Source organism: Camellia sinensis, chromosome 7 (genome assembly GCF_055761805.1).
Source record: "Camellia sinensis isolate YWXY chromosome 7, ASM5576180v1, whole genome shotgun sequence".
Taxonomy (NCBI): Eukaryota; Viridiplantae; Streptophyta; class Magnoliopsida; order Ericales; family Theaceae; genus Camellia; species Camellia sinensis.
This window is the reverse complement of record NC_138967.1, coordinates 51423436-51483085: the sequence shown is the minus strand read 5'-3', so window position 1 is coordinate 51483085 and position 59650 is coordinate 51423436. Positions and strand designations below refer to the sequence as shown.

Below are 59650 nucleotides of genomic sequence, written 5' to 3'. Positions count from 1 at the left end.
CTAGGAGGAGGAGCAGCAGCACGCTCGCGGTTTTATCATGTTTCTGCTAGGGACCACGCTTTTCGCCGACTGGGCGAACACCGTCGCCCTCTATTTACTGAGCACGCTTGTGGATGTGACACAGATCCGCCGCTATGATTGGGGTGGCGCCGACTTGGCCACTCTCTACGGATACATGAGCTCATCTTCCCGCCTCAGTGGGCAGTTACTCAGGGGTTACTGGCGAGCCTGGGAGGTACATGTTCCCTTTTCTGTCTTTTCAGTTCTGTTTTACATTATCTGCACTCTATACATACTGCCCATAAGCAATCTGTTCTACATTGACTGTACATTGCACATACTGCACGACACACCGCACACATTGCACAATACACTACACACTATTTTCTAATTTTCGCTTTTATCTGTACACTGTTTTATCTGATAAGCCTATTGGTGTTTGCTTTGTTTCGTTCTATAGTTGTGGGTGTATGCCTACTTTCCGAGGCTTGCCCCAGTATCGGATGAGGAGATGCCCCCCATGGTCCCATTTTCTCACCGCTTTGACGTGAGGTGCGAGCGGAGGCCGCGGGAGCCCTTCATATTCTTCTGCCACTACTTTGACACTATCACCGCAGCCGAGGTATGTCAAACATTTCAATTTATTGGCTTTTCTTTGCAATGTACCTTAAATATCAGATAACAAACTGTATTTACTGCTATTTGCAGATCACTTGGCAGCCGTGGGCCTCGTTGCCCATCGCAGTTCGGGAGCGGTATGCCGGCGCTGAGGAAACTGCCAGATTCAGAGTCTTGTTAGAGGGCTCGGTTTGTCGTGCCTGGTACTTTGGGGAGCGCTTCTTGTGGCAGACCTTGGGCGTGCCAGAGCAGCCGGTTCCAGCACATCCTCCTACACATGCGAGGGATACTGAGAGGTATACCTTAGCGGAGATGATGAGTTACACCATCGGCTGGAGCCATGAGCTCTATGTAGACGAGGGCGACTACGCGGAGTTCGTCCAGACCTATATCATGTGGCCTCTGGCTGGTGCCGGCCAAGTTGAGAGAGAGAGACTAGTGGCGCCAGCTGCGAGTGTAGGAGCATCGCGGGCACCTCGGGCCCGAGGTAGGAGTGGGCCTCGGAGAGGGCAGGGAGCTGGGTGGCCCGAGCTGCCTACTATGATGACTTGCCGAGGGTAGGGTAGGGAGACTTACCAGTTCCCCATCGCTCCCCCTCCGCTTGATCATGAGCTAGTCGGATTCTATGGCTTGTCTCCGGTATGTACTACTGCATTTTGCATCTTGTACAATCATTTCATTTCATTTCTCTTGATTTTCTGTGGAATACTGATGTTTCTAATACTCTTGCAGACTTCTGCCGAGTACACTTGCCAGTCTTTGGAGTTGACTGCTTCTGTGATAGAGATGCTACAGCGGAGCCTCGACCTGCTGGCTATTTACAGTATCCCGGTAAGCTTCCTCAACCACAATCTCAAACTGTGCATAATCTGTTTCACACGTAATCTGATGCATCGCATTGTCAACATGGCACTTGATATGCGGCCCTCACGGCTTTGATACACTGTAACCTACGAATTCTTTCATGGCATTGTTTACAGCATTCACATACTACACTCAGTCACTGTACTCTGTACTGACACACTGCTCATAGCAATTCATATACGGCATTCTGCACTGATATACTGCTCATAGCATTCATACACGGCATTCTGCATTGACATACTGCTCATAGCATTCCTATACGGCATTCTGCACTGAAATACTGCTCATAGCATTCATACACGGCCTTCTGCACTGATATACTGCTCATAGCATAACTGATGTATCTACTATTTGTCCTTTTCAGCCCTCATTCCAGATACTGGCTGCAGGAGGTGCTCCAGCAGGGCCATCCGTGTCTGCCCGAGAAGGAGGGAGAGCAGGACGAGGGACCACAGTACCCCCCCGCACCAAAGCGGGGTGCACTCATGTTGGGAGTAACTCGCGGGCACCAATTTCAGATGATGATGAGTCCGAGACAAAGGCAGAGGCAGAGTCGTCTGAGGATGAGACTAGAGATGACTCGAGCTCGAGCTCAGATGGTGGGGCCGACGACGATGCTCCTGGACCTTCGTCCAAGAAGAGGATGAGGACAGACTCTCATGCCTGAGACCAGTTGACATTGATCTAGACTTTTGCTACTTTTCTTTCTTTTTACTTTATTTTCCTTTTAGTAGTTTGAGCACTTTGTACTGCTTGAGGCAGGTTCTACTTTCCCAAAACTATGTATTTGAAAGGATGATGTAATGAAACAAGCTTTTTTTGCTGAAAAAGTGTTGCATTTGTACATCGCATCGCATCGCATCGTATCATACCATATCACATAACAATGTAATCGGATGGAAATTAAACACGCATGTACTACCGGGTCAGGTAGACCAACGTAACAAATAAAACAAATTGACCTAATAAGCAAAAATGAGACCTTAACAAGTTTACAACTCGATAAGCAAAGAGCAACAACTCGATAAGCAAAATTGCGACAACTTAGTAATCAAATGAGTAACAACTCAATAAGCAAATAAGTAACAACTTGATAAGCAAATAAGTGACAACTCGATAAGCAAAATGAGTAACAAGTCGATAAGAAAATGAGCGACAACTCGATAAGCAAATAAGCAACAACTCGATAAGCAAATTGAAGTAATACAGGTGTGACTTTGCAAAATCAACACCGGAAGGCACTGGAAATGGAACTAATCACAAGTTCTCAATATGTTCAATATATAGAGTGTTCGTTTTGAACACACCGCTCGCAACACAGTACTCTGTTCATTTTGGTTATATGGCTCATGCAGGACAATGCTGATTCTGAATACACAGCCCATTCTGAACATTACTCATTCTGAACTCACAGGCCATACACAGCATTCGGTTTATTTGGCATACAGCTAATTCTGAACAAACAGTTCGATTCGAACAGACGGGATGCAAATATGCGATTGACAGAAGTTGAAACATACTCAGATGCTCCAAATGTGGAAGAACAAATGTGGAGAATGGCACAGCACTCTGAGCACAAAACGATTCATTTCGAAAATCGAGAAATGAATTCTCAATCGGGTATTGAGCCTACGACTGAACACAGCGAAAAAAAGGACTCAACAATAGAAAACAAAAGGGATACAACCTAAAGACAAACACAGACACCTGAAACGACTCAAGACAAGAATCGAGACAAACAAAATAAAAGACACGACACTCGGACGTGTTACAAAAGCGAGAGGCCTCTCAATTAGCGAGGGGCCAGTTTCTCCGGGTATTGTTTCCCACATTTTCTCATTTGTGATTCTCACATCGCTTTGGCACTCAATCTCTGTTTTTTTTTTTTTTTTTTGAAAAGCCCTTTCCTCACTTTTCATCTTAACGCACATCTCTCTATTTTTCAATCTCTCATTTTTTTATCCCTTCCCTGGGTGGTTTGATGGATAAACAAAAGGTTGTGGGTTCATGCCCAACACTATTAGCTCGCGGCTATCTCCTCCGGTGTCATTTAGTCAAGGCCCCGAAAGAGGGAATGGAGTAACTTGATCCACTCGAGTTCGTGCTTCGCATTTGGCTTGATACCTTGTTGCTCGGAGGGTGTTGAGAGCTTTCGGCCCTTTGTTGTTAACTTTAGCTGTGCACTTTTCTGGCAGGTAGAGTGCCCTTTCTGGCAAACGCATGGATAACGGGGAAAAGACAGGAAGCCTGACTCAACTGTGCCCCTAGTTCATCATTTTGACCCTTTTTTGCTTTTGCTTTTGCTTTCTACTAAAACAATTTTGATCAATATAAAAGTTTGATTAACATGCTCGTTCAACTTTCTGACTTAAAATCATGCAAGTTAGGTTGTGAGCATTGAAAATTTTTCTTTTTGGGTCCAAGAAAATGGTCCGGTTTTGAAAAAAATGAAATAATTTTCGAGAAAATTAGTCAATCTCAGTAAAAATTCTCAAAAACTATTTTTGCAAATGGCCATTGCTCTACGAGCACGGAACCTACTCTCAAGATGCGCAACCTTGAATCGGAAGCAATGGAAAATTGCCCCTTGTCTTAAGGACACTGCACGGCAACGGCAAGTTGCCCCTTGTTTGAATAGTACCGCAGCACACTGTGTAGCAACAGAAAGTTGCCCCTTGTTTGGATAGCACCGCAGCGCATTGTAATCGGTTCTCAAAGTGACGATCACAACCAAACTCTCGGATACAGAGAAAACAAGGATGATCAAAACCATTGCATGGACATAATCGATTTGGAAGTGTTTGTGGCTGGACTTCAGGATGAAGTTGCCTACGTATCCCAAACATGGGAATCAAGCCTTACGTAGTTCCGATTAAGGGACACTCGGGTATTAACCTCTCTTTTTATGCTCTAACTTTGCCAAGGCCGCCCTTCTGGGTTTTCAACCTTGTGAGCTTTGTTCTTCTTTTCTTTTCATTTCTTTTCATCTTTTTTTTTTCTTTTTCATTCTTTGCATTTTTTTTTTGTTCTTTTTCTTATTTTTTTTTCTTGTTCTAACTTTTGCCTGGGTCGCCCTTCTAGGTTTTCGGCCTAGCGAGCCTCTCAAGGGTAAAAGTGTAGCTTTGTCCATGTCAAATGGTTTTGAGATCTCGAAGCCATTTGAATCCAGAAGAATGGCTACTGTTTACTGATGATGTCGAAGTCCATCCAATGGGGGCTGAATTTGCCCCTAGTGTTGTGGATAGCAACTCAGGTGTTCTCTGGTAGTATTTTCTTCTTTTCTCCTTTCTGGGATTTGGCATTCTTGCCGATCTTTGTCTTGGACTCTTCGAGTGCATTATCTGACGTCTTTTGCCCCTTGTTCGAGAGGTGCTTCTAATCTGGCCATACAAGTCTCACATTGTGGTTGACCGTTTGAACATTCTGAACGCAAGTTCAACTGTTTGAAAGCAAAAGGGGGTCGAGTGTCGAGGCTAAGAGCGATCCTAAGCTACACAATCTCAAGAACGATTCCACACAGGTCTTCGCAGAACCGCGCAAAACATTTTTTTGAAAAATTTTAAGAAAGCGACTAATCGCTCGTCCTGAGGACAGTGTAGAACCAATCTGGATCAAGTTAGGATCCTTCTCAGTACTCATATTAACAAACATGATCTCATTCATTAAGGGCTTAGCATGACTCTCTTTCTCTCAATTGATCAAATTTTTACAAATCCCGAGGAATTCTTTCCTCTTTGTTTTCATCACAAAGTTCAAAAGTTTTGAAAAACTTAGGTCAATGCAGTGACTTAAAGGCACATGAGGAGTAGGTGAAAATGTGCTGCCGTTCCATTCAAATCTTCTGGTACAATTGGCTCAAAGCAGAAAAAGGCACAAAACACGAAAACCACAGCTGTTTCATTTAGATTTTCTGACGTAACTGGCTCCACGGCAGAAACAGACTAAAAAAGAAAGCAAAAAGACAAACACAAAACAAAAAAGTGATATCCGAGGTAACACTCCCGGAATCACCTGACTTCTGCACAACAAGACTGACTCGATACAACAAAACAGACCCTTAATCAAAAGACTGACTCAAAACAACGAGACAGACTCAAAATAAAACCCCAGAACTAACTCAACACCCGAGTTAGAAACTACAAAAGCTACCATTCACAAATGCTCAAAACAGTGCGTGCCATACGCCACATCTGAAGTAAACCGAGCACCGCTCGCGGGTGGACCAACCCTTGATCACATACTTGTATTATCTTCGATGTCCACAAACTCAGTAGTGACGGACTTTGTTGAGCTAGGTGGGAGGATGACCTTATCATCGATCAAGTCTTGCACTTCGTGGCGAAGATGAAAGCAATTGTCGGTGGTGTGACCAGCCTGTTGATGGTACACACAGTACTGGGTGGCATCATGTGAGAGAGGGAGATTACTCGGGAGAGGCTGAGGCTCAAGAGGTTTGAGATGATCTTTTTCCGTGAGGATTCGAAGAGCCTTGGATAAAGGCATGTAGAGGGCATGAAAAGCCCTGCGCCCTCGGGGCAGATACTTCGAAGTCTGTGGACCTTTGCTGGACGCACTAGCAAAAGGATCGGCAGGTGCTGCCTTGGCTCTCTGATCTTTTCCAGGTGCAGGATTAGGGTTGAGAGGAACAGTTCTGGTACGACGGTCCCTATCTCAATTTTCCCTTTGGCTTGAACTGCTCTCGGTCTGAGTGGGGAAGATGTCATCCACAGTCTTAGCCAAGTACTTGTTGCTTATTCAACCCCCCGACTTTCAGAGCCTCAACAGCTTGTTGGAGTTGTGCATAGGGATCTGCATCTGCCTTCATCTTGTTCTTTCCACTAGCCTCAGCTTGCTGGGAGGTTTGGGTTGTTGCTTCAGTACAAAGCCCCGTTGTCGTTGATACGTCATTGCCGGAGTTCGAGACAACTTCAGGCTGGCTGATCTTAATTACAATTCGCTCCAGTAACGGGGGCTCCTGCGGCATGAAGTTCCCGGCATATGATGCGGTTGGTGGCGAAGCCGACATTCCATAGGCGAGGTTAGCCATAGACCTTTGGAGGTCGCCAATCATTCCCATCAACTCAAACGTGGTGGGCTCACGAGTTTGAAACAACTGGGGCGTCCAGATCGGGTGCGCGACAGGCGACCTAGGCGGATGGGGTATTTCAACATTGGTCTCATCCTGCAAGATGATTCCTTGGTCCAATGCGGCTGTCATAACCACAACTTCCTCTGAATTTTGTGTCATCATAAGTCTGTTGAACTGAACGGAGGTGACTGATGAAGCAGGTGAACTGGTAAGCCTTGACTAGTCTTGCCTTAACAAAGGAGAACGCTGGCTGCTCCAAACTGAATCTCTGAACTGAAAGAGAAAGTAGGTAACATCTCAGCCCAATTTTACTAGAACAGACATAAGTATAGCTGAATAACTGCACTCGACCACTGATCATTGTTCCCCAAAATTACTTCCCCAAATCTGAATTTGATACCCGCAGATATAACTGATTCTCAAAACACTGATGCCCGCAGGCTTAATACCCAGACTTGCAAACTGATATGTGCATTCCCTGTAGAGGTCAACTCAAAAAGCACATAACAAGCAAGTGAGAGCCAACACACCCCTATGTTGGGGTAGGGTTTCCCTGTCCTATTGTCAGGAGCTAGGGTTTTCATTACGCATACAGCGGTTTCAAACAACCTATAATCGGGTAAGCAACCTGTCCTAGTTTGGAATGGTCACTATGGATTCCGAATATGCACTAGGTCGAATGGTCAAAAGGGGTGCCCTGGTAAAAACTGGGGTCCCATCGTGGCAGAGCCCGTAACCGGTCAGCCTTATGGCATACTTCTTAGAGCGAGCCTCTGGCAAACCGTTCAGGAATAGCAGATGGCAAACACGTTGTCCTAGGCGCACCAATGCACATGCAATGCAAAGAAACACACGAGTGTAGTCAAAACAAGATATCATGAGTTCGAGTCAAGTTCTCTAACTCCCTAGCAGAGTCGCCAGAAACTGTGGACGCGCCCTCGAGGGCTCATGCTTTTCCACAGTTCGGACTCAATGTCACGGTTCTTAATCTGATCTCGCAAAGTGCAATGCAAGATTGATAAATCACCAAAGAGTCCAAATCCGACAAATCGTTTTGGAAAATAGATTTTTAGAAAGAAGTGCCAAACATGGACTGCTTTGCCAGATACAGAGTCGCCACCTAAATATTTTTATTTTGGGGGGAATTTAGGAAACCTTGACTCGTGCCTAAGGCCACATGTCCGTTATCACCAAAGTTGCCTCGGCTCGGGAACTTGGGTACAATTGGGGAAGGTCAGCTATGAGTACCCCCACTCGCCTGATCCGAAGATCGGCCTGTACTAAGCATGATATCGAGTTTTGAAAACATTATGCGTTCTTATTCCGGTTATTAGCCTAGAACTATGTGATACGCACAATATACAAGTATAGACTAGATTGCCCAAGTTGGAACAAAGCATCGCATATTCGTTTGTTTTTTAAATTGGTTTGAAGTTTGCTACTCGCAACTAGGCTAAAACACGGGTTTCGACGAATTTATTCCAATTCAAGCAACCCAACCTTCACCTACAGGCATTTAAGCAGTTATATCACATAAGCAAATAGCCTCATGGTAAGCATGCTGTCGTGTTAACACTCACATACATGCAATATGCTAAAGCACAAATACTCACAGTGTACTCCGAGCCAAAACAATGAACATGTTAGTAATCAAATGTATGATCCAAGTCCATGTTAAAAATGGCTAATGTATCGCAGGCAAAATGCAACTAGAATAGGCTCGGCTAATCTAAAGTGGCATATGAGATGTGACAATTCAACACATGTATTCAACTTGGAATTTGAAACACTAAGCAGTTAGTATGATGTGCTGAGCCCGGTGCATGCAATACTGATGAATGATGCAAACATGCATAGCATAAGGATGCTAATTGAAACGTGCCCTAGAACTAACCATCGTAAGCAGTTAAGTAAAAGGGAGAAAGAAGTGGAGGTTGGAAGACATGCATCACACACACGCACGCTTATTACACAATTGCGCCCTCTCGAGGGACCGAAAGAATAGTACAAACCAAATAAATAATTAACTATTCTAGCCAATTAATTATTACAGACCACTTAACTAGTTAAGCAAATTAACTAAGCTAATAAAGCAGTAAAGCAGCCTCGGGAAGAGGGACAAATGCACGCATGCTCGGCTCCGCTCGGAAATCCACCGCTATGTCACATGTTGCCTCTGTTTACACTGCTCTGCACCTGTGAGGACTGCACAAGTCTCAAGGTTACTTCTGGACTACTCCCTAAGCACTGTGGGAGGTCACCGACCAAGAAGGAGCACCACCGGCTATGGAATTATGGTCATCGACCAAAAATTAGATCACCGACTGGGTGTTGATAGCCGGCCGGCACTGAAAGTTGCCGATCGGCCATTTCTTCCTGCAGAATACTGGTTTGCTGCAATAGAGGACAGACAAGACATGGCAATGCATTTTCAAAGCAATTTATGCACCACCACCCTCCTCAACATGTTTGAGACTTAGAGGAGCATGGTTCTCGACCCTCAGGCCATCAATCACGCATTTCAATGCATGATGGCCCAAAAGCGTCAAGCGTGCAATTCGATATCAAATGAATTCACAAAACACATAAGGGACCTTAACCTCTATCATGTGTGATCAATAGGCAAGGGATGCAAATATGCACAATGCTATGCAACCTAGGCATGCAAGCAAACTAATGCAACATGAGCATGTGAACAAGCATGCAATAGGCATACAACCTAAACATGTGGACATGTATAGCATGCAACAACATGCAAATGAAACAAGCATGCAACAACATGGTGAGGTAGACTTACACTAACATGGGTAGCTCTCAAGCATGCCAAAAATCAGTGGCCAAAATGCTAAGGGATAAGGGACAAAACCACATACAAACATGCATGCTAATGGCCCATCACTTTAAGCACAAAAGGGCAACCCTTAAGCACACTTAAAAGAGGATGAACATGGACAAATGGCATACATTGTAAGCTCTGAAATCATGTTAGAAATGGTGCCAAACCAACTAAACAAATCAAGCAAAGCATGCAACCAAGCCCAAAACATGAAACTAGCCAAAGGACTTAAACCAAGGCTACATGAAGCAAGCCCCAAAGGGCCAATAGGACCTAAAAAAGTCCTAAGACAAGTCCAAATGAGCCTAAAACATGCGAGGAAACAGGCCAAAACATGCTAGGACACAACTCCCAAAACATGAGGCATGCAAAACCAACAAAGAGGTGTTACACTACACCTAATACAACCAAACAAGGCATGACTCAAGCAACAAAAATCAGAGATATGACATGTTAAAATGAGCCCAAAAATCCACTTAGATGGCATCTAAATGGTCTAAGCATGATGGCATACACAATGGTCCAAACATGGAGCATAAAACAACAACTCTTTAAGGCATTAAAGGAGCATCAAATGTAAGTAAACAAGCATGCCACATAGATTGAAATGACATGGTAAGTGACTCCAAATCACTGAAATAAGCCAAGTAATGCATGTTAGGGGGTTCAAAACTCAAAGCCTACAAGCTAGATTGCATGGTAGCTACACAAAGCAAGTCATGGACAACCAAAACAACCAAAATCAAAGCTCAAGCATGTTAAAACAAGGCTAGAAGCTTCACATGTTGAGCCAAAATCATGCTAAAAACACATGTTACAACATGATGCATGTTAAGGCCAAAACATGGGATTACAAGACAAGTGTATGGAGCATACATGGCATGTCTAAACCAACTTTGGACAGAGGTAAATCATGGCAAAATAACAGCAAATATCAACTAAGACATGGCCAACATGAACTTAAACAAGGTGCTCACACATGAGGCAAATATGACAAGTATTGAAGACAACAAGGAGAGGGGATGGCCCTCTCCTTCTTAGGACCTCAAAACACCATCCCCACCACTTTGAGAAAGCCAATACAAGGTGGTCTCGGAGCTCACAAAAAAGGCACAAAAATGAGGCCAAACAAGGCCTAAGAGGGGGTAAACAACCCCAAAAACCAAAGTGATCTTAAACAACTATTTTTAAGCACTTAAAAATAGAACTTTTATCAGTTATAACTTAAGCTTAAAAACAGATGTAAGATAGGCTAAAAGCTTGTGCAAAAAAGGAAAATCTAAAGCAAGGAACTCACCCTTGTAGAACCTCTTCAAGAACCAAGCTCCAGCAGGTTTCTCTGATCAAAATCAGCTCAAGAACCTTAACAACAACCCTCTAATGCCTCAGGAACCCAAGGGTGGTGTAATACTAGGTGTTCAAGTGCAAAAGTAAGACACAAACTCACTTTTGAGGTACAAAATGGGATCGAATGAGGGAATATAGATACAAAGTTGTATCTCACTCTCTAACCCTAATTCTTTGAACCTGGAGGAGGGAGGAGAGGCTCCCTCTTTATAGAGGTTCAAATCCTCAAGCTTCCAAGAGAAGCTAAACAAGAGGCAAATCTCTCCATACACGTGTATGGAAGGGGCGTAAAGTGGATTCCAGCTTATCTGCCAAAAGCAGATGGAAAGGGGTCGGCTGGAAAATATGGCCGATTGACCAACAAAAATGGTCGGCCGACCAAAAATATTGCCGACTGACCAAAATATTTGGCTGGTAGCAAGAAAACAGAGCCGATAGCCTCAAGCCAAGGCCGGTGAGGTGTGGGGATGGTCAACAAGCCATTCTCTGCCCTCAGAAGCAAAAACACAAGTGTTTGGTGTACAACCAAGCACAAAACAAACAAGTCGAGAGGTCTTGAGGGAAGGCGCGCGAAACCTCCGAGAACTCAAGACGAACACGAACATGGATGATCACCTAGTGTTCAAACGGTGACGTCCAAGTCTTGAGGACGGTCAAAAATAGGGTGTCTACACTAAGTTCTTCACCAAAGTTGGTTATCACCTCGAGGGCTTCGTTGTGTGCGGTGGAGATTGAGTTTAGGCATCATTCATTTTGGGGTTTCATCTCAATTTTTCTTCAAAACATGAGGTAGGGATTTTCTTTGAGTTAAATATATGTTTGCAAGATCTAGATGATTTTCGAAATCATCCTTTGATTAATTTTAGAAAATAGGTTGTAGATTCAAGAAGATGAGTGATTTTGAAAGTGGGTCTACTTTCTAATTTTTTTTTATAAGAATTGAGGGTTTTGAACTATGTTGCAAAAAGAAAGATGTTTTCGGTGAGATCTTCTTAAATATTTGAAAATGGATGGTTTTGGTGAGAGAACCTAGAAATTGGGGTTTTTTTTTTTTTTTTTTTTTAAAGATGTTGAAAATCTTTGGGGGATGTTGTTATATTTATTTTGTGTGCTAAAATAAATGATGTTTTGAATTTTTATTTATTTATTTATATATAAATGATGTTTTTCATGGAATATGATGATTGTAGAAGTTTTGGAAATTGTTGTTTAAAAGTGTTGATATAGTCTTGAGATGACTAAATTGTTAAGATTGCTTGAAAGGTGGAAATTTTGTTATCCCTTGGATGAATTGGACTAAAAGTATTTATTCATCATGTGAAATTGCTTTTGAATGGAGAAATGAAGATTTTTTTATCACAATGGAAATATTGTGTGAAAACATTGAAAGTGAAAGAAAATATTGCATTGTATTATTAATCATTGCATTGGCATATCAATCCATTTGTTAATGAAGAGCTTTGAAATTTGATTTGAAAACTTGCATTGAGAAAAGAACGTTAAGAAACAAGTTTTCATGAATTGGCTTTGGGGTAAATACGGTGGTAAGTCTTGACAGGTGGTATAGATGAAATTGAATAGGTGTCGAGCGTTCCAGTTAATACTGGTAAAAATGACAGATTATATGAGTCGAGCCTTCCAGTCAATGTTGGTAAAAATGACAAATTGGTAGTACTTGTATAGACTACTTGCAGACACGGACCTAGGGATTACCAAAGTACTATTTACCGTCCCTTGAATAAAATTGATAAGAGTTGAATTATTGAAATTGCATGGCATCATTGAGCATGATGGTTTTCAAAAGATAAAGATGTGTTTAATTTTCAAAAGGGCATGGCATGACACATGCATTCATCTCTTGAGACTTGTATAAAATGTATATACTTTGTTAAGGATTTCCTACTAGGCTTTATATTCACCCTATAGGATTTTTGTGCAGGAAATGACGTGGTGAATCCGCCCAACTGAGGGCGTGGAAGTGTGTGTGTTGGGAGCACAATGCTCTCATTATGCGTGGCTCTGTTTTGTAAGCCAAGGGCTTTATTTGTGTGGGTATGAATAACCGATTTGTGTAACCGGGCTTAAGCCTTGGAAACTTGTAAACCCATGAGGGTATTTATTTGTTTATGATATTTGATTTGGATCATGTAATGCAAGTGTGAGGATTTATATCCAGTTTTTATCTTAAAGAGCCATGAATATTGTGTTATCATTTGGGCATGAAAATTAGGGCGTTATAACTTAGTATCAGAGCTACCGGGTTCGAATACTTGGAGCTCGTGGGAAGTGATAGTTTTACCACAGTGGGTTCATGATTGCAGGATAGGAAGTTGCATGATATGGTGATGTTATACATTTTGTGACTATGTGATAGCATGTTTATGTGGTTATATGAGTATGGGATTAAACTTTTGGGATGTTGTTTACGCCTGTTAAATTCCTTGAGGTCTTATTAGAAGGGTACTTGATCAATACTCGTTCTACTAAGAATTCTTGGTTTTTCGTGGGACGAATTTCATCATAAAAGAGTAATCCGTATGTGTTTACCTAACTAAGTGCTTATGTGGAATGAAATTGAAATGTCAATATAGTAGAGAAATATATATAGAATTGTTGTGATTAGACAGGTGAGGCAAGTTACGAGAACATATGGGTTAGTGTGCTAAATTATTTCTTTGTCCTTTATAGGATGTCAGGAAGAGGTCAAAACCGTGGTGGTAGAGGCGGGAGACGTGGTAGGGCTCACTGGGGTATGGATGAGATACTAGTTCAGGGGGTTCCGGTACAAGAGAAAGGGACAGACCAAGCTTATGCGGCCGAACCAGTGGGTCAAATCGCAATAGAGACCCTAGCCAGAGAGATAGCGGGGGCTATGAATTTGTTGAGGGCAAAGAACCAAGTCCCGAGAGAACGCCACGAGTTTCCTTACTCGAGAGTTTTTGTGGGCCAAACCGGATGAGTTCCCTGGTGCCCACGAGCCCAAGAAAGTAGATGAGTGGCTCGAACAAACTATGAAGACATTCGAGATGCTTTGCATTGAAGATAGTGAACTAAGGGTGACTCTAGCGAGTTACTATCTAAAGGGGGATGCGGGTCAATGGTAGAAGTACGCCAAGGGTGGAGTAGAACCGACTTGGGAAGCGTTTGTGATTGCTTTCCAAGATAAGTACTTACCTCCCTCTGCTAGGGAAAGATTGAGGCAAGAGTTTTTAGACCTCAAACAAAAGTTCATGTCTATGGCTGAGTTTGAGGCGGCTTTTTCTAATTTGTCCTGGTTTGCACCGGAGTTCGTGGCAACAGAAGAGCGCCGTTGTCTCGAGTTTGAGAAGAAGTTAAGAACCAAGATCTTGTACAAAATTGCCGAAAATATGATCCGAAATATGCCCGTTTTGTGGAGGCGACGACACATGTAAAGGTTATTGTGTAGGCTGAGGAGGAGAAACTTCGGGGTTCAAGGTCTAGGGGCCAAGAACCACAAATAGACTATAGGAAGAATAAGAGGAGTAGGGGCAACTTTTCGTCCTAGTCCTAACCGCAGCAGTCTCGATCTACTTTTTCTTTGCCTAGTTCGGGCTCGGGAAAGAGTACACAAAATGGTTAGTGTGGCCAACTGGGTCACAAAGCCTTTGCATGCCCACAGAAGGGAGGAGGACAGTTGATGTTACCACCACCACCTAACCGATCTCAAGGCCAGCCCCAGAATAAAAGTCAGGGGTTTAATTGTTTTCAATGTGGTCAACCAAGGCACATGAAGAGGACTTGCCTACAGTTAGGAGGTGCATCTGGCGCGCCAGGGTTGAGGCAGACTCAGAGCCACCAGTAGGCTCATTCAGCTCAGACCTCACGAGTTAACTAGGGAGCCGCCTTGGCGCAGTTCGTACACTAGGCCTATGCTTTGAGAGAGGAGCAAGTTTGTAAGGGGCCACAGGGGCGCGTGTATGCTATCACCGTGCCAGAGCAATTGCCAGGACCCTCTGCTGCATTCTGTGAAGATTCAACTCCAAGAACTTTTAGACAAGGGCTTCATTCGCTCTAGTACATCGCCTTGGGGAGCACCAGCTCTCTTTGCGAAGAAGAATGATGGGTCTTTGCGGTTGTGTATTGATTACCACAAGTTGAATCAAGTTACCATTAAGAACATGTATCCTCTACCTAGAATTGATGATTTGTTTGACCAACTTAGAGGGTCTCGTTGCTTCTCAAAAATAGAATTGAGGTCTGGGTACCATCAGTTGAGAGTCTGGGAAGAGGACATCTAGAAAACGGCCTTTCATACGCGTTATGGCCATTATGATTTCCTTGTAATGCCTTTTGGGTTGACTAACACCCCGGCTTCCTTTATAGATTTGATGAATAGAATTTTCCGGGAATACTTGGACCTATTTGTGGTCGACTTTGTGAATGACATCTTAATTTATTCAACCTCCGAGGAGGAACATGGGGCTCACTTACGGGTAGTGCTCGAATTGCTTAAGGAGCACCGTTTGTATGCTAAATTTGTTAAGTGCTGCTAGTGTTGGCTAACCGAGGTAAAGTTTTTGGGGCACGTAGTGTCAAGTGAGGGAATAACTGTAGACTCCTCAAAGATAGATGTGGTACAGGATTGGGAACAACCCAAGAATGTTTTTGAGATTCCAAGTTTCTTGGGGTTAGCAGGGTACTATCAACGCTTTGTAAGGGACTTCTCTAGACTAGTTGCACCTTTGACTAAATTGACTAGGAAGGGTGTCAAGTTTGTGTGGAATGAGGCTTGTGAAAAGTCTTTCCAAGAACTTAAGACTAGATTGACTATAGCACCGGTCTTAATAATTCTGGAAAGGGGTTTAGATTATACCGTCTATTGTGACGTGTCCGGGGATGGACTTGGTTGTGTCTTGATGCAAGAGGGAAAAGTTGTGGCCTACAGTTCACGACAATTGAAAATTCACGAGAAGAATTACCCAGCCCATGATTTAGAACTAGCGGCGGTAATTTTTGCCTTAAAAATTTGGAGGCATTACTTGTATGGTGAGAAGTTTGAGATCTTCTCCGATCATAAGAGTCTAAAGTATTTGTTTTCTCAAAAGGACTTGAATTTACGTCAATGGAGGTGGATGGAAATTATGAAGGATTATGACTTTGAGTTACACTATCATCCGGGGAAGGCCAAAGTAGTGGCCGACACTTTGAGTCGGAAATCGATAAAATCTGTGTGTAGCTTGGCAATTGTGGCCATTCGGGAATGGGAAATGCTAGGTGTTATTGGCAAGTTCAATTTGCCCTTGGGTGAATCCAAGGAGAGTGCTACATTGTTTACTTTGAATGCTGAACCTACCTTGATTAGTAAGGTCATAGAAGCATAACAAGGAGATCGTGATGTAGAATCAATCCGTGTTAAAATTTCCAATGGGAAGGAGGAGAAAGGTTTGAACATTTACTCAGATCTGAGTGTACATTACTTAGACCATTTGTTTGTACTAGAATCTTGTAGAGAGGAAGTGCTTCGGGAGTTCCATCACTCACGCCTTGTGGTGCATCCGGGAGGCACAAAAATGTATCAGGATCTTAGTCCCTAGTTTTGGTGGAGAGGTATGAAAAAGGACATAGCTGTGTTTGTATCGAAGTGCCTTACTTGTCAATAAGTGAAGGCCAAACATCAGAGGCTAGCGGTTTGTTGCAACCCTTGCCTATAGCAGAGTGGAAGTGGGAACATGTTACAATGGTCTTCGTTGTGGGCCTTCCGAGGACTCAACGGGGTAGTGATGCCATTTGGGTGGTAGTAGATCGGCTGACTAAGTTGGCGCTTTTTATTCCTATGCGCATAAGTGACTCAATAGATTATCTTGCCGACCTGTACATTAGGGACATAGTGAGGTTGCACGGGGTCCCTGTGACGATTGTTTTGGATAGAGATCCGCGTTTCACTGCTCGGTTATGGCAGAGTTTGCAGAATGCCTTGGGCACTAGATTGACCTTTTGTACTGCGTATCATCCTCAGACTGACGAGCAATCCGAGCGTACTATTCAAATCCTTGAAGATATGCTTTGAGATTGTGTCCTTGACTTTTTGGGTTCGTGGGAGAGGCACTTGTCTTTAGTGGAATTTGCCTATAATAACAGTTTCCAATCGAGTATTGGCATGGCACCATTTGAGGCCTTGTATGGTCGATTGTGTAGATCCCCTGTGTGTTAGGCTGTGGTGGGTGATGTACCTTTGTTAGGTCCAGAGTTGGTTCAGGAAATGACAGAGAAAGTGGTATTTATCTGTAAGAGGCTAGCTACGGCTCAAAGTTGCCAGAAAAGTTATGCCGACCGTAGGAGGAGACCCTTGTCTGTTGAAGTAGGAGATCATGTCGTTTTGAAGATATCACCTAGAAGAGGTTTGATGAGATTTGTGAAGAGTGTGATGTTGTCCCCTCGGTTTATTGGCCCTTTCGAATCCTTGAGCGGATTAGGGAGGTTGTTTATCGTTTGGCGTTATCGCCACAACTTTCTGGTGTTCATGACGTGTTTCACATTAGTATGCATCAGAAATATGAGCCGGATCCATCACACGTGTTGGATTGGACCGACTTAGAGGTAGATGAGGATGCCTCGTATGAGGAGAGACCGATGAGAGTTTTGGATAGACTGGACCAACTCTTGCGACGCAAGACAATTCCCTTGGTAAAAGTATTGTGGAAGCATCACGGGGTCGAGGAAGCGACTTGGGAATGTGAGTTGGAAGTCCGAGAGAAATATCCGGATTTGTTTGTTGATGCATGAGCACGTAATGGGAATTTGGTTATGTTAGTGAATAGTATGGGCATTATATATGTTTTAACTTATGAGTTATTGTTGTTTTGGAAAAAAAAAACATGGATTCAATATAATCATGGTATATATTTTGAGAATATGGAATAATGTGGGTGTGGTATCACTTTTGGAAGCATTGTGTATGCGGTGTAAAAACTTTTGAAAATTTTGACTTTGATTAAACATTGCAAATGTTTTGGGAAATTGTAAATTTCGTTTTGATTAGGACTTGTGAGTTGAGTCGTTGGGAAAGGATGATCGGAGAATGGGTCATGGTGATGTACTTGTAAGAATAGCCTTGTTGTGGCTAGTGTAATTATGATTTTGGACTTAATTTGAAATTTCGGGGTCGAAAATCTTTAAAGGGGGAAGGTTATAGCGATCCAGGTCTTTGACTCGTCCTTGTGGTGTTCTGGACTCGGATTTCATGGTTAGAAAGTATTATCTACGTCTTTTCTTCCTTCCACTCTTTGAGTTTGAGTTTTGGGATGTTTTGGGAGTGTTTGGAACTGGTTAGTTGCAAGCTGTTTCAACTTTTGTTGTCCAGAATTTTGGCTCTTCGCTCTAGCGAGCTTTGTGAGCTCCCAGTACTTTTGCAGAAAAGAGTCCTTCGCTCGAGCTAAGTTTCTTGCGCTCGAGCAAGGAGTGCGTCTAAAAAAATTTTGAAGCTTGGTATCTTACGCTTGAGCGACGCTTCTTGCACTCGAGTGAGGTGACCTTTTTGTGTCAGGTCGCTCGAGCGAGAACTCCTTCGCTCGAGTGAGCCCGGCATATATCAGTCACCAGCAGTGCCGTTTTGCTTCACTTTGATTTCCTTTTCACTCAAAAACCCTAAATCTGTAGCTTCTCTCTCTAGAAGTCACATTCTCTCTTTGATTTCTCCAAATCTATTGGGATTTAGGCCTAAGTTCTTCACCAAAGTTGGTTATCACCTCGAGGGATTCATTGTGTGCGGTGGAAATTGAGTTTAGGCATCATTGATTTTGGAGTTTCATCTCAATTTTTCTTCAAAACTTGAGGTAGGGATTTTCTTTGAGTTATATATATATATATATATATATATATGTTTTTGCAAGATGTAGATGATTTTCGAAATCATCTTTTGATTAATTTTGGAAAATAGGTTGTTGATTCAAGAAGATGAGTGATTTTGAAAGTGGGTCTACTTTCTAATTTTTTTATAAGAATTGAGGGTTTTGAACTATGTTGCAAAAAGAAAGATGTTTTTGGTGAGATCTTGTTAAATATTTGAAAATGGATGGTTTTGGTGAGAGAACCTAGAAATTGGGGTTTTTTGTTTGAAAGATGTTGAAAATCTTTGGGGGATGTTGTTATATTTTGTAGCGCCCTAATTTTCTAGCCCAAATGATAATACAACAATCACGACTCTTTCAAGGAAAACCGAGTATAAATCTCTAAACTTACATTACATGATGCAATAGTTTTTCATGCAACAATACATTAATCCAACAACAAGTAAATAAACAAATAAATACCCCCAAGGGTTTACAAGTTTCCAAGACTTGAGCCTGGTTACACAAAACTATTATTCAAACCCACACACATACAGCCCTTGACTTACACACAGAGTCACAGCAAAATGAGAGACTCGTACTCTCAACACACATTTTCTCGCTTTTAGTTAGGCGACATCACCACATCTTTTTCTGCACAAAAATCCCGTAGGGTGAGCATAAAGGCCTATAGGAAATCTTTAACAAAGTATATACATTTTATACAAGACTTAAGATATGGAATGCACATGCCATGCTATGTCCTTTTTAAAGATAAATTACATTTTCATCTTTTGAAAACCATCATGCTCAATGATGTCATGCAATTTCAATTGTTCAAAACTTAACAATTTATTTCAAGGGTGGTAAATACGACTCTGGTAATCCCTAGGTCGGTGTCTGCAAGTAGACTATACAAGTACTACCAAATTGTCATTTTTATCGGTATTAACCGGAAGGCTGAACACCTATCCACGCGAGTTTTCGGTCTTTCACCCCGGACTCTCAGGCAAGCTTATTCAATATCATCTACACCACCTATCAAGACTTAGCAACGTATTTACCCCAAAACCATTCTATGAAAACTTGTTTCTCAATATTCTTTTCTCAATGCAAGTTTTCAAATCAACTTTCAAAGTTTAATGTAATCAAATGAATTGATATGCCAATAACATAAGATGAATATAAATACTGTTATTCCAATTCATCATCAAAGGAATAACACAATTCCTTCTTCTCAAGTATCCTCAACAATTAGTCATTTCAAGACTATTTCAACATTTTGAACAATAATTTCCAAAATGAATATTACCTAAAATTTATCATTTATATAAATATAAATAAGAAAATTTTCAAACATCCATTTATTTTGACACACAAAATAAATATAACAATATCATTCATGGATTTTCAGTCTCTAAAAAAAATCTCCAAATTCTAGGTTTTCTTACCAAAACTATGCAACTCAAATCTTTTGAAAGAAAACTTTTCAAAATCATCTTTTATTCAATCAACGAAAATCAAAATCCATAAGATCATTTTAAAAGAACAAGAGACAAACCCACTTTCAAAATCACTCAACTTCTTGAATCAACAATCAGTTTTCAAAACTATCGAAAGATGATTTCGAAAATCATATAGATCTTGCAAATATATATATATATATATATATATAACTCTAAAAAAATCCCTACCTCAAGTTTTGAAGAAAAAATGAGATGAAATCCCCAAATTTATGGTGTCGAAACTCAATCTCCACCGCACACAACAAAGCCCTCGAGAAGTTACACAACTTTGATGAAGAACTTCGATCTAACTCCCAACGGATTTGCAGGAATCAAAGAGAGAAGATGACTTCTAGAGAGAGAAGCTCTAGATCTAGAAATTTTGGAGAGTTTTAGAGAGAGAGAGAGAACTGAAAAAGTGATATGAAATCTCCCCTTACGGATTGATATAACATGGTCCGCTCGAGCTTGAAATACACTTTCCCATAAGCAATTTCGAATGCAAAATGCATTTTTGCTTTCCTACTTGAGCTCGATCCCCATAAGTTGACCGGGTCAAAATTAGGATCGCTACAACCTCTCCCCTTTAAAGAATTTCGTCTCCGAAATTTCAAATCAAACTACCCAAACAAAGGGGGTTTCTAGCGATCAAAAGGACGCTATTTCATTTTAAAATCACAATATTAACTCTCAAGCAATTTTTTATTTTTTATTTTTATTTTTATTTTTATTTTTTGCCATTTCCACCATGGTTATCTTATTAACAACAACCGTCTACATCAACTTAAACATGAAGCAAAGAAATGACAATCCGTAACTATTTCGTGCTTAACGTAACAACATACATAACAACATGTGGTCAACAATTTTAAGACATTTCCCTCAAACACTAGGGAATATTACAAGAAAAAATAATTTAAGCATTTTCAAACAAATCCGAATACTTAGAGCGGACTTCCGCCTCCCGTTTCCACGTCGCTTTTTCAACCCCATGGTGTCTCCACAATACCTTTACCAACAGTATAGTTTTGCCCCGTAGCACTTGCTCTCGAGTATCTAATATTTGAACCGGTCGTTTTTCATAAGGGGTATCCTCATCTACCTCCAAGTCAACCCAATCAAGCATATGAGAAGGGTCGGGTTCATAGTTCCTAAGTATAGCTACATGAAACACGTTGTGAACTCTCGAAAGTTGTGGCGGTAAAGCTAACCGGTATGTCACTTCCTTAATTCACTCTAAGATCTCAAAAGGCCCAATGAACCTTGGAAATAATATGCCACTCTTACCAAATCTCATCAAACCCTGTCTTGGTGAGATTTTTAAAAACACATGGTCACCAACTGTAAAGACCCAAATAAGATAAAATAAAAATGTAGTGAAATTTTTTTTTGAAAGGGTCATACTCATGTTCCGTGGGAAAGTGTTTAAAAAAAATAAAATAAAATAATAAAGAGATGTAGACTGCAGTGTTGAATGAGTGGTACGTTATATTATAATATAGTAGAATAAGAGAATAATAATAATGAGGCGTGCTGGAGTTGTGGTCAAGTGGTGCATATTATTTTAGAAGAGAGACTGAGTAGGAATTAGAGGTGTGATTGATTTGATCTTGGTTCATCATCTCATGGGCAAAGTGACTATTAAAATATTTTCTTACTCATGCAAGATGGCTGATGTCACAGAGGGAAAAGAATATTTTTGAGAGAGAGAGAGAGAGATAGGGAGAGGGGTTGAGCTGTCCAACTCCGTGCATATGGAAATAGTTTCCTCAAATCTCTTCCACCGAGATCATCATGCGGAGGCGGAGGAGGGGTTAAGGTGCTGGAAACTAAACTGAAGGAGCTTCGTTTCGATCGGGAGGAACCAGGATTCGGGCATTTTTCGTTTCGCCTTACGGAGAAGCTTCGTTCGGAGTTTAAAGTGATCATACACTGTTCTTCAATGGCTGTAGACGAAGATGCTGACCAAGAATACGTGCCTCAGAAGAAGAAAACCGTTTCTGATGACGATAAAAGGAAGAAGAAGCTTGTGCCTGGAGGTTTGATGAAAGCTGTGGTTAGGCCTGATGGTGGCGATTCGACACCGCCGATGGTGATCAGGTCGTGTTTCATTGCACGGTTCGGACTTTGGATGGAGTTGTTGTTCAGTCTACAAGATCAGAATTTGGAGGCAATGGTACCCCAATAAGGCATGTTTTGGGGAAAAGCAAAATGATACTGAGGACAGGTTATGATCCAGACATCATAACTTATACCGAGCTCATTAAAGGTTATTGTATGATAGGTAAAGTAATGGAGGCTGAAAAAAACTTTTTGCCAAAATATACAGAGGTCTGGTTTACCCATTGATCATGTTCCATTTCTAATACTCATGAAAAAGTTCTGCCAGATGAGAGATTTTAACAAGGCATTTGACCTTTATCAAATATGGCTTGGAAGGGGCAAATAAGTATTTGCGTTAGCCAATTATTAATGCATGGACGGTGATGATAGTCAGCTTCTGGAAAACGATGCCCCATAATGGAATGTTTGTTGCTGACCTTGTATCTAAGGGACTATTCAGGAATGTCTATGAAAAACTTCAGGCTGAGTTTGTCACGACCCCAAATCGCCCCTAGTAGTTTGGTGCCGTAATGGCCAGTAATCCGAGATTACCGAAGGCCAACTATCAAAAGTTTAACACAATCAGAGTATAAATATAGGGGCTCACAAATGCGAAGCAATAAATCAAAATACGAGTGGTCCATAAGAGTAGTGTATAAGTTCGATGAAATGGCATACATCTTTACAACTTGAATACAACAAGCAAAATACGTATTACATCTTGATCAAAAGGCTTCTCGAGCCGACGTATACAAAATACAGTGAATACAAGCCAAGAAGCATGATTTTCAAGAATTGCCGACATAAAAGAAATGACATCGCCGACGTGAATACAAAACAAAGCTGACATAATCATAGATCCAAAACAAGTTTTCAAAAGCACATCTATGCGTCGCCGACGTCCTGCTCATCACCTACATATATATGGAGAGGGTGAGCTTGGATACTCAGTGAATGGTACTAATAATAAAGGTTTTGCATGAATATAGCCGAGGTCCTTCAAAACAAAACATGCCCAAAACCATACGAATCTTAGCCGAGATCTTTTCAAAGCAAAAACACATCAAAACTTTATTAAAACAAGGGATGAACCGTATTCATCTATCAAAGTCTTACAAGTCTCAAAGGATGCTTACTGATATCGGCAAAACACAAATCAAGCCTTCGATGAACCGTATTCAACTATTAAGTCTTACAAGTCTCAAGGGATGCTTACTAACATCGGCAAAACACAAATCAAGCCTTCCGAACAACAGATCCACGCGGTAAACCATCAGTGGAAAAACAAAGGCTGTACGATCCGTAATCGATTAGTCAAAGGTACTGCGAAAGTTTATAGTCCTCCAGCACAAGGGACACGTGTTACTTAAGCCCGAAGCCCTTTTTAACACGGTGGTCTTGTGTTACTTCGGCTCGTAGCCCGCTTTAACACAAGAGTCTTTCCAATAAAGGACCGTATCCTTTTATGCTTAGTGCTGCGAAAGTTTAGAGTCCTCCAGCACAAGGGACTTTTATACTTGGTACTGTGAAAGTTTATAGTCCTCCAGTACAAGGGACTTTTCAAGAATGACATCAAAACAAAGCTTATACTTGATACATCAAACAGGCTATTCGTTCATGCTTAACAAATACTTTTATCAAAACAAAGAAAAGCAAGATTTATCAAAACAGTATAACATAGCTTTATTAAAAGCACCACTCACCTAGTTCTTCAGGTGTAGGCTCAAAGCAAAAATCAAGGACCTACAATCACATGGCAATTCACATTCTCAAAACAAGCTTTATATGCATGCAAATGATCTCGGCATTCTCACCAGGTCCAAGTCAAAAGCAAAGCAAAACGTGCTGGGAGTTTAAGCATCCCTCCCGTCCCATGCAAACACACATTGGGTACCAACCAGGGCTTTGCCGAGGTTCCACACCTCCTTGCCGAGGTGTGGTCCTGATGGTCTCATTCAAAAGCAAAGTCGGGAAAACCTGGGTTTCCCTTTGAAGAACATAAAGAACAAGATCATGAGGAAGATGAATGCAAAGATCATAACTTGTTACAAAAACCAGAGATTTCATGCCATGAGTTCAAAACATGGACTTGGGTACCCATTCAAGAAGGTCATGCAAGAACAAACACAAAAACATGGTTTTGGTTCCAAACTTTCGAATCAAAACGAGACTTTTCTTCAAGAACACATGAATACCATTTTTCTCTTCCAAAACCGACTTCAAATCGATGCATGACATGCAAAACAGATCCGATCACGCAATGTAGCTAGATGATCAATAAGAACGACAAGAGTAGGTTAAGACACTAACCTCAAAACCCGAATCCAACGGTTCAACCCTCGAAGATCAAGCTTGGAAGATCTATTCTCACTCAAGAACTTCTCCTCCTTCTCTCTAGAGCTTCTCTCTCTAAAGGCAAAGATTTGAGACAAAAATGATTTGTTTCTAGGTCTGCCGGCTGTCTTAACAATCAGTTCGGTCACGTGGCGCTACTGGGTTGGTTCAACTCAAAAGGTGATTGATTGATAAGACAAGTCTATGACAAAGCGCATGCAGCAAGCTAGGGCAAGACACATCGGCAAGAAATAACATCGGCCAAAGCCAAAGCTTCGGCAACAGGGTAACAAAGACATCGGCTAGGGAGGACGACACTTGACTAAGCTGTGCCACACCTTGGCTGGGGTGTGCCACACCTCGGTCTAGGCCATACCTGCCCAAGGACAAGGATCACTAAGTGCAAAACATCTCGGCAACAAGCCCGAGGTGAAGGTGGAATCAACCAAATGGCTCCGAAACAGCTCTAGGTACAAAGGTTCAAAGGTGAACTAAGCTCAAGATTACTTCGGCTACACACCGAGCAAGGAACAAAGTCAAGCAAGCAATACTTAAACAAAACAAGGCAAGGCAAAACCTTTAGAACAACATAACAAGACAAGGTCGTGCATGAATGTATGCAAGTATGACAAGAGTAAGGTGAGGGTCGCTACAGAGTTGATGCTTGTTACTTTTTCCTGTTCTCCCTGGTTTCAGAAAAGGCTTGTGGTTTCTGCAAAGAGGGAGAAGGCCACACAAGTGATAGTCCAATCCAGTCATATCCTCAGCAGATTCAATTGATTGCTGACATAAGAGCCAACACACCTGGAATTCAAAATTTGGATTTTTGCGTGTTTCCTCTTCTAGCTTGAGGTAGGGATTTTCTTTAAGTTATATATATGTTTTTACAAGATCTAAATAATTTTAGAACTCATCTTTTAATTTGTTTTGAAAAATGGATTGTTGATTCAAGAAGGTGAATGATTTTGAAAGTGAGTTTACTTTCTTTTTCCTTCTAAAAATATAAATTTATATTTTTGAACTATGTTGATGAAAGAAAGATATTTTTTGTGAGATCTTCTCAAATATTTGAAGATGAATGGCTTTTGGTGAAAAAACCTAGAAATTGGGAATTTTCAAGAAATATGTTGAAAATTTTTAGAATATGTTGTTATATTTATTTTGTGTGCCAAAATAAATTTTGTTTGAAAATTGTTTATTTATTTACATATAAATGATGTTTTCATGAAATATGGGAATTGTTGAAGTTTTGGGAATTGTTATTTAAAAGTATTAATATAGTCTTGAGATGACTAAATTGTTAAGATTGTTTGAAATGTGGGAATTATGCTATCCCTTGGATAAATTGAAATAAAAATATTTATTCATCTTGTGAAATTGCATTGAAATGAGAAATGAGAATTTTGATCACAATGGGAATATTGTGTGGGAGTATTAAAAGTGGAAGAAATATTGCATTATATTATTAATCATTGCATTGGCATATCAATTCATTTGATAATGAAGAGCTTTGAAATTTGATCTGAAAACGTTGCATTTAGAAAAGAATGTTGATAAATAAGTTTTCGTAAAATGGTTTTGGGGTAAATACGGTGGTAAGTCTTGACAAGTAGTGTGGATTATAGGTGTCGAGCCTTCCCGTTGCGATTGGTAAAAATGACAAATTGGTAGTATTTGTATAGTCTACTTGTAGACACCAGCCTAGTGATTGATAGGTGGTGTGGATTATATGTGTCGAGCCTTCCAGTTGCAATTGGTAAAAATGACAAATTGGTAGTACTTGTATAGTCTACTTGCAGACACTGACCTAGGGATTACCAGAGTTGTATTTACCGCCCTTTGAACAAAATTGATAATTGTGGAACAGTTGAAATTGCATGGCATCATTGAGCATGATGGGTTTTCAATAAATGAAGATGTATTCTTATTTTTCAAAAGAGCATGGCATGGCATGGCATGGCATGGCATATGCATCCACCTTTTTGAGACTTGTATAAAATATATATACTTTGTGAAGGATTTTCCTACTGGGTTTTATCCTCACCCTACGAGATTTTTGTGCAGGAAAGGATGTGGTGATCCCGCCTAACTGAGGGTGTGGAAGTGTGTAAAGAGAGCATAGTGTGCTCGTTTGCTGTTACTCTGATTGTAAGCCAAGGGCTTTATATGTGCCCGTTTGAATAACTATTTTGTGTAATCAGGCTCAGGCCTTGGAACTTGTAAACCCTTGGAGGTATTTGTTGTTTAATTAATGGTTGTTGGATTAATTGTATTATCGCAAGAAAACTATTTACATCATGTAATGCAAGTATGAGGATTTGTTACCAGTTTTACATTAAAGAGCCATGACTAGTGTATCACCATTTGGGCATGAAAATGGGGGCGTTACACCAACTTCAAAAGATAAAGGTCGTCTCCTCTTATCGGCATAACTCTTTTGTCGGTTTTGGGCCGTAGCTAACCTCTTCCAAATGAGAACAACTTTCTCGGTTGTCTCTCTAACAATTTTTGGACCCAGTAACGGTGCATCACCCACTTCGGCCCAACAAATTAGCGATCTACAAGGTCGACCATACAAGGCTTCAAATGGTGCCACCCCAATACTAGCTTGGCAACTATTGTTGTAAGCAAGCTCAATCAATGGTAAGTGCCTTTCCCAAGGCCCCTTAAAATTAAGGACACAAGCTCTAAGCATGTCCTCCAAAATCTGAATGGCATGTTCCGACTCTCCATCGGTTTGAGGATGATAAGCGGTCCTAAGAGTCAACTTAGTTTCTAATGCCTCTTGAAGGCTTTGCCATAACTGGGCAATAAAACGAGGATCCCTATCTGACATGATAGTCACAGGGACTCCATGAAGTCGAACTATCTCTCTAATGTACAACTCTGCCGAGCGTTCAACTGAGTCGCTGGTGCACATCAGAATGAAATGGGTAAACTTAGTCAACCTATCAACAATCACCCAAACGACATCATTGCTTCATTGTTCTAGGAAGCCCAACTACAAAATCCATGGTAACACGCTCTCATTTCCACTCGGCTATCGGTAAGGGTTGTAACAAACCCGCTGGTCTTTGGTGTTCAGCCTTCACTTGTTGACATGTAAGGCACTTCGATACAAATAAAGCGACATCTCGTTTCATACCCTTCCACCAAAACTGATGACTAAGATCATGATACATTTTAGTGCCTCCCGGGTGTACCACAAGGCGTGAGTGATGGAACTCTCGAAGTACCTCCTCTCTACAAGATTCTGGTATAAACAAATGGTTTAGGTAACGTACACTCAGATCCGAGTGAATGTTCAAACCTTTCTCTTCCTTTCCATTAGAAATCTTAACACGGATTGATTCCACATCACGATCTCCTCGTTGTGCCTCTATGACCTTACTAACCAAGGTAGGTTGAGCATTCAAAGTAAACAAGGTAGCACTCTCTCCGGGCTCACCCAAGTGCAAATCAAACTTGCTAATAACATCTAGCATATCCCATTCCCGAATGGCCACACTAGCCAAACAACTCACAGATTTTCGACTCAAAGCATCGGCCACCATATTGGCCTTCCCTGGATGATAGTGTAACTCAAAGTCATAATCCTCCATAAATTCTATCCACCTCCGTTGTCGTAAATTCAAGTCTCTTTGAGAAAACAAATACTTTAGACTCTTATGATCGGAGAAGACTTCAAACTTCTCACTGTACAAGTAATGCCTCCAAATTTTCAAAGCAAAAATCAGCGCTGCTAATTCTAGATCATGGGTGGGGTAATTTTTCTTATGAATTTTCAATTGTCGTGAACCGTAGGCCACAACTTTTCCCTCTTGCATCAAGACACACCTAAGTTCATCCCCAGACGCATCACAATAGACAGTGTAATTCAAACCCCTTTCCAGAATTATCAAAATCGGTGCAGTAGTTAATCTAGTCTTAAGCTCTTGGAATGACTTTTCTCAAGCCTCACTCCACACAAATTTGATACCCTTTCTAGTCAACCTAGTCAAAGGTGCAGCTAGTCTAGAGACAAACCCACTTTCAAAATTGCTCAACTTCTTGAATCAACAATCAGTTTTCAAAGTAATCGAAAGATGATTTCGAAAATCATGTAGATCTTGCAAATATATATATATATATATATAACTCTAAGAAAATCCCTACCTTAAGTTTTGAAAAAGAAATGAGATAAAACTCTAAAATTTACGATGTCGAAACTCGATCTCCATCGTACACAACGAAGCCCTCGAGAAGTTACACAACTTTGATGAAGAACTTCGGTCTAACTCATAACGGATTTGGAGGAATCAAAGAGAGAAGATGACTTTTAGAGAGAGAAGCTCTAGATCTGGAAATTTTGGAGAGTTTTAGAGAGAGAGAGAGAGAGAGAACTGAAAAAGTGATCTGAAATATCCCCTTACAGACTGATATAACATGGTCCACTCGATCGTGAAATAGACTTTCTCGTAAGCAAGCTCGACCCCCGTAAGTTGACCGGGTCAAAATCGGGATCGCTACATATTTATTTTGTGTGCTAAAATAAATGATGTTTTGAAAATTTGTTTATTTATTTACATATAAATGATCTTTTTCATGGAATATGATGATTGTAGAAGTTTTGGAAATTGTTGTTTAAAAGTGTTGATATAGTCTTGAGATGATTAAATTGTTAAGATTGCTTGAAAGGTGGAAATTTTGTTATCCCTTGGATAAATTGGACTAAAAGTATTTATTCATCATGTGAAATTGCATTTGAATGGAGAAATGAAGATTTTTTATCACAATGGAAATATTGTGTGAAAACATTGAAAGTGAAAGAAAATATTGCATTGTATTATTAATCATTGCATTGGCATATCAATCCATTTGTTAATGAAGAGCTTTGAAATTTGATTTGAAAACTTGCATTGAGAAAAGAACGTTTAGAAACAAGTTTTCATGAATTGGCTTTGGGGTAAATACGGTGGTAAGTCTTGACAGGTGGTGTAGATGAAAATGAATAGGTGTCTAGCCTTCCAATTAATACTGGTAAAAATGACAGATTATAGGTGTCGAGCCTTCCAGTCAATACTAGTAAAAATGACAAATTGGTAGTACTTGTATAGACTACTTACAGACACGGACCTAGAGATTACCAGAGTAGTATTTACCGCCCCTTGAATAAAATTGATAAGAGTTGAATTATTAAAATTGCATGGCATCATTGAGCATGATGGTTTTCAAAAAATAAAGATGTGTTTTATTTTCAATAGGGCATGGCATGGCACATGCATTCATCTTTTGAGACTTGTATAAAATGTATATACCTTGTTAAGGATTTCCTACTGGGCTTTATGCTCACCCTATGGGATTTTTGTGCAGGAAAGGACGTGGTGAATCCGCCCAACTGAGGGCGTGGAAGTGTGTGTGTTGGGAGCACAATGCTCTCATTATGCGTGACTCTGTTTTGTAAGCCAATGGCTTTATTTGTGTGGGTTTGAATAACCGATTTGTGTAACCGGGCTTAAGCCTTGGAAACTTGTAAACCCATGAGGGTATTTATTTGTTTATGATATTTGATTTGGATCATGTAATGCAAGTGTGAGGATTTATATCCAGTTTTTATCTTAAAAAGCCATGAATATTGTGTTATCATTTGGGCATGAAAATTGGGGTGTTACAGTTGCCCAGATTTTTGCTCTTCCGTTCGAGCGGGCTTTGTAATTTTTGCTCCTCCGCTTGAGCGGCACTTTTCACGCTCGAGCAGGCTTTGCCAACTCTCAGTACTTTTGCAAGCCTGCAAAACTGTTGGGAGAGTGTTTTTTATGCTCGAGCGGCGTTTCCTATGCTCGAGCAGGTTGGCGCTCGAGCGGTCTTTTTTGCGCTCAAGCGGTTTGTCTGTTACCTGCAAAAGTATTGGATGTGTGTATTTTGCGCTCAAGCGAGCCACTTCTTGCGGTCGAGCGGAACAACTTTTTGTGTCTGATGCTTGAGCATCAACTCTTGCGCTCAAGTGGACTGTGCGTATATCAGATCGCGAAAATGACTTTTTACATCACTTTTTCAGATCTTTTCTCCCTAAAGCCTAAAGTTGAGACCGTCTCTCTCTCTCTCTCTCTCTCTCTCTCTCTCTCTCTCTCTCTATCTATCTATCTATCTATCTATCTATCTATCTATCTATCTCTACATTTTCACCTAGTTTTAGTGATTTCTTAACCCTAATCCCTTTGATAAAAAGGTAGACCATCTCAAGATCTCCATTTTGATCTGAATAGAGTTAGATTTGAACACTTTTGAAGTTTCACCTTTTCTTGGCTTGTCTTCTCTCTTTGAGGTAGGGATTTTCTACACCTTCATATAGTTTTTAACTTAGTTATTTGTCGTTGTGTAACAATTGTGAGATTTGGAAATAGTTTGAACAAACTTAGGGTTTGGGTATGAAATGAAAAGGAGGGGTTTTTGATGATTATGAAATAAATGGGTATGGAGTTCGAATATAATATTATATGGTGTCAAAATTGTTGCTTTTGGTACTTGGGGTGATATTTGGAAAAATGGGAAGTTTTGTCCTAATTGGATTAAATTGTTATTTTGTGTAAATAATTGAAATTGACTTTGGGTAATGTGCAATTGGATGACTTTTGATGTAAATGGTGGAGTTGGACATGTGTTGTCTCTCACCTATGAAAATTTGAATAATTTATCTATTGAGAAATTTGTATATCTGTTTAGAAATTTTTGTATTAGGCTATCGGTAGAGGATAGCTATGATTGTTGTAGAAATTACATGAAGATTAAGTAAATTGAAACTAATCTAATGTTGTTTGTCATTGAATATGACTATGTTTTCAATACATTGTATATGTTGGTGCTTGAGAGGAGAAAGGAGATGCACTCCATTGTTTGGGAGGAGATAAGGGATGAACTCCATTGAAATTAAGTTGGCCAGAGTGTTGAGGGTGAAAGTCCCGAAATCTTGTGTATATACATGGGTGCCGATCCCGCGGACGAAATTTTCGTAAAATGGCAGATTGAAGTATTGTGTGGTAATTATGTTGATTAGATAACCACTAAGTTGTAGTCTTAGTTGGGGTTATTGGAAGATAATGAAATTGACTCATGAATTGAAATGAATTGAAGGAAATTGGAATAAGATATGAACTTGGTACTTCATGATGATATAAAAATGAGAATGTTTTGTCATAGGCATTGTATATGCACATTGCACTTATACCTTTGTTAAATCTTATATATTGTGTTAGATTATTCCTGTTGGGTTTTGGCTCACCCTATTTGGGAAAAACCATTTTCAGGTGTTGGTGACATACATCTGCCAAGGCAATAGCTTGGAGGGACTTTTGGGAAGCAAGAGATTATTTATTTTGTTTTATTCTTTTGAATAGCCAAGGGCTTAAATTGTATTGAGCTAAGCTCATTTTGTTGTAATCAACTAACGACTTGGAAAGATGTAAGTCTATAGGGCATATTATTACCTGTTTAGTTTTCAATTCTCTTATTATTGTAACACATGCTGTAGATTTAGGATGAACATTTGTGAATGTATATCTCATGTGTTAACTTTTGTAAACGAACTCTAATGAATGAAAGCATATTATTCTATTATTTTTCTGCTTTAAGGATTGGTTTTATTGTAATAATTTGGGGGCGTTACATATTTATTTATTTTAGAAATAATAACTATCCATTAATTTATGGATTTCAAATGGGAAAATAACAAAAATATTTCATAATCTCTCCATCATAGCCTCTCTCACCAATTTTAAAAAAATAAATAAATATTAAAACTTGCATTCCTTTTTTCTCTTCCAAAAAATCAGATAATATTTTTCATGAAAGTTGTGGGTATCCATCTATATCTTATATATTATATAATAACGTATGAAAAAATAAAAATAAAAATCAGATATACAAACCAATAAAATTAATAAATTTGATTTTTATTTGTTCAATTGAAATATTTCTTTTGCCTCTCAATATCTAATTTTAAATTTTAAAAATATATAAAGTCTATCTAAACAAACCTAATTTGAAAATATCTCTCACTATCATACTTTAAATCAATAAAACTCACATATCTATCACATATTTAACTCTCATCGTAACTTACCTAAATAATAATAATGAAAAACAAATAGAAACTATAGATAAATTAAATTTAAGAAAAATAGAAACCCACAACTCCCATCACTAACCCACAACCACATATTTCACTATAATTCCATTTAAGAAAATATTCAACCCTTAATATATTTTTTTTTATCAAATTATAATTTGATAAAAATTTAAAAAGATGAAATGTTGAAAATTATTTGTTTTTTCATCAAAATTGGTGAAAAGAAAAAAAAAATTGGGATGAGAATGAAAATTCTTTTAAAAATTGATAAAAATTTAATGAAAAAGTAAAGTAATTCATATCAAATCAAATTTTTTATTCAAATTTAAAATCAAATTAGATTAAAAAAAAAATTGAAAGAAAATGATGAAAGTTTGAAAATATTTGAAACCTTCTTATTTTTAAAGACTAAAAATCCATGTGTGTATTATATTCATATTATATTTTTAGTTATGAAATTGAAATACAAAAAATGTAACTTAAATTATTGGATTAATAATAGAAATATCATATTAATTATTGTTAAATTTCACTTGACTATAAAATTGTATATTTGTCTTAATTATAACTTTTAAATTTGTATATTTCAAAACAAGAAGAGATATGTCATAATTCATTTAATTTCATTTAATCAGGTTTAACTTTTTTTTAATGCAAATTATCAAACTTGCACTAAACAGATTTATATATATTTTCAATTTTTTTAAACTAATAATATAAAAAGTTATAAACATAAAAGTTAACTTATAAATTTCATGTATACCTCAATGCAAAATATTAAATTACTTCAAAATATTTATAATGATTTGTTTATTTATTTATTTACAAAGTCTCGTACATAGAATAGGTTACCACTAGTTACTTTTAGGAAAAAAATATAACTTATTAATATGAAAAGTTATTTTGACAAAATAAAATATAACAGTTTTTTTTTTCTCTCTCTCTTATTTACTCTATCCAAACAAGATAGGTGATAAATTACATTCTTTTATTTTTTTCTAAACATAAATGGTGATAAATTATAATTATTTCTTTTCTTTTTTCACTTAGGTGAGAAATCGCAATTATTTCTTTTTTCACATCAGCTTATGATCCAAACGGATTGTTAGATTGTATTTGGTTGCAGATTTGAGAAAAGATTTGGAAAGGAAATGAAAAAGGTAAGTGAAATGTGAATAAAATATGTCTAAATTTTACTTAGTTTCACACTTTTTTTTTTCCTTTTCCTTTTCAAATCTCTTCCCAAATTATTCGACCAAACATAGCCTTAAATTTCAAATAAAAGTAGAGTATTTTTATTTTTGAAAAAAATTCACTTTATCTGGCGATTTGGTAAGGCTTTCCAGGCCTACAACGGTAATTCAAATGGTTGTTCTATATTATCCTTCCTATTCTATTTTGTGGGCATTATCTTAATTCATAATTATAATTTGAATTGTTGATTTTAAAATTTAACGGAAAAGATAAATTATCTAAAAATTTAGTTTGGGTAAATTATGCAAATAGTCCATATAGTTTACACGATGTGTCAATTTGGTCCATATAATTTCGATTTGTTTGATTTTGCCCATTAATTTAAAGAATTGTGCCATTTTAGTCCAATAAATAACTGTTGTTAAGTTAATTTAACGGAAGGTCAAACGATGTGCCAATTTGGTCCCTATACTTTATACGATGTGTTAATTTAGTCCATGTAGTTTCAATTTTCTCGATTTTGACAGGGACTAAATGACACATTGTGAAAAATACAGTGACCAAATTGACACATTGTTTGATTTTTCATTAAATTAACTTACAACCGTTATTTATTGAACTAAAATGACACAATCTATTAAATTAAGGGACAAAATCGAGCAAATTGAAACTATAGGGCCCAAATTGACACATCGTGTAAACTACAGGGACTATTTGTATAATTTTCCCATTTAGTTTTATTGAACATTATATGTTTTAAAATAGATGTCAACTATAAATTTAAACTTAAACTATCTGTTTTATAAAACAAAATGATATATGATGAAATTGATTCTTTGTACAGTCTTTGCATGAAATGGGTTCTAGTAAGTTCACTGGAAATGATAAATTTTTCCAAAAACTCATCGGAAAAGATGAATTTGGCTGAAAAGTTTGATTTTTTTTTTTTTGGAAATGGAAGAGAGAAGCTAGATTTGTTGGTAATCAAACTAGATTCAAGAAGAGATTGAGAGAGATAGTGGTTGGATGAAAGATCAAAGCAAGCAAACTAGAGAGAGAGAGAGAAAAAAAAATAGCAGAGCATCCCATAGAATCCTCACTTTCACTCTTTCATTCCAACTCTCAAAATTTGCTACTATGTTTGTTCTGAATCATGAGCTATGGGTGGGTGTATACACACCCAAAATTGGCTTGAAGTCCAAGCAATTGATTATGGTGATGCCATGTGACAACATGAGAAAGATTCCCTCCCTAACTGCGTGGTCGAGATAATTGCTACCCCCAAGCATTTTGTGTCTTCTCCTCAAGTATCCCGGAGAATAATAGGAAATCTGAGGGTTTTATAAGTTATCTCGACGAACCTTTGATTTTAGCCACCAACTCAACAATAACTACCATCCCAAGATAAAGGTCAGGTGTTGTCCAAGGGGACTTCCAAAGTCCTACTACCTTGACTTTCAATAAAGACTAATTTGAGTGATGAAAGAATTTATCTTTGAGTTCTCCATCTTTAAAAGAAGGTCCATTTTCTCATCACATCATGGTTCTAACATGTCAATTAGGCTCCAAGTTCATAAGTGTTTTGGGATTCTTAATGGAATAACTTCTGGGTTCTCGAAACATTTTCGAAGCCAAGCACTCAGATCTTTGGGTTTATGGCTCTAAACCTTTTCGAATCTAGTTGCAAAGGATATTTGGATTCATGGTTCTGAATCATTTTGAGTCCAAAAATTTGTCTCTAGATTTTCGTGGTTTGAACTCTTTGTACCACTTCTAGCCTTCAAAGTTTGGGTAGGAGATTTGAATTTCATACTTTAAGTTTCCACCTCTTACGATGTTCACTACATGGTTTATGAGATAAACGAATTCCAATAATCTTTTGGGTCCAGTGTGAGACCCACAAAATGAAGTACGAAGAAATATAAAGAATAGTCAATGCCTTCTTCTTTTTTACTTTTAAATGCTAAATCTATAATTATGCCACATCATTTTGTGTAATTTTTGAAAATTCTATCAAACACCTTCTTCCAACTTTCTTAAGAATATAGTTCAAGATTTCAAATAATCTCACTTAAAATTTTTGCCATGGGCTCAACAACCTCTATTACAGAAGTAAGCAAGAATGGAAAACACTGTCTGTGTCGAAGTGAGTAGAAGCAACATAATAGCTCCGAGAAATGAGATGATTGTCCATGGGCTGTTGAAATAATTACGCCTTAACATTGCAGTCCATATGTTCCAACATTGCTTACTATACTTGTTTATGTCATCAAATACTTGAGAGTAATAAAAATTGTCCCGAGGTTCAACGGCACAAGTAGAAATCTTGTTAAGAATTGACACAACCATTTCATCACCACCTAGCATGTTTTTGAGAATTCCATAGCGACGAAGCAAGGAGACATCCTGTGAAGAGTTAATGAGGCAATATCCGGACTTATTCGTTGGTATTTGAACATATGTCGAGATTTTAGTTTGTTAATGAAATGTTAAAACATTGTATATGTTGTGGGTGTCTTGAAAACATAGATTCAATATGAGCATTGTATATGTTCTGGGAATATAGAATATTGTATGTGTTGTACCAAATTTGGAAACATTGTATATGTTTTGGATTATGAAAGCATTGTGAATGTTGAATATGTTTCGGAAACACAAGTTTAATTTGAACATTGTATATGTTGTTTAACTCTTGGAAATGCAAATTTATCATAAACATTGAATATGTTTTGAAAATATGAGATGCACATATTGAAATTGGTTAAATTCGGAAGAATCATATTGATAATATATGTTGAGATATATCTATTGTGGAATTGTTCTTTTGTGGAAGGATTGAATGACCGGTAGGTGGGTCATGGTAATGAGAATTGAATTGTAATCATTCGAAAATTGGGCAATCATGGTTTTGAAACTTGTACTAAAATTTCGGGGACGAAATTTCCTAAGGTGGGGAGGTTGTAGCACCTGTATCTTTCAAAGCTTTTGGGGAAGTGTATTCGAATCCTTTATTTTTTATTTTGGAAATCTTTGGTGTTGTTGTACGTTGGTTTTGGAGGATTAATCCGATTTAAACTTGTTGGGTTTGGTTGTTCGCACTTATTCTTGTCAAAAGTTCATTGAAGACTTAGAAATTCTATTCTAGGGTTGACACCAGCCTTCCTAAGGGTCGACCCTACCTGTTGGTGAAGTTTCTAGAGGTGTTGCTGGAAAATATGGTAGACCCTAGACTGGAGAGGGTCGACCCTCTTATGTCTATGTGTTAGTTGCTGGAAAATAGGGTAGACACTAGACTGGGGAGGGTCGACCCTCTTATGTCTGTGTGTTAGTTGCTGGAAAATAGGGTCGACCCTATCCTGTCTAAGGGTCGACCCCCCTTGCTTGTGCAGAATGTCTTTTCTACCTAAAGGGTCAACCCCCATGCCCGAAGGGTCGACCCTTGCTTGTTTTTTTTCCCCAAATTTTTGAGGTCCAAATGGCCCCTATCTAAGGGGGTTTTTGGGCCTATTATTTTATTTGACCTTAGGGCTTTTCCTCACTACTATAAGTTGGCCCAACCCATTTTTCTCCCATGATTTTACTTTCCTTTTTCCTCTTAAACCGTGATTTCTCTTTTCTCTCTCTAAAACCCAAATTTTTTTCACTTAAATCTCTAGATCTACTCACCTAAAGTGATCTTTTCACATTTCTCCTTTGAGATAAAGTGTAGAGCTTGTCAAGGGCTTCGTTTTGATCAGGGCAAACGTGGTTTCGTTGCCATCGACTTTTGAGCTTTCTCTCTTCTCTCTCATCTAAGCTTGAGGTAGGAATATTCTACTTTTTAATATGAGCTTTAACCTAGATATTTGTCATTTTGTATAAATGGTGGAATTTGGGAAGATTTTGGTAAAAGTTAAGGTTTGGGTTCTAAATTAAAGGGGGTTTTTCATGTTGATTTACAAAGTAACCTTGGGGGTTTGTGTATGAGTTTCTTTATTGTTGAAGTGGTGAGATTTGGACCTATGGGTGGATATTTTGGAAAAAATGGGAAATTTTGCCCTAAGTTGAGTTGAAATAACTATTTATGTAAATAATGAAATTGGTTTGGGATTTATGAAATTGGGGGAAATGTGATTGAATGGTGTAGTTTGGTTTGATAAATCACACACCTATGGAATTTGATAAATTATCTGTTGATAGATTTATTTATCTATTTAGATATATCTGTTTTAGGCTATCGGTGGAGGATAGCTATGATTGTTGTAGAAACTGCCTGAGAATTAGGATGATTGAAACTAATCAATTGAATTATGTTATTGAATATGACGGTTTGATTAAACCATTGAATATGTGTTTTGATTAGTCATTGTATATGACAAAGTGTTTAAATACATTGTATATGTACCTTTGTTTAGGAGGAGATAGGGGATGTACTCCATTGTTTAAGAGGAGATAGGAGATGGACTCCATTGATAATTAAGTTGGCCGGAGTGTCCAGGGTGAAAGTCTCGAAATCTTATATATTTATGGGTGTCGGTTCCCTCGGACGTGGTTCCGTAAAATGGCAAGAAATAGAAGTGTTGGATTGATGAATGTAATGAATTGTGAACCATTGTGTTGTAGTCTCATATTGGTTCCTTTGATAATAATGAATTTGGTTAATTGATTTACCCGGAATGGAAGAATGGATATGAATTGAGATATTGGTTATCTATGTTGAATGACCTTGAAAAGAATATGTATTGGTTAAGAATGTTGTATATTTATCTGATGCTCATATTTTAGTTAATTCTCATATATTGTTTAGCATATCTCTACTAGGCTTTGGCTTACCCTACTTGGGAAACCATTTTCAGGTACATGTGACATGCCGCCTTCAAGAGCATAGCTTGGGAGGCTTAGGGGCTGAAGGCTCCACTTTTGTGATTTTGTTTTTGTGCTGAATGTTTATTCAAGCCGATGGTTTTATATGTATAGAGCTAGGACACTACTTTTGTTGTAACCAAGCAAAGTCTTGGAAAGATGTAAGCCCGCTGGGCACCTATTCTGTTGTTAACATTTGGAGTTACATGCTATAGTTTCAGGATGATCCTTTGTGAAAGTATAATGCATGTACCATCTCTTGTAATATTAACTCTGATGAATGAAAATATAATATTTCCATTATGTCTATAGATCTTGTGAATGATTGATTTATGTACTTTTTGAGGGCGTTACAGAATCCATCCATTTTCTCCTCCCAAACAATGGAGTAAATTCATTTTCTTCTCCCAAACATCATACATATACAATGTATTAAAACCCGCAGTCATATTCAATAACAACCGATAAGAGATTAGTTTCAATTCACCTAATCCTCATACAATTTCTACAACAATCAATACTATCTTCCATCGATAGCCGAAATAGTTATCTCTAATGCATTAGTTAAAAGATAACAACATGGACATACAATCTAACATACAACCATAACTTGGAATTCCCCGTGATTCCCAACACTTGGAAACAATCCATATTACACATTTTAAAGACAAATTTTCAAGACTAATATAATTTTCCATCAAACTCAACATTTCAAAGGAGTAACCAATACTCGGTATTCCAAAAGTTTCATAAGTGTTTTCCAGTCAATTCCACAATCTTAAAACCAAACATAATATTTTCCCAATAATCCAACAACTCCCAAAACATTAACATTTAGGATCTTTCACAAATTGGGGCTTTCTCACTTTCAAATACCCACATGCAATTTAATTTACAGAAAATACATTTAGTAGCAAGATTATAGGTAATCAACCAAACCTTCAATTTACAAATCAAGTATCTCATATATGAATTTCAAGTACAAAAATAACATATTGGCATACTCCAACTAGTAAAACTAATACTCAATTTCCCAATTGTTTTAACTCACACAAAACTTTCAATCAACTTTGTTCCACCTCAACCAAGGTAACCAATATGATTTTTACCAAATCTCATACTTATTGAATATTTCTATTTCTATCCTACTATATTAAAAGTTATGGTATCTTCTCAATAACATACTTTTAATCATAACGGATATAAAATTTTAACCAAACTAATTTAATTCACTAAATTAGTAAGTGTATCATATTGAAAACTTTCAAAATCAATAATACCAAACATAACTTCACATACCTCATCTCTCAAACATAACCCTATCTCATGCCAAGCTACTCGAATAGCCAACCTTTCCCAACTCTCTACAAATAATAATTTTAAAAACTTTTTCTAAAATTAATTAATCACATGATATTTACATCAAAAATTAAGAAACATGCCCAAGAGTAATATTTTCAAGGTTGTGAATTCAAAAGTCCACATTTCACATTTTCATTTTCACAAAACTAAACGCAACTTAATCATCAACATATCACCTTTCATCAAATATCATGAATGTAACACTTTTAGAGTTTTTAATCCCAAAACAACTCTATAATCCCAACTTAACAATTTACCCAATATTCATCAACATCAATTTATTTTTTTCTCAAAAATAATTCCAAAACTCAAAGATGAAATAAATATTTCAACATTATTTTCTCAAAATAAATTATATAACCATAATATGAGGTAGATACAACTCACACAACTATTAATTTCGTTTTCGGATTTTTTTGACAAATATTACCAACACAAAATGATTTTTTTTTTCTAAATCAATTTCAAAATATCAATGTCTTGAACACTTCAACATAATTTTTCTTCCAAAAATTAACCAGACAAAATATGAGAAATACATATACGCAATACCTCCTATAATGATATATTTTCTCAAAATAATCCTAACATAGCTTTAAAGTAATAATATGAAGAAAGCCCCTACCTCAAAATATGAAGAAAAGCAAATCTGAAAAAGCAAACATCACCCAATCATGAATCCGAGACCACCACTGCGAAGAGTACGACAAGTTCTCCGACTTTCATTTACAAAACTTTTGCAAAATCTCACTTTAAAGACTCCGACTCTAAGCTCAAAGCTTGAGCAATCATAGAGAAAAGAGAAAGGGGGAGAAAGAGAGAGACGCACAGCCTCTGCCAAACCAAAACAAAAGAAAATGAAAAGAAAAGAAGGGAAAAGAAAGAAGGGACAAGGAATGAGGGAAGGGGGGGGAACCCCACGTGGGTTGCCTTCCCAAAAATTAGTTTCCCAAAAATATATATATATATATCGTTTTTGTAAATATATCTAAGAATTTTGTAATATAAATTATAAAATGATATAATTTTCACACAGCCTCTGCCAAACCAAAACAAAAGAAAATGAAAAGAAAAAGAAGGGACAAGAAATGAGGGAATGGGGGGGGAGCCCCACGTGGGTTGCCTTCCCAAAAATTAGTTTCCCAAAAATATATATATATATATATATATAAGTTTTGTAAATATATCTCAGAATTTTGTAATATAAATTATAAAATGATATAATTTTTCTCACTACAAAATATAACATTTTTGTACACCACAATATATAATTCTTTTGCTCACTACAAAATATACTCTTATTTTATTCACTATAAAAATATATAATTTTTCACCATATGGTACACATCATAAATTCAACTTTCAAATATATATTATAATCATATATAATAAATAATAACAACTCCCACGGTGGGCAATACCAATCACATAATTAAAAAGGACCAAGTAGTTAAACATGAGTAAATAAATAAACTCAAATTAAATTAAATCTAAATCATGTTCTTCAATTAAATTCACACCCATAAGCTAAACATCACCCAATTATACATCAAAGTAGACCCAACAAACTAATCTCAAGTCATGGTCCAACACACACAAAACTCATTTTCAATTTTTGTTATAAATTAAACTGAACACCAATCAGTCCACGAATTTTTATAAAATAAATACTCATCAATAAATTCTGAAATGTTTACCCAACATGCTAGACTCATATGTGAACAACATATAAAAGTTGCATAATTTTCTGAGATTGGGAACTATTTAAAAAAAATATAAAACCGAATTGTTTTCACACAGAATATACACAGCACTACAAATCTGAAAATTTGCTCAATTAAATTATGCACTGACTTTTTAAAAAGAAAAAAAGAAATTATGGGTCATCACATTTAAGAGAAGGTCCATTTTCTTGTCACATCATGGTTCTAACATGTCAATTAGGCTCCAAGTTCGTAAGTGTTTTGGGATTCTTAATGGAGTAACTTCTGGGTTTTCGAAACATTTTCGAACCCAATTACTCAGATCTTTGGATTTATGGCTCTAAACCTTTTCGAATCTAGTTGCAAAGGATATTTGGATTCATGGTTCTGAATCATTTTGAGTCCAAAAATTTGTCTCGAGAATTTTGTGGTTTGAACTCTTTGTACCACTTCTAGCCTTCAAAGTTTGGGTAGGAGATTTGAATTTCGTACTTTAAGTTTCCACCTCTTACAGTGTTCACTACATGGTTTATGAGATAAACGATTCCAATCATCTTATGGGTCCAGTGTGAGACCCACAAAATGAAGTACGAAGAAATATAAAGAATAGTCAATGCCTTATTCTTTTTACTTTTAAATGCTAAATCTATAATTATGCCACATCATTTTGTGTAATTTTTGAAAATTCTATCAAACACCTTCTTCCAACTTTCTTAAGAATATAGTTCAAGATTTCAAATAATCTCACTTAAAAGTTTTGCCATGGGCTCAACAACCTCTATTACAGAAGTAAGCAAGAATGGAAAACACTGTCTGTGTCAAAGTGAGTAGAAGCAACATAATAGCTCCGAGAAACGAGATGACTGTCCATGGGCTGTTGAAATAATTACGCCTTAACATTGCAGTCCATATGTTCCGACGTTGTTTACTATACCTGCTTACGTCGTCAAATACTTGAGAGTAATAAAAATTGTCACGAGGTGCAACGACACAAGTAGAAATCTTGTTAACAATTGACACAACCACTTCATCACCACCTAGCATGTTTTTGAGAATTCCATAGCGACAAAGCAAGGAGACATCCTGTGACGAGTTAATGAGGCAACACAGGAAAGTTAAATAGTCAGTGGTATATTTGAGGCCAATGTCCTCCTCGAGATGATGTTGCTCGTATGCAATTCCATTTCTAAAAAGACATTCTATCTTCTCATGTATGACTAATGTCGGGATTTCTAATACCCCATTTTTAAATTTTACATTATAAAAGATCATACCACAGTTAGATTTCTTGAACTTGATAACAATTTCATGTAACTCTGTGGCACATTGTATGTGTTCCCATTTCTTTATCTTGTCTCCGACGACACTTGTTAGAGGTACTGATTTTGAGAGTGAAAAAGATGTAATTTGGTATACCAGACCAAGAAAATGTTTCACACCACAAGTCGAAATTCCATTATAAGCATATAAAATCTTTATAGGACCTAGGGATGCATATTGACTGACACAATGATGGTATCGAATGGCTAAATCAGTGATATTGTCATGAGGGTCAAGAACTTTGGTCATATTGAACAACTCCACAAGAATAAAGAATGGAAGTTGATTTTCAAATAACAATGAGTCGCGCCATAATGTTGGAAGTATCCAATCAATTTTGAAGAGTGGGTCATTTCTATCTCTATTGGAAATCAAGCAAGCTATTTGTTAATATAATAATACCAAGCATGCTTATATCATTAATATATATTTAATAGTTAGTGCTTCTCCATCAGATGATTTATTGTAGTGCTTTAGGTAGTGCCTTCAACTTTCGGCTACTTTTATTTTTATATGTTTTCTTTCATAATGTTGTATCATAATGATGTTGTATTAGCTCTCCTATATAATGGAGCCTTCTCTTCATGTTTAATACACAATTGAATCACAGAGTGTATTAGCTCTTTCAATCACTCTCTCAATATTTCTTTCATGGTATCAGAGCAGGTGTAATCCTGTCTCATCATCAATATTTTTGTTGTCTCTCTCTTCTACTCAAATCTATTCTTCTATTTCATGCCTAAATACGGTCCAGCTTTTGGAATGGCTATCGACTCATCCTCCTCTTCTTCTGATATTATCATCTCATCATCTTTATCCTCTCATCAAATGGAAACCTCTCATCTTCCGATCACCGCCCATAAACTGAATGGGCAAAATTATTTGCAATGGTCTCAATCCATATTAATGTTTATACGGGGAAAGGAGAAAGACGACTACATCACCGGAGCCTCAGCACTACCAGAAACCACAGCATCAACCTACAAAAGGTGGATAGCTGAAAATAACATGGTCATGTCGTGGCTCGTCAACTCTATGACCACTAACATTGGCGAAAATTTTCTGTCATTTGATACTGCCAAAGAGATCTGGGACATGGCAAAAGAAACGTTTTCAGACAAGGAAAACACATCTGAAATCATCCAGCTTGAAAGCTCCCTCCACGATTTACGTCAAGACAATCTTACGATAACTGAATATTTCAATACCCTTACTCGTCTATGGCGTCAACTTGATACGTTTGAGGTTCATAACTGGCAGTGTGTTGCTGATAGTTTGTTGTATAAAAAGATTGTCGAAGGGAAGCGTGTGTTTACATTCTTGTTAGGATTAAACACAAATCTTGATGAAATCAGAGGAAGAATTATGGGAGTAAAACCGCTACCTAGCCTTAGAGAGGCATTCTCTGAAGTCCGTCGCGAAGAAAGCCGGAAAAAACTCATGATGGGATCCCATCAACAACTGAATATGGCAGAAAGCTCGGCTCTTAAGACTCAATTCGCTCCTATTGACAACCGTCAGAAAAATAAAGGAGGTAGGCCTTGGTGTGATCATTGTAGAAAGCCGGGTCACTCGAGAGAAACTTGCTGGAAGATTCATGGAAAGCCAGCAGATTGGAAGCCACGTCAGCCTCTTGAGAAAGAAGGACGAGGTAATCATGTAGGTACAAATGAACGATCACTACAACCTGAAGCAAGCCCGTTCACCAAGGAGCAAATGGAGATGCTCCAGAAACTACTACAGTCACAATCTGGTTCGTCTTCCAACCACATCATTGGATCCGGAACCTTGGCTCACAAAGGTAATTCTTTGAACGCCTTTACTGTTGCTAAGAAACGTAAAAAATCTTGGATTGTGGACTCAGGAGCATCTGATCATATGACGGGAGATGCAACAATTTTTGATACATATAGCTCATGTCAAAATAATTTAACGGTCCGAATAGCAGATGGTTCACTATCAAAGGTTGCTGGTATAGGTTCAGTTGTGCTGTCTAGGAATCTTATTCTCAACTCTGTTCTCCTTGTTCCTGACTTGGACTGTAATTTATTGTCAATTAGTAAACTCACTAAGGAAAAGAGGTGTGTTACTAATTTTTTCTCCACTCATTGTGAATTTCAGGATTTGGATTCGGGGAAGACGATTGGCAATGCTGAGGAATGCTCTGGACTCTACATCCTTAAGGAATGCCACTATCCACAGGAACAACCTCAAACGGCAATTCGTGGTAGTTCTTTTTCGGTTTCGTGTCAAAATAACGATAGAGCAATTATGTTGTGGCACTATCGCTTAGGTCATCCGAATGTTATGTATCTCAAGCATTTATTTCCTTCATTATTTAAAACTCCAAAACCTTTTGATTGTGAAATCTGTCAATTGTCTAAGCATGTACGGTCCCATTTTCCCATTCAATCCTATAAAGCGTCTCGTCCATTCTCACTAATTCATAGTGATATCTGGGGTCCATCAAGAATAAAAAATGTAACTGGTACTAGGTGGTTTGTCTCATTCATAGATGATCATACTAGATTAACCTGGGTCTTCCTCATGAAAGACAAATCTGAAACAAGCCAAATTTTCAAAAATTTTCAAATTATGATTCAGACACAATTCCAGTCAAAAATCCAAATTCTAAAATCTGATAATGCTCGGGACTATTTCAACTCCATTCTAGGAGAATTTTTAGCCAAAGAAGGGATAGTTCACTTAAGTTCATGTGTTGACACCTCACAACAAAATGGCATCGCTGAACGGAAAAATAGACATTTGTTAGATGTTGCTAGATCGCTAATGTTTTCCACAAATGTTCCACAATTCTTCTGGGGGGAAGCTGTTCTTACAGCAGCCTACCTTATCAATAGGATGCCATCTAGGGTACTACAATTCCAAACTCCTTGTCAACTTCTCCTAAAATCCTTTCCAACTACTCGCCTCATCTCCACTATCCCACCAAAAATTTTCGGGTGTTCTGTCTTTGTTCATATCCATCAACAGTATCGAAGTAAACTTGATCCCAGGTCGCTCAAGTGTATCTTCATTGGGTATTCGTCACATCAAAAAGGGTATAAGTGTTACTCTCCGGTCACAAGGAAATTCTACAATTCCATGGATGTCACATTTTTTGAAACCCAGTCTTACTACCCTAAAATCGTTCTTCAGGGGGAGACTCCAACCCAGGAATATCAATTTTGGACCCTTGAGTCATTTAGTGAGCCATCCATCACCACCAAAAATCCCACACCTCCTGAGTCATTGAATCAATCTTTACCTGCCGAAAATTCTGAGTTCATTGTTGACTTGCGGGATAATGAGCACATCCAAGAGGAAACGGAGGAAGGAGCAATTTCTCAACAATCCCATGAGGCTGAACCGGGTTCTAATCCAAGCAACATTCCAGGTGACAATCTTCCTCCCATAGATAGTACTGATAATTCTGAGTTAGAAAATAGTATTCTTAATATGCCCATAGCTTGGAGAAAAGGAGTTAGATCATGTACTCAGCATCCCATTGGGAACTTTATTTCTTATGATAAGCTATCACCTTCGTTTCGTGCCTTCACTTCTAGCATCACGGAGATACCCATTCCTCGGAATATTCAGGAAGCTTTCAAGTATCCGAAGTGGAAGGCGGCAGTCAATGAGGAAGTTCGGGCCCTGGAAAAGAATGGTACTTGGGCAATTACTGATCTTCCAAGAGGAAAGAAACCAGTTGGGTGTAAATGGATTTTCACAGTAAAACACAAGGCAGATGGTAATGTAGAACGTTATAAAGCTCGGTTGGTCGCCAAAGGATTCTCCCAATCCTATGGCATTGACTATCAAGAAACCTTTGCTCCAGTTGCCAAGCTCAACACTGTTCGTGTACTTTTATCCTTGGCAGCTAATCTCGATTGGACACTTCACCAACTTGATGTGAAAAATGCCTTTCTCAATGGTGACTTAGAGGACGAAGTTTACATGGACATTCCTGCTGGACTTGAGACAACATTAAATTTCAACAAAGTTTGCAGACTCCAAAAATCCTTGTATGGTCTCAAACAATCTCCCAGGGCCTGGTTTGAACGGTTCACTAAGGCAGTGAAAGGGTACGGTTTTGTTCAATGTCAATCCGATCATACATTATTTGTGAAGCACTCCCTAGGAGGGAAATTGGCAATTATCATTGTTTATGTGGATGACATAATTCTAACAGGTGATCATGAAGAGGAAATTGGCTTACTTAAAAAATTCCTAACAAAGGAATTTGAGATTAAAGATCTTGGAAACCTTAAGTACTTTCTTGGAATGGAGATTGCTAGGTCAAAGAAAGGTATAGCAGTCTCACAACGTAAATACGTTCTAGACTTACTGAATGAAACAGGGATGCTAGGATGCAAGCCGGCAGACACACCTATGGACACAACTATCAAACTGGAAGAAAGTGACGGTAGTGCACCAAGTGATAAAGGGAGATATCAACGTCTTGTGGGAAAACTCATTTATCTTTCTCATACAAGGCCAGACATCGGCTTCTCTGTAAGTGTGGTCAGTCAATTCATGAATAATCCAACCGAAAAACACATGACTGCTGTGATCAGAATATTGAGGTACCTAAAAAGGACACCGGGAAAGGGTCTCTTCTTCCAAAGAACAACAAATAGAAAAATTGAGATTTTTTCAGATGCAGATTGGGCAGGTTCATTGACTGATCGAAGATCAACTTCTGGCTATTGTTCGTTTGTTTGGGGGAACGCGGTTACATGGCGAAGCAAGAAACAGTCAGTGGTAGCCCGTAGTAGTGCTGAGGCAGAATTTCGTGCTATGGCACTAGGTATCTGTGACGGAATCTGGTTGAACAGGATGTTAGAAGAATTACGGGTTCCATCTGAGCATCCCATGGTTTTATACTGCGACAACCAAGCCGCCATCAGTATAGCTAAGAATCCGGTTCATCATGATCGAACGAAACACGTGGAGATAGATCGACACTTTATCAAGGAAAAGATTGAAGAAGGAGTTTTTCAAGTCAGCTACACTCCAACAAACTATCAAAAGGCTGACATTCTCACAAAAGCTCTTGCTCGCGTTCACTTCGAAGATCTGACGGAAAAATTGGGAATGATTAATATCTACAACGTAGCTTGAAGGGGAGTATTGGAAATCAAGCAAGCTATTTGTTAATATAATAATACCAAGCATGCTTATATCATTAATATATATTTAATAGTTAGTGCTTCTCCATCAGATGATTTATTGTAGTGCTTTAGGTTGTGCCTTCAACTTTCGGCTACTTTTATTTTTATATGTTTTCTTTCATAATGTTGTATCATAATGATGTTGTATTAGCTCTCCTATATAATGGAGCCTTCTCTTCATGTTTAATACACAATTGAATCACAGAGTGTATTAGCTCTTTCAATCACTCTCTCAATATTTCTTTCAATCTCTCATACTTGTTATGGTAAATTTGCGAAACAACTCAATGAGAAAGCAGCTGTCAAGAAGCATCATTTTCACAAACTCGTCTTTGTTAAGCCATACAGAGTTTGCATAACATCTATGTGCTCATTCTTGCAAATCTCTCATGGCTACTATGTATCTATCCACACTAGTCTCATTCCTTCGTTTAAGAAGCAATCGCAGATACTGTAATTTGTGTTCTTCCATCCATTGTAGGTTCTCTTTACCATGGTGATATGGTCCTATAGCCATTATTTCTGGTTCATATGACTTTTCATTTTGCCAACGTAGTCGATCATGCACTTTGTAGATATAACACTCGGAGTCTGTACCAGATAGATGTGTAAGCTTTTCATCTAAGCGAAAGGAGACAGGATCAACACTTGCACTCGACAGCATATCTTGTAAAACTAGTGGAAATCCTGTCTAAACAAATTACCAAATTTGTTATATATATATAAAAAAAGAAAAGAAAAAGAACATAGGATCTATTACGTGAATGAAGCCAAACTTAAAAGATCACAGACTGGTCTAAAAGAGTTTTCCACAAAGGTTTTCTCATAAATTTTGAAGCTCACATTTCAGACTGACCATGGCTAGTACATTTTTTTAGTTATCTAAAAAAAATGGAACACCCTTGAAATGCTTTAAAGTCTATCTCCTATATCTAATTTTTTGGCAAATTGTCTGAAGAATTTTTCCTTTTTTCTTAGTTTGTGATCTAATTGGAGTGGTACTATTGCGTTGGGCTCCTCGATTCAGTTTAGGACCACCTAATTGATTGGAACCTTTCAATTTATAGGATCCGTAGATAAGTTAATTTATTTAAAAAATTAAATTAATTGGATATTGATAATTACATAATCGTATCACATTTATCTTATAAAATTGGACAACAAAATTTATCTAGTGGAATCACCATTGGAGAGGAACTCAACCCTTAGGAATTTCAGTGATAGACAACATTAGATGAAGCAAAATGCTACCTATAATCTTATTCCTCATCTCTTTTTCTCACTACAAAACACAAGCAAGCAAGCAGATTTTATATGCATTTATGACTATAAAGGCCTAGGGCCTATTACTTTGTGTTCAAGAGTGAGAAATCAAAATAAAAAATATAATTATATATAACATTACTCTTAGATAAAACTACTAAAACTACATGTGTTTCTTAAAATGTTTGCAGGCCAATGCCCCTCCTGATTCCCCTCTCCTTGTGCCCTTATCAGGTGTGATATTTAGTTCAAATCTTATCATTGTGTCTAGGAAGCAGGATACCAGATATAATACGATAAGGATACGACTATAGAACAAAACTTAAAAAAATATGAAACCAATACAATTAGGATATGTTTTTTTAAAAAATAAATAAATTATTTTTTAAAAATTATTAATAGTGAATTATGCATAAAATCAAGAATGTTAAAAAATCATACTGTAATTTTATAATGCAAAATATTAACATTTAAGAATTAGATATTAATTTACGATAGTAGCTTGCTAACTTCTTAATTTTCAATAGATCTTACACATATTTCATTTTAATATCTAATATGTTTGTATTATAATAATAAATAATTTGCAACTTGTCCCTGCATATTTCCTTTTGGCACAGGTAAAGAATATTGTTATCAAGTATAGTTGCTATTTATATGCTGATATTTAATTTTAATTACACTATTATTATATTCTCTTATTAATACTTACTTTCTATATAATTATATGGGACATGCATGAAAGAAAAAAATATATCAATTTGACAAATTTAATTACTTTAATTCACTATATTCTTCTTATCAAATAACTAAATAAAGTATTAGAAAAATATTCTTATATTTATCCTCACTTTCATTTATATTATATTATAATATTATGCAAGAAATACTACAATTTTAATTTTGTAAAAGAAGTATTATGTGATTTAGAGTATCTGATACATATCTGTGAATATCCAAAAAGTAGATATCTAATACAAATATAATACAGATACATCTCTTCTTTTGAAATATCTTAGAAAGGGTTGTCACTATTATTATCATCAGGTGAATCGTCTAACTGAATGATGACATTGACACATTGCAGTCGGAAATACCGTGCAAGAGATACCATGTTTTCCACATCCACATCATTTTGTAATGTGAAATTATTAAAGCCTAGCATCTTGAAAAACAAACACACATTGACAGGTGTTAACCCAACAAACTTTCCGCACGCATTGTCGACCATATCATGAAACCGAAACAGAGGTTGCAAATTAATTACGGCATTCATATTCCCATAACAACAAATTAACATTATTGGCATGTCCATCCCCCTGACAAGATCAACACGTGCTTCATGAGGACCACAATAAACCATACAACAAATGAAATGACATACACTACACACAATCCACCACAACCCAAAACAATGCAGCACATACCATCCCATTTTGTGACGTTATACAAAACCACCCGCCAACAATACATACAAGCCCCCTACTGATGTAAAACAGGGATATGGACGAAGTGCAATGTGACATACATATATAACTACGCTGTAACTGAAAACCAGAGTAAGACATACTTTCGTAACAATGGCGTCTTAACGTCGAAAATGCAATTTTTGCAATCAACAACACAGTCGTCCCAGCCACCCACAATGAGACGACAGAAAACCCAAACTGAAATGACTAAAGCATATGTAAATGTAACATTCAAAATCCCAAATGTGATCTCTAACGTATGTACACAACCATAAACCCACAAATCACATTTCCAATCAAACAAAAAGGGTATACTAGTCCCCTCAGTAACGCCAAACATAGAAAATAGGATCAGAAAGGAACAAATATCCCCACTAGTAGGACTTACCGGAACAAAAGTATAAAGTTGGGACTGATTGGTATAACAGTCTGTCATACAAGATTTATTGGTAAATATTCCAAAATTATACTCCAATATTAACATTAAATTAATATTAAATTCAGAATATTTCAGATTTTTTATCAAATTATGTTTGGGTCTTTTATCAAATTACTATAGATAACCGTTATATTTATAAGTATGCATGAGTATCAGATGACTAGCTGGATGTTTGGCTGATTGTCTCCTGGTCGACCACTTCCTTGCAAAATTTGTTTTAGAATTTTGGAAAATTTACATTGGTCGGTCGACTGGCCGGACATACTTCAGTCGTCCTCCTAATCGACTGATGGTTTGATGAAATCTCAAATTACTTCATTGGAACACACGATATCAAATGAAACTTTCACTTAAATTTTTATTCAAAATTAATAAAAAAAAAAATTGAGTAAACGTTGGAGATACTCTTAGACCATCTCCAATTGGCAAATGTTATAATAGTATGGTCAAAACTATAATTTGAAAATCTATATAATAGTAAATTGTCAAATTATAAAAATAATATTCCAATGGTTACAGGCTATTTTGACAAATTTTAACTAATTTTTCCTTCAATTTTATAGGTGATGTTTCGATATAAGTTTTTAAGTATTTTTTTATTGTTTATATTTTTTCTTTTATGACCTTTTTAAATTTTTTTTTAAAATTAAATATTTACATTCCAACTAGACTAATATAAAAAGATTAAAAATATATATAAATATAATTCACCCCATCAATTGATATCATTGCAAATTTTTTTTTAAAAAATATTAACTACATTAAAAATTTAAACATAAAAATTACATTAAAAAAGAAATACGAAAAATTATAAATACTAGAAATACTAAATTCCAGAGACTTCCAAGTTCTCCCTCTTTTTTCTTTTTCTTTTTTTTTTAAATCTCTAGAGCACTGTCTTGCTCTCCTTCTCCATAAACTTCTTCCCCCTCTCTCTCTCTCTCTCAAACTTGTCCATCTCTCTCCTTCAACGATTGTATGTGTTTGGGTTAGAGTTCATTCGACTTGGGTTCGTTCGAATCCATCAAGGGCCAAAAGGGGGCGGGAGTTCGTTCGATCCATCAAGATTTGTTCGAATCTTTATCATTTAGGTTCATCTCTTTCATCTTAGAAGTTTAACAAAATCACAATCTGAAGAAGATGAAGAAACTTCAAAACCCTTTCCAAGTATTTATTTTTGTGAAATTACATTGATGAAATTGCTTGAAATTTGCTTGAAATTAGTTGAGATTCCTTTTGATTTGTTTGAGATGGCTTGAAATTTGTGAAAAATTGCTTGAAATTTTTCTGAAATTGTTTGATTATTGTTGTTATGATTATTATTTATGATTATTGTTTTTGCAGTGATTGTTGTTGTTGTTGTTGTTGTTGTTTTTTTAATTTTGTTAATATATATATATATTCTATTTGGAGGGTTTTGCCTCTATCTCCATCTCTATCTCCAAAAATCTGAAAAACAGTAATTTTTTATTATTATTGTATTGTTGCTGGATTTTTCCCACTGTGTTTGTTTGTTCCATGGAAATTTTGGAGTCAAAATCTGTTTATTTGGATAATGTTTGGCTGTGGAAATGGCAATTGCCAAATTTGAGAGGGGTTATAGTAGCCCACTGGAGCAAAGTTTTTGGAGACTCTTGCCAAATTTTGGCAACGGCAGCTTCAATAGCTTGTCATTGGAGATGTTGTTACACTCCGTTTGGATGGAGGTGTTTGGTGAGAAAAGAAAAGAAATGGTAAGAATAAAAAATCTCTTCACTTGTTTGTATGGTTAAAAAAAGAAAAGAGATGCTCTTACACTCTGTTTGGATGGAGGTGTTTGGTGAGAAAAGAAAAGAAATGGTGAGAATGGGAAATCTCTTCACTTGTTTGTATGGTTAAGTAGGTGAGAAATGACAAGAGATGGTGAAAAAAAATTCTCACCAAACTTATATATTGTTTCTCACCAAAAGTGGTGAAATTTGGTGAGAAAGAAATTGGATTTAATGAAAGGTTTTTAAAGTATTAAAATTACCCTTATGAAAAGCATAATTTATTAATATGAAAGGTTATATATTTTGATAAAATGAAATATAACAATTTCTTTTATTTTCTCTTATTTACTCTATCAAAACAAGATAGGTGAGAAACTACATTCATTTATCTTTTATATTCTTCCAAACATAAATGGTGAGAAATCATACTCATATTTTTTTTTTCTCATCTAGGTGAGAAACCACAATTATTTCTTTTCTCACATCACCTTACGACCCAAACAGAGTGTTAAACTGTGTTTGGTTGGAGATTTGGGAAATGATTTGGAAAGTGAAAGGAAAAATGTAAGTGAAATGTAAATAAAATCTATATAATAAGGCAAGAGGTTTTTTGAAAATATATCAAAATGTATGTGAGATACATTTTGATCCAATGGCTGAGATCAATCCCAAATATATATCAATGGTTGGGATGTGTTTGATTCCCGCCCAAACACCCTCTCCTCTCTCTCCCACGCCTACCAAACACGGCTGCCTCTACCCAAACGTTGTCCTCAACTCCCTCTCCCTCTCTCTCTCTCTCCCCCTCTCCCTCTCCCTACTGTGCTTCACAACCGATCAGATAGCATTGCTGAAGGACGTCATCAATGGCTGAGATGTGTTCGATCTAGGGCTTGATCTGATCGATCTTCGGAAGGAGGTCGAGATCTGGCGTTCCGATCACATTGCCCATCGGATTGATTCAGTAGTTCTCGCCTCGCCGGCGTCGGCGCTGCCACATCGGATTGATGGAAAAAAAAAAAAAAATTGGAAATTTCGACTTCTTTGGTTATTGGTTCTACCTCCTGAAGTGCCCAAACTTCTTCCCAAGAATCGCCTTCTCTCTGAAGTAAGTAATTAGGGTTTAAAGAAAATGGAGTGGAATAGAAATTTAATTAGGGTTTAAAGAATCGCCTTATTTCTAGGTTTTCGCCTTCTCTCTGAGATAAATAAATCAAATTACTTGATTTTGGTTTTATTTCACATTTGAAATTTTCTACTGTGTTCGATCTGTTCACATTCCAGTAGAAATAAATCAAATTTTCGCACTGTGTTCGATCTGTTCACATTTCACACTTGATTTTGGTATATGAGATAAATAAATCAAATTTTCGCCTGTTCACATTCCAGTAGAAATTTTCGCCATTTATCTCAGTAGATCAGTTTGGGCACTTCAGTATTTGAATTGGCTGAGATGTGTTCGATCTAATATACATTTCAACTTCAAAGTGCTCTAAAAATGGTAATGTGATCATATATTTTTGGATTTATCAAATTTCGAAGAGGTATGTTTCGCTGCTAAAGTATTTGATTTAGCAGGTGTTCTAATAATTTAGATCTACTGAGATGTATTAGAACACCTGCTCTATAAAAATATATGATTTATCAAATTTCGAAGAGGTATATTTTTGGATCTAAAGTATTTGAATTAGCAGGTGTTCTAAATTTCACATTTCAGGTATATTAGACATGTGTTCTGTTTGGCTGAGATGTTGAATGTACTTCAGTTCTGTTTGGCTGAGATGGTATCATATATTTTTGATACACTTTTGATGGTATCATATATTTGATAATTTTTGATGGTAATGTGATCGAACATTTCACTTCCGAAGAAAACAGGGGTTTGATTTATTTGATAATTTTCACTTCCGAAGAAAACAGGGGTTTTAAAAATTAGAATATACATTTCAACTCCGAAGTGCTCTAAAAATTTAAACTGATCTAATTTTCACTTCCGAAGAATTACAGTTTGGGCATTTCACATTCCATCATAATTGGCTATGATATGACTCCGAAGAAAACCCCTGTTTCGCCTCTCTCTCTCTCTCTCTCTCTCTCTCTCTCTCTCTCTCTCTCTCTCTCTCTCACATTCGGTGTTTCTCTGCTTCTGTTACTTTCTCGGAGTCATGTGAACAGGTATGTTCTGTTTCTCTGCTTCTGTTTCGCGACCTTTTCTTGAATTTCTAAATTCTAGGGCTTATTTGGTTTCTGTTTTAGTCAACCAACACTCACCCCCTCAAGAATTCAAGTTTCTTTTTCAGTATGTGTACTTTTCTGATAATTGTTCGAATTAGTGAGAGAAAGCTGAAAGGTAAATTGGGTTTTTTTAGGATAGCGAGTATGATTTTATTTTATTTTATTTTTTAGTTTGTAAAACTTTTCTTTTTTTTCTTTTTTTTTTTAATTTGCTGCTCATTTATTGCTGTCAAACTAAATCCGTAAATTTGAGAGGCCCATTGAACTTTGTGGCTCATCGCATTCAACATTCCCTTCAAAATTTTGTGTCAGACCCCTTGAAGAATCAACATTAATACCCTCAATCTTTATTGAAGTTTATGGGTTCTTCTGGGTCTGCAATTCAATATGAATAGTTATACAACATTTTTGCTTCTGGGTACTGAATAGTGAAGACCGAATTTGCTTTGATGGGTGTTCTTCTAATGAATTTGGTTTTTTTTTTTTTTTTTTTTTTTTTTTTAATATCAGCTGCTTATGACAAGGAAGGTTTCGACTAAATTTAGACGTTTTAGGCATTTTAAATTAGAGCTACCCTTAAAAAATTTTGGGTCTGAAATGTATCATGATTGGCAATGAGCTTTTATTTTGTTCACTTATTCTTTATTCTTTATTTTTATTTTTCTACAAATTTAATATCCCAATACAACATCAAGGAACCGGCAAGGACTGCTAAATATGTAGCTGAAGTGTTATTTGGGGTTAGACCCAAATGTTTCTCTGCTAAATGGAACCATTAGAGCACTACAATTTATATATAGAAAAATTAATGTGGTTTAAATTCATTATGGTTGTAGTCTTCACATTACCTAGAATCAATTTGCATATTGATTTTGTATGCATGTTTTTCTGATTTTTATGCGTACATGGAATTACTGTCGTATTTAATTTAGTTTTGGGATCTTTCCAATTATATAACTCTCCATAAGAAAATGATGTTTTATTTTAGATATTTAAATTTATTATTAGCAACACATTTAATTATCTATTTCTTGGCGAATTTTAATTGAAAGAACAAGAATTTTGTTTACGAAAAATAGAGGGTAACTCTTCTAGATTAATGTTAAAGACTTGCACTTTGGAATTTACAATTCATTTGCAATGACATCGCAATGGAGTTGAGTTACATGATTGAATTTGTAATAAATCAAAAGTTAATATGTAATTTGTCATATCATTACATATAAAATTAGAAGAGATTGTTTTTTATTGGTGTGAATTCTTTTTCCAATTATTATTATTTTGTTTGTTTGTTTGTTTGTTTTTTTTTTTTTTTTGGGGACGTATACATTGACCACTTCCCATCATTTCTCCCCTTATTTTATTAAGGGTAGCTCTAATTTAATGGATAAATAAAAAATATTGGAAATAGCATATTAGTTGCTTTTTAAGAACAATAATTAAGAAATTGAGGTGATTCACCTACAAAGTGGCTTATCAAATAATGTCAGCTACTTTATACGTTAAAAAATACTAAGAAAAATAATATATAGATAAAGAATTCAAACACAACAAATGTTAATAAAGTAATGTATGTTTTAAATTCACTTCACATGTGAATTCGACTGTAACCGAGTTAAACCACACACTATTTAATTTTTTTTTATATTTTTTTTTGATACACTATTTAAGGCTATATTTGTTTGGGTATACTACATAATTTCTCTTAAGTAGTTTTATGAAAAATCATCTAACCTTTGTAGGTCGATTGATTGATCCTGAACATTTTTGGCTATTTGATCACAACTTTCAGACACTTTTCATAAAACATTTTTATGATCGTTAACATTTTTGCAACACATAGACTGTAATATAAGAATTTTATTAGATAGTGCCTTCAGGCACGGGCAATCTCTGTTATTTTTTAAAAAGGTGTTATTTTTAAAATGAAACTGGTATTTGATGAATCTTTTTTCTCTTTGTTTCACTTTTTCAGGTTGGTGATGATATACGGATGATGATCCAAGTTAGGTTTTTTTTCCAATCAATTTGTTTCGTATGAATAAAAATTTCAGCATCGACAACCACCCTCCCTTCGAACTCGCACTCGCAAGGTTCGATTTCTGCCTCTCCCCTTTCGTAGATCAGTTTATTACTTCTTTTAATTAATTTCAATAAATTTCTTGATTTCTAATTTCGTAGATCAGTTTATTGCATTCCAGTAGATCAGTTTATGGCTATGTCTGGTTTGTCTATATGGTTGCAACACTACCACCGCTGCTCATCATCACCACTGCCGCTGTTGATGCAAAACCCACTTCATGCTCAAACAGAATGTGTTCAAGGAAAGCTTCAAGTAAAATTCTTCAATACTTTGAAATAGACCACAGCTCTATTCATACTTTTTTTATTTTTTTATTTCTCAATCAATAAGTAACTAATTATAAATACGAAAAATATTTATATTATGGTGAACTTCAAAATGATTGAAGACTGGATAAATGGTGAACTTCAAAATACTTATGATTATAACGAATTTTGATTTTGGTTTTAATTTGAATTGGATACTTCGATGATGGTTATACTAGAAATGTATCAATGTGCTCAATCTTCGTTTATTTATTTTTCTTAATTAATGATTGAAGACTGGATAGTCATCTTTTAAACATAAACTTGACATGCAGATCTGGCCATAGAGCAAATGAAGATGTTCACTTGATAGTGAGGAAATCTCCAGTCCTCGATTTCTGCCTCTCGAACTCGGCTCGCAAGGTAGTCCTCGATTTCTACTTCTCCCCTTCTCTCTTTGTTGGGCTGTGTGTTTTTTTTATTATTGCGATTTCTGATACTGTTTGGTTAATTTTAGGTTTTTTTTTTTTGAGTTCATCGTGTCCTGCCTCTCTCTTTCTCTTTCTGACGGGCTATGTCTATTTTTTAATTGTATCTACATATGAATAATTGCGATTTCTGATGTTGTTTGGTTAATTTTAGTGGTTTTTTTGAGTTCATTGTGAAATTCGATTATATTTGATTGGATGTTATTGTTGTTGTTGTTTATATTCATGTTATTGTGTGTACGAATTTTTTCCCGAAAAAAAGTACCCATAAAGTGCCTTCAATTTATAAATGTGGTTTCACACAATCACAGCACCTTCGATCTTCCTTACCATTGCCAGACTTGGCTTGGAGAATGAGATTCAATTATTATGGTGTTACCCTCCCTCCGAAATTTCGACAATTTTTATTTTATTTTTAACAGGAAATTTCAACATTGTCGATGAAGCATCATTGTATCAGTGAAGTTTCGGTTCAGTTCTTATCCTCGAGACAGTGAGTCTTCGCTCTCAGTTTTTAGATTTGATACATTGATTTCAATAAATTTCTTGATTTCTAATTTATCTTATTTGAAATATTGCATTCCAGTATAAAAATTGTTAATTTCTGTGTTTGATATTAAAGATTTAGATTTTGTAACAATTTTATCTGATGTAAAAATGTGAAACAGCACATCTAGCAAAAAATCAACTCAAACAGAAGGAAACAAGTCACCAATTCCTTTGTTGTTTTTCAGCTATGTTAACTCACAATTTCATTATTCTTTTTTGTTTTCCTCAAAGATGTTTGGTTCATAGAATTGTACAGCATTTGAGGATAACAGAGTATTTAACAATTCTTCCAAATTTGAGTTTGAATTCCCAAACGAGGCACAACTCTTGATAAAACAATGTAACCAAGAACAATAAAATGGCTGCATCATCCACAAAATAAAAATTCAATGATATGATCAATTTTTTTTTAATATGATATCACCGTTATATTAATTTTTTTTTTTTTTAACGTCCAATGCCCATTTACAAACGAGTAATAGTGTGATAAGTAAATTTGTTTATCTTATCATTATTTTTACATTAGTGGAATGGATACCAATCATTAATTCAATTTGTTTTTATGGGATGATTGATAGTGGTATCATGGCTCAACACAATCCATACGTTGCACATATTGTTTTATAGTTTGGCAACTTAATTTTAATAGGACTTCTAATATAATATATCCTTTTAGTCATGGGGGAACCAAAATTTAAAGCTTAAATAAAAAAAAAAAAAAAAACTATCCATGCATTCTTCTTTAATTGAATTGTCATTTGTGCTTCTATTTTATTGCACTTTTCATCAGGTTTATTTAAGAAAATTAATTCCATGATTGTATCTATAAATCCTATATCACATCTCTCTTGCTTGCTTTGTATCTTCAAGTGATTAACAGGTTTCTTGATTTCTTCAGCGCAATGGTATTTTAAAGTGCGTAGGTTTCTTGATTTCAAATTTAAAA

At 36.9% G+C, this 59650-nt stretch overlaps 1 long non-coding RNA gene and 1 pseudogene across 3 annotated transcripts; one reads left to right on the top strand and one right to left on the bottom strand.

The window, feature by feature from the left end:
- Positions 1-42456: 42456 nt before the first annotated feature.
- LOC114303141 (UPF0481 protein At3g47200-like) lies at positions 42457-49711 on the bottom strand (annotated as a pseudogene).
- A 7509-nt stretch (positions 49712-57220) lies between these two features.
- On the top strand, positions 57221-58847 carry LOC114290378 (uncharacterized). Of its 3 annotated transcripts, none has more exons than XR_014334584.1 (4): positions 57221-57432; positions 57521-57674; positions 58003-58090; positions 58578-58847. It is a non-coding gene; the product is annotated as an uncharacterized LOC114290378 (long non-coding RNA). The 3 variants fall into 3 exon arrangements; XR_014334586.1 differs by having other exon boundaries at positions 57544-57674; positions 58578-58846; XR_014334585.1 differs by having other exon boundaries at positions 57541-57674; positions 58578-58846.
- Positions 58848-59650: the final 803 nt, after the last annotated feature.